Source organism: Haliotis rufescens, unplaced genomic scaffold (genome assembly GCF_023055435.1).
Source record: "Haliotis rufescens isolate VD_foot unplaced genomic scaffold, xgHalRufe1.0.p SCAF_11, whole genome shotgun sequence".
Classification (NCBI taxonomy): Eukaryota; Metazoa; Mollusca; class Gastropoda; order Lepetellida; family Haliotidae; genus Haliotis; species Haliotis rufescens.
Window position 1 is genome coordinate 29,108,700 of NW_025963791.1, and position 72,089 is coordinate 29,180,788.

The 72,089-nt window shown below is 39.3% G+C and overlaps 1 protein-coding gene across 1 annotated transcript; it reads left to right on the forward strand.

Moving 5' to 3' along the window:
- Positions 1–2,685: 2,685 nt before the first annotated feature.
- Positions 2,686–44,312, forward strand: LOC124132598 (B9 domain-containing protein 1-like). The gene is made up of 6 exons (XM_046496582.2): positions 2,686–2,797; positions 3,225–3,293; positions 5,725–5,836; positions 12,245–12,341; positions 39,565–39,695; positions 43,472–44,312. The coding sequence occupies exons 1-6, from the start codon at positions 2,741–2,743 to the stop codon at positions 43,621–43,623; spliced, it is 618 nt and encodes a 205-aa protein (XP_046352538.1). The 5' UTR covers positions 2,686–2,740; the 3' UTR covers positions 43,624–44,312.
- Positions 44,313–72,089: the final 27,777 nt, after the last annotated feature.

The following is a 72,089-nucleotide window of genomic DNA, read 5'->3' on the forward strand; positions in this document are numbered from 1 at the left end:
ATGTCGAAAAATCGAAAAAATTCCATAACTTAAATCTTAGAGTTCTGTCATATTCATAAACACTTGAGACCCGTGAAGATCCGGGGTAGAATAGGTCTTCAGCAACCCATTCTTGCCGTAGGAGGCGACTATGCTTGTCGTGAAAGGCGACTAACGGGATCGGGTGGTCAGGCTCGTTGACTTGGTTGAAGCATGTGATCGATCCCAATTGCGTGGATCGATGCTCATTATATCAATCACTGGATTGTCTGGTCCAGTCTCGATTATTTACAGACCGCCGCCATATAGCTGGGATATTGCTGAGTGCGGCGTAAAACAACAAACCAACCAACCAACATAAACACTTGAGCAATGCGATTGAAGTAGCAAATGGGTTCTTGTAGAAGAGTATTAGAAACCTATATGGTCTTATTAAAAGCAATTACGCTATTAACTATAATAAGACATATTTTCAGTATCGTATACAATCATGGTATTTGTTTTTCATCTCAAATACGCCACCGCAGCTATGGTTACAAGAAATGACTAAGGCCAACCTATACCATTGATTTAGAGCATTAGTTTCCCCTTCTTTGTGAACCATTTGGACTGCTGCATAAAGTAAGAATAAGACAAATTTAAAGTCAGAAAATGTTTATCTCGCTATTGGGATTCTTCAGTTTATATTTGAAAATTTAAGTGATCAAATACATTTCATACAACGACCATCTGTGGGTTGGGTGGAAGTTTGATTCTTTTACGGAAATCCTTCACTATAAGGAGGACGAGTCAATGGGTCGGTGCGGAAATAGCACGTCTGGCACGTGAGGTAATTATGAAATATTTTCTCAACAGTTCGGCACTCTGAAAAAATAGTTTGTCTAACACGCCCGACACCTATTATAACACATTTTGCTGTGCATGTTAAGACTGTACTTTTAAAATCACAAGTACATCTAATATCATACATGCAACTTTGTGTGTATTTAGATCTCTCTTGTAATGAAATTGAAGCCAATGTTATTTCTGTGGCGGGTTGTAGCATTTTATGACCGCTTCATTCAATTCATTTCACTACAACTTGCTACACACATTAGCTTTGTTTGTTTGTTGTTTAAGGCACCATTCAACAATATTCCAACTATATGAGACCCGTGAAGATCCAGGGTAGAATAGGTCTTCAGCAACCCATGCTTGCCGTAAAAGGCGACTATGCTTGTCGTAAGAGGCAACTAACGGGATCGGGTGGTCAGGCTCGCTGGCTTGGTTGATGCATGTCATCTTATCCCAATTGCGTGGATCGATGCTCATGATATCAATCACTGGATTGTCTGGTTCCAGACTCGATTATTTACAGACCGCCGTCATATAACTGGAATATTGCTGAGTGCGGCGTTAAACAACAAACCAACCAAACAACTCTATGACGGCGGACTGTAATCGACCAAGCCTGACCACCCGATCCCGTTAGTCGCCTCGAGCTTACCACAAGCAGGAGATGTTGACGATCAACTTTAACCCGGACTTTCACGGGCGTCTCTCTTTCTCTGCTTTAATCGCTTTAACCACTTGGCTATCTCACTGCCCAACTGACAGTAAATGACGCATGTCTTATAAACAGTCAGTATTCAGTTTGTTTCTGTAAACAATCTCCCCGTACGCCCATTCCATTGCCTTTCCGCATTACACGCATACGGTAAGCTGTTGGATGTGGGTGAACGTGCGAACGAAGCTGCGCAAACATTACAACGTAACACACTCAAATGCACATCTATCTGGAGTATGTATATATATATATATATATATATATATATATATATATATATATGTGTGTGTGTGTGTGTGTGTGTGTGTGTGTGTGTATATATATATATATATATATATATATATATGTGTGTGTGTATACATGTATATATATTTTAAAATTTTGAATATAGAATCATTGTATTGTATATACTAGTAATAGTGTCTCCTCGGCCTGCCCAGGCCTTGCTTAAAAAATATGATGTATTTTATCTATATGACTATTGATCTGTATTTTATGCGTGACACTCAAATAAACAATTCATTCATTCATTGTATATCAGTGTCGGACCGGATGATAGACAATCCGAGTTTAGTAGTGCCACACAACGGAGGTAATTATGTAATATTTTTATTGTTTTGCAACAGATGCCGGTTATTAACCGCTACCGTTTCACGTGCAACGTGCTATATAAACACCTCTCATTTGCCCCCTGTGGTTATTGTAATGAATGACAACGAGTTCATTACTTAATGCATTCTAGAACAGACAGACAGACAGACAGACGGATATATACTCTTTATGTCCTTTAATTTCTATTTCTAAGGTTACAATTAGCATGAAATGATATACATTTCATCTCAGATCAGAACAAGTAACTACATCTATGTACAGGCAGTTTCATGAGTTACAGAAAAGATTAACATCAGTTAACGTTGTAGTTATTCCACACGTAAACAGTTTGACATAAAATAAACATACAGCCTTACATCTTACTTATATCTCCAGATATATGCCTGTCAATAGTGATTTTACAGATGTAGAATGCTGTCTGAGGCATTGCAACAACTCAGGTTAAAAACAGCATAGTGCTTTTTACAACATTTTAACGACATAGTTTTTAACTTTGAAGTATTTAACTAAACACGGGGACCACGTTACGGGATATTAATTTCACTAACGGGCACCTGTTGAAGGAGTTATCTACCTTAGTTACACAGGGGGAGCTTTGACATCATGGCGGCATCTTCGGTATTTATGGTGATGGCCAGTGGCCAGATTGAAACAGCAGAGGTAAATATGTCTTGTGATTATATAAAAATATTCGGGAAAGGTACAATAAACATATAGCTTCAAATGACAGCAAGCACAGCGGAATTCGATGTAAAATTACACTGATTGTGTGCCGTTGTTATGTGTAAACAAGCCACAGCTTGCTTTGAAGTTTTGTGGAACTTATAAGCACTTCGATTCAGAAATTATTTGTGACAACGAGAGAAATATAAAATGTAGAACGTAGGATTGTTGTCGATGGTAATTAAATTAACAACAACAACTTGATTTTCGTAATCTACTTCACCATTTTCATGTGATCAATAAAATGTGGTTGGACAGGACAGAGGCAGGTTTTGTTTACTGTTGATATTTGTTGACAAAGATGTTTCTCCATCATCATTCACTGAGTGTTTTTAACCATTATGCAATGTGTTTTTTTCCACAGTTTCCCGAGTTTGATGACATCTACTGCAGATACTGTTACACACATGGCCCAGATTGGCTGATTACTACGGTATGTGTCCCAGTAACTTACATCACCATTGATCACCATCACACACGACACATATTAAATGTATCTAACTTTCTAAGCATAGACTACAGTAAATAGTTGGTATCTTGCTTTAATGCATATCCATGCTTCTGCACTTTGTTAATATGTAGACCCAGAGACCATATAATAGAATGGTCTCTGGTAGACCTAACTGACAAATGTTCTACAGACTGAACAAATGTTTTAGGAAAAGAGGCAAATGAGGTACTATATGTTCCTGAATCTTGACTTTTTTCATGATCACCTTGTTTTTAATGCATGTGTCAATTCCTTTAAGTCATCAACATGATCAAAGTGTGCTATCAAAACTATCATCAGTTTCTTTGTTCTTATGTTAAATAATGAAATATTTATAAGCTCAAAAACTTCATTGAAATTCCTTCTATCTGATTGGCTGAATGGTTCAAATTTATTTGCATTCATCTCAATGATGATAAAGAAATAAGCCATTCCCATCAAGATGACTACTGTCACCACACTGGGCATTCACAAATTAAGGGATTCTCTCCATTCTACCTTCTTACGGGCCCATATACACAAATTATTGTATTGTTGTGTTATTGTTAATCCATAACATTGCAATCTTAGGTTTTGAGTAAAATCGCCATCCACTTGCACAAAGGGATTTAGGCTTAAATCATCGTAACTACAATTGAAATATACAATTAGTCTGGACCAATCTTAAGTACCTAACATCATTGACAGTCCCAAAACCTACTTTACAAAATGGTTTGCAAGAGAGTCTGTTTCCAATAAATAATCTGGTCATTGACATTCATTGTGTTCAGCTGAGACTGAAATCAGCCTATTGCTGAAGAAATGTGAAACAACATACCATTTAGATGTAATGTGGGAAGGCAGGATAAACACGAGATAAACCATACTCACTCACTCCTTCCAAATAACAGTATTCACTGTGACTGTGGCTTTGTATATTGCCATCACCTCCACACACCCTCTTGAATCACACCACTCCTTCCCTTCTTCTAAATAACAGTAATATACACTGTGTCTGTGGCTTTGTATATTGCCACCCCCACCTCCACACCCCCTCTTGAATCACTCCACCCCCTCCCTTCTTCTAAATAACAGTAATACAGTGATCCCTTGACTTAACGCTCCTCGATGTATCGCTCGTCCGGATGCACCGCGGGGGAAACCTCGGCTCCCAAAAATGCATAAAAGCTCATTAAAGCAAATAAAGTTACAAATAAACTGGTGAGATTTAATTCCAAGTTGAAGTACACTTGTGTGTATTTGTAAAACAATTACGTTCATTGTATCCGGCTGAATGTGATCGAAAACCATTCTGCCTTTTGTTCCGGTTGTGAAAAAACATATCGTACGCAGATCTGGCATTATACTCATATAAAATCAAATCACAGCAACAACAAACATAAGCTGCATTGTTTGATTAAATACTCATCTCAGCTTGTTGTGATTGGTAAGACAACATGTGAGATGTCTTCGAACTTCAAACCGGCCGCGTGTAATGCAATAACAACAATAGAAACAATGGCTTCCGGTATTTAATCCGAACTTGAGTAACCGTGAGAGACCTAAAATACTCAAATAACCGTGTAGTTACACATGTTATGTCCATGTACATTGTACATAAAGTGCATACAGGGAGCCGGCTGTGTCAAGGTTTTTCCTAACTTTGACACATCATTATTTATTAACCAATCACAGCCTTGGTCGCACGTTTGTTACGTTACAAGGCTTGTTCGGCTTTGTAATGTACTGTCATCGATCGATAATGTGAGTAGGTCGGCGATCGAACCAATTTACTTCCGAAAAACTTAGAATATAACAACACTTATTTAGATTCTACATGTATAACATCCAGTCGTAAAATAATACACTGTACTTTGATTAATTTAACCAATCGAGGGATCATTGTATTCACTGTGGCTGTGGCTTTGTATATTGCCATCACCTCCACACCCCCTCTTGACTCACCCCACCCCCTCCCTTCTTCTAAATAACAGTAGTATACACCTTGGCTGTGGCTTTGTATATTGCCACCCCCACATGTAACCATTGTTTGATGTGGGATATACCTCAGACTGTTTCTGGTAATTCCTAATGGTCATTTTACTTGAATTTGACTGGAATCATATACAAGTTATAGATGAATGTCAGGGAAATATGACTGGAAAATGAATTAGTAATCATTATTGTTATGAATGTTGATGTGGATAGGATACTGGAGTACTTATTTCAAATATATTAGTACCCAAATCAGAAACATTTTGCGAATAAGTATTCAACTTAAGCTAAACCTTTCCTGGATCCTTTGTTGAACTGAAAAGACCACAAGATAATGTTATGATTTGTTATATAATCATGATAATAACTATGGTTTGATTGTTGATAATGTATATTTCAGGGCATGGAGGAGGGTATCACACAGATTACAAAGAAGAGTCGAGATGAGAAGCAGATATTTGTGTGGAATTTCCCCCTTGACGTCACGTTCAAAAGCACCAACCCATATGGATGTATGTTGCATGTTTGACTCCTTGTTTGAAGCTCTAGACATTACAGGGATTACTGACGTAAATGTATACGCAGGCGAATTTAGAATGGATGCAAATAATTTATATTGTGGATCTTTGGAGATGGAAAAATGTATGGCTGTTCGTTGCAACTAATGAAAATTTGTAAATGGCATATTACCGTGGTAACATATAAGTACGACAAGTGACATTTCTTTTCTGGATCAGTGGTTGAATTTCTTATCCTGCTTAGAAAAATCCCCTCTATAATAAAACATTGGAGTGATTTGACATCAGTAGATGGAATCCAGCCAGCCTTGGACCCGTTTCTGAATGCCTTTGATCCCTAAGAATAATTCCTGGGGGCCCCCTCCTCTGGTGAGAGCCAGGTATGTCCCTGCTGTCAGAAATTTTCTTTTATTTGTACCTTTGGCTTATGAAGATTTTAAGGCTACTTCAACCAGTATCATTCACGAGAGTTATCTACCTTCAATTGCAAACACCATCGCTTGCAATCTCATTAAAATCAGACCTTAGTTCTCGCTATCGCTAAACAAAGATCTGAGGACATCCCATTAGGGGTTACGTCAGAACGACCTTTCATCCGACCAATCAGAGCGTTGCTTACCAGATTATGAAAGTGACAGTCGGAATGTGATTTCTAATCATGCAACCTCGAAAATTTTAACACGGGGTATTCCGAACAATAGTTACGGGTTTAACGACTGAATCTATACAATCTAGACCATCTATTAGCCATTCCAGAATGTTCTTTTGTTCAGGTTTCAAATTTGTAAACGAGAATTTGTCAAAATATGTTTCGAAGCGTAGTCGCCAATTTGAAATTAGTGCCGTAAAGCACGAGAAAACTGCCTTCTGATTGGTCATTGCATTGGTCGGTCAAAGTTCGCACAAGGTCGGTCAGACGTGACCCGTAATGGGTTGTCCTTAGATCTTTGTTTAGCGGTAGCGAGAACTAAGATCTGATTTTAATGAGATTGCATCGCTTGTGTCATGCTCAGTGAAAATGAAGGATGATGCCATGATTCAAAACTAAAGGCTTGTTCCATTACATATCTTTACATATGAATCATTGCATATACTAATGCTTCGAGCGGATTCCAGGTTGGAATTGGTCCCCAGCAAATTATGCCAGTGATAAGCGACCGAGGTAGTGGATCTAATGGTCAGACTCGGTGACTTGGTTGATAGTGTATCATTGTACCCTGATTGCGTGGATCGTTGCTCACCATATCAATCACTGGATTGTCCTTTCCAGACTTGATTATTTACAGGCAAAAAAGTTGTAATATTGTTTTGAGCAGCATTAAACAAGAATCACATATGGCAGCATACATACCCATCATGAATCTTTCACACATCAAATAATAATATGATGAATCATAATCATGATCAATGTTCACCATTGTTCACAGTAAAGTAATTTATCATGTTTAGTTCCTCAACCCCCCGGGGCGGTCGGGTAGCCTAGTGGTTAAAGCGTTCGCTCGTCACGCCGAAGACCCGGGTTCGATTCCCGACATGGGTACAATGTGTGAAGCCCATTTCTGGTGTCCCCCGCCGTGATGTTGCTGGAATTTTGCTAAAAGCGGCGTAAAACCATACTCACTCACTCACTCCTCAACCCCCCGATGGGCATTGCAGGTTACAAATGTTCCCCAGCAACCTATGCAATCTCATTAAAATCAGATCTTAGTTCTCGCTATCGCTAAACAAAGGTCTGAGGACATCCCATTAAGGGTCACATCAGAACGACCTTTCATCTAACCAATCAGAGCGTCGCTTACCAGATCATGAAAGTGACAGTCGGAATGTGTTTTCTAATCAACCACAAAATATTTAACACGGGGTATTCCGAAGGACAGCTACGGGTTTTATGATTATGTCTATACAATCTAGGCCATTTATGAGCCATTCCAGAATTTTCTTCTTATCAGTTTTAATTTTTTTAATCGAGAATACGTCAATATATGTTTCGAAGCGTAGTCACCAGTTTGAAACTAGTGTCGTAAAGCTCAAGAAAGCTGCCTTCTGATTGGCTAATGTCGATTTCTTGTCTGTCATTTCATTGGGCGGTCCAAATTCGCGAAAGGTCGTTCTGACGTGACCCGTAATGGGATGTCCTCAGATCTTTGTTTAGCGAAAGCGAGAACTAAGATCTGATTTTAATGAGATTGCAGCGCTTGTGTCATGCTCAGTGAAAATGAAAGATGATTCAAAACTAGAGGCTTGTTCCATTACATATCTTTATATATGAATCATTGCATACACTAATGCTTCGAGCGGATTCCAGGTTGGAATTGGTCCCCTGCAAATTATGCCAGTGATAAGCGACCGAGTTGGTGGATCTAATGGTCAGACTCGGTGACTTGGTTGATAGTGTATCATTGTACCCTGATTGCGTGGATCATTGCTCACCATATCAATCACTGGATTGTCCTTTCCAGACTTGATTATTTACAGGCAAAAAAGTTGTAATATTGTTTTGAGCAGCATTAAACAAGAATCACATATGGCAGCATACATACCCATCATGAATCTTTCACACATCAAATAATAATATGATGATTCATAATCATTATCAATGTTCACCATTGTTCACAGTAAAGTAATTTATCATGTTTAGTTCCTCAACCCCCTATGGGCATTGCAGGTTACAAATGTTCCCCAGCAACCTCTGCTGGTCATAATGCAACCAAATGAATCAGGTGGTCAGGCTCGGTGACTTAACTGATGGCATGTCATCGTACCATGATAGGATTGTTGTTCACAATATCAAGCACCGGATTGTCTGGTCCAGAATGAATATTTACAGGCTGGAATATTGCTGAGTGTGGCGTTAAATAAGAAATAAAAATAAACAAAAAACCTATTTCTTTTAGAGTCTTCACACATTTTGAATACTTTATACAAACCCTTTTGCTTGTTTTGTCTCTCAGTCACAGTGATTTTTTGAAAGTATCTACACATTACATGTCAAATATTTCTGATAAAATGTCAAAAATGAAACATGGATATTCAGTCATTACATTTATTGGTTAAAAGTGATCCCTGATTGCTGTTTAGAGATAACCTACAAGCTATAAGGAGTTATATATTATTAGAAATTGTCTTGAGTGAATAAATTCGGAGCCTCTGAGGCATAGGAAAGAGACAACATTATTTCACAAGAGACATATATCCTCCATTCTGAGATCTAAGTAGGTTTATGAATATTAGCCAAAGTCTTTTTTCTCTAAAAAATGTAGGATAATGTGGGTTTCCTGATCAATGTGGAGACATCAGGTCAGTCAGTATATAGACTTTAGAAGAACATGTTGAAGCTGTCTGTTTTGTCATGAACAATGGGTGACGTGTATAGTCATCTTTAATTATTTGTACATCATGACGAAGACCCGAGTTCGATTCCAGATATGGGTACAATGTCTGAAACCCATTTCTGGTGTCACCTGCTGTGATATTGCTGTAAAAATACTAAAAGCAGCGTAAAACTATACTCACTCACTCAGCTATTTGTGTTATATTGTATCATACCTCCATGTCAGAACGATGAGATGTGATTGGTTCACATAATCATGATAAAATACTATGTGTCCCGCCTGGGAGAGAAATAAATTTCTGAGTGGGAGAATAAATCCCTTATACCCCGTTTCGAAGCAGAAAAAACACATTCTTGAGTTAATGTCAGCTCACTAGAACAGCTGTTTTCCTGTACAATGTCATACTAAAACTTGTCGGTGAGATGAATTTGTTGTAACAGTATCAAGAGGGGTACATCAGGGTTTTATGCATCCATTGTTAGGTTTCATACCCTTCGTCCCCGGCAGATGGTATACAGCCCAACGAGAGACACATAAACCCACCATCAAATAATTTCTTATATCTTTATTCTGTTGCATTTGGCACGGTTGTATGGAACTGCTGTTCAAAGAGATTATGACAAATTGACCACAACTTGGTGAAGAGAATCTTTATTTTTTTATGTTTATGCCCATACATGTTTTATGTGTACTTGAACATAAAGTAATACATAGTGAGCTTGTAATGTCAGCTAACTTTTTTGTTGACAAAACACAATACGATTGGACAAAAGTTACTTGCTAATGAGATAATTCCTATCCTTATTAAAATAATAAAACATCAATGAATTTATAGTTCATGAGAATGTGTGTAAATGCTACCAGTCCTGCTATAGGTAATATAACTTGTATGAGTACTGTAATTTTGCAATAGCTGAAAAGAAACACACCTTATGTCAATGATTAAACACTGTTTAAGTATTGTTGTCTGTTTTCAATTTTTTTTAGAAAAAAATCATCTTGATAGAAAATACACTCCCACTGAATATAGATATACTATATATACTACCATAGAGATTATTTTCCAATTCATCATTCCCTGTTATTGATAAGGGCTAACCTCGATTTTCATTGTACTTTAGAGCCCCAGATAAGCTGCAAATTATGTAAATCACCATAACGCAGTTAATGTGGAGTTGCTTTCGTAAAAATTTGTATGAATATATACTCAGTGTTACTTTTTGAGCTTGCATACACATATCTGTGTTAACTCCACTACAGCGAGTACAACAGGAACTACTAAGAGTTACCTCCCATAATACTGAAGTAACATAGCGCCACCTGTAGGCGTGGCAGAACACGAGGACATGGTGACTGAGTGACTGTTAAATTTAATAACCATCCCTTCATTTAAAACTCTTGTTTTTCTGGTGGTTTTCATTGTTAATCTTTTTGAGATAACAATAAATAAAAGTATGAAGAAAGAGGTTTTAGAGCTGTATTTCTGTGATTTCCTCATGTCTTGCTATTTGAGGTGGTGTATTAGGATACCTGTAGTATCGTCAGTCCGTATTGTGATACAAATCATATTGCAAGATACCAAGCAATACTCAGCTCTACACCATATCATTTCACTCACTTGGGGCAGCACACGAACATCTGCTAATTAGAAGTTACCTGAAACAGCATGGAAGTCATCATCCTGAGGCAAGGGAGGTAACTGACTGTAAAAGTCCAGTTTCCAGACTTGCTGACCTAGGCTGCAATTTCTGGGCTCGATTGTAGCGCCACCAGTGGCTATTACAAGTTATGTCCCTGCTATCTCTCCTATAGACAAATCAGATTCCACCTCTCATATCACTTGCATTTGCTTCAAATAAAATGTCGTCGCCCAGTGAGGAAGATCTGATCAATAACCAAGGTCTATATTGTAATAAAACTGGTCTTACTTTGTGAAGTGCCTTAATCACGTAAGCACCTTGATTAAAAAACATTAAGAGATTTGGAAAATATCGGTTGACGCTAAGTTTTCGGTACAACTGCTTTGGAAATCCTGCAATCAATCGAAATTTGCATAACAGTTTAAAACCGGATGTTTTGTTACAGAATTTGATTGGACTATGCATAGACTCGTTATCCCAGCCAAAACACCATAATTGCAGCCTAGTTCAGCAAGGGTTGAAACTGGACTTCTATAGTCAGTTAAGATGAATGGAAGTAGAATTATGGAAAACAAATTTACTCATCCATTTACACATCCAATAGACTGGACCCATGGGAGTCTGAATACTGAATACCCAAAGAAAACCCAATGTGAATGATAACGTGTGAGGAACAACTAAAAGGCTCCATGTGGAGCTTTGTGACTTCTTTTCTTTGTATTATTCATGTAATTTGTTGCATTATTTTTTTGCATTTAAATCTAATGTTGTTCCAATTGAGCTGGCACATTGTATTATGTGTTTGAAGTGTTCAGTACAATTGTGGGACGATTGATCAAACTATCGATGTATCACAATTGTATCTCGTCCCATGGCAGTGCATCAATGACAAGTTGAAATATCAGTAGTTAACATCGATTCTTACTTTTGCATTAATTTTGATCCCAAATACCCATTTTTGAAGACACATGTTGGTATGAGTTCAGTAGACAATGATGGGCATAAGCTTGATTTCTGAATTGGAATTTATTGGAATAATGACTCATACAAATTGCAGGACTGGTGATAGTGGTTTGCTCTGAAAGCACTTATAACTTGTTGTTGGTTGTTGGTTTGTTGTTTAACACCGCACTCAGCAATATTCCAGCTATAGGACGGCAGTCTGTAAATAATCGAGTCTGGACCAGACAATCCAGTGATTGGTATCATGAGCATCGATCCACGCAATTGGGATCGATGACATGCATCAACCAAGTCAGCGAGCCTGACCACCCGATCCCATGAGTCGCCTTTTACGACAAGCATAGTCGCCTCACTTATAACTAAAGGTAATCTGATGCAGTTGGATGTTCATTATGATATAGAAAGTTATATGTTGGTATGTTTCTTTAAAGAAAATTTAACATTGCGTATTTTTTTTTCAATTTCAGGGCCACAATTTGTTATTCATGCATATGGTTTAGACGTGTTTGGTACGGATGTTGTACGAGGCTACGGAACCTGTCATGTTCCCATCACTCCTGGAAGGTAGGTTAGAATTGTAACTGTGAAACTGACATGGTCCATTCAAGTGGTAAATGGTGAGATTAAACACTATGATGAGTAATATTTTTGTTGTTGTGTGGTTTCTTTCATCTTGGAAGTTTCTGTACATATTAAGATGAAACAGGGATCTATTAACATGATTAGAATCAAACAGTATATAAGGCAAACATACATAAATCTTGGTTCTCACGTTAAGTTAAGAAAATGAGGCCACCAACCTGCATTTGTTTTTCAAGATGCCAAGAGTCATTGCCTGAGAATCACCACTGTTGACCTCCATGAGTGTATGTGACCTCCATGAGTGTATGTGACCTCCTTGAGTGTATGTGACCTCCATGAGTGTATGTGACCTCCATGAGTGTATGTGACCACCATGAGTGTATGTGACCTCCATGAGTGTATGTGACCTCCATGAGTGTATGTGACCTCCATGAGTGTATGTGACCTCTGTGTTCGTTTGTTTGATGTTTAACACAGCACTCAGCAATATTCCAGCTCTATGGCGATGGTCTATAAATAATCGAGTCTGGACCAGAAAATCCAGTGATTGACAATGTGAACATCAGTCCATGCAATTGGCATACGATGTGAGTGTATGTGACTTCTGTGAGTGTATGTTGCCTCCATGAGTGCATGTGACCTCCATGAGATGCCAACCTCTTCTCATGAGGGGATTCCAGGGTAAGCGCCAGTGCTTGCTGTATCAGTGGACTAAAATGATCAGGTCATCAACCTCAGTAAATTTCTTGATTGTATCATCATACCCCGACAATGTTGTACAGTTTAACAAACAAAAAACATCTGCCTTTGAATATACTGATAGGAGAATACCGGCTGTAAAATATCTGTAAGTGTCAATAAGAGTGAAATATTTTTTTTCACGATCATAAGGTGAGGTGAGTTGAAATGGGGTTAAACGTTGCGTCCAAGATTGTTGCACTTATATAGCGACGTGCATGCACGTGTGTGTGTGTGGCTGCTTGTACTAGTCCGGACTCATGCCGATTTATAGTGCTAGCTCACTGAGATACCATGCCGCAGTTTAACATGAATACCCCACTCAGACACAGTATACTGACTCCGAGCCGACCAGTCCTTGTTTTAGCCCCTTAATGCCGAGCGCCAGACAGGGTAACAACAAGTACCATCTTTTAACGTCTTTTGGTATGACGCGGTCGGGGATCGAACCCCGGACCTTCCACTCTCCGGGCAGACGCTCTACCACTGACCACGGAGGCGGTCCACAATCATAAGAATTCTATATTAATATCAGTGTCCACTGTACAATTCCCACCGTATCATGAGCATGTGTTTATGATTCACTGTCAAATAGTCATTGTCATAAATCATTTTGGACTGGTTGAGACACCAAACAAATGGCAACCTCAGCAGTATTTGCTTGTCTATTGCATGTGAATTATATTCTTCATTATGTAAAGATAATATTGCTGCTGGAAAAAAACCCATGGCCAAACTGACAATCCATCAGATATATCTGACTTTTATCTAATAGAGCCATTGATTTTGTCTTGAATTTACATTTCTTTTAAAGATAATTTGTTTGTAATTGTGTTTGCTGTGTACTTTTAAACATTATATTGGAGAAATGTCATTTAGAGCGTTTCTGTGACACCATGATGTATATTGTTCGAAGTGAATGCTGATCACTGCTTGCAAAGTGGAATATGTGTCACCTCTACTCAGGAATTTGCAATAGGAACTCTTTCATCTCATTCAAATTGCCAATTCTCTATTCCGAGTTTGACAAAATATTCCTATCAAATGCCATTTTGCATAATTATTGGGATATATTGTGTACTCTGTGACTTCCCTGATAAACACATTGCGCCAAATTTCAAACTAACATAGCTATCAGCCTTAGAAATTTGTTTGTTTTTTAGATGAGTACAGAGGATGCCTCAGAGTTTGTAGCTAGTCCTGCTTAAAGAAGACAAATATGTTTATGTTTGCATCATTCAGTTTTGTAGCGTTGATAACTGATTTTGAATTATGGTCCTCAAATGCTACCAGTGAATGAGGACTACCATCATTGGATTTTTGCTTGTACTCAGCACAGTTTAATAGTCTTGGACTAGCATCATTTTCAAAGGCTGGCTTTGCTATTTAAAGTATTGAAAGTGCCATTGAAATATTCAGTTAGGTATTCCAAGGCCAATGCATCGAAAGGTGTCTGGAAGTAAACCCATAAAGATATTCATTTGTGTGCCTGAATGGTAAATGTGCTTTCTATGATGTTTTTAGTGCCAATTAAAGAATTGACAGTATTTAAAAATACAGATCCTTGCCAGGGTTAGAAACTAACAGTTTTTGTCCACTAGTCCTTATAATGATAACATATAGCAAAACCCTTAAAATTGGCCAATTTCTACTAGTCCTTAGGATACCTTTACCATTGGGCAGTTTGGTAAGGACTACAGGACTAGTGCCAATTTCTAACGCTGCTTGCATATTTTGAATTGCTGAATTGAAAACATTAAACACGTCTTTAGACTTACTTGAATCAGTGTCACTTGTCAAAATCCTAAAATAGAAACTAACAAAATAGGTGGTCCCTCTATTCAAATACTAGGGGTGCAAACCTCAAGGATCCAATGACTGCCTTTGCAACTGAAACAATGAGATAGCATCTGCTTGGATACCCCTGCCGTTTTGCTTCCATGTACAATATATATACACTCAATCCAGTGGTTTTAGACAGAAAGTATCTGAGAGTATATTAGACAATAACTATACTCACTGCCAAAAGAAAAGTGAATACCATACATGCTGGTTAATATATGAAGACTTCTTCATATTCAAGAGATATAATATTGGTTCGATACACAAACGAAATACGAGGGCTGGCTGAAAAGTTCTAAGCCTAACTGTGAAAGACCCGTACCAAGTCGATGGTTTTCATTTATTTCTCCACATAGTCCCCTTCCAGGTTTACACACTTTTGCCAGCGATGCTGCAAGGCCTGGATGCCGGTCAAGAAGAAATTTTCTTCAGCCACCCTAAAAAAGTCATTAACAGCGGAATTGACGTCATCATTACAAGGGAAAATGATGACCGGCTAGTTCCTTTTTCATTTTGGGAAACAGGTGGAAGTCTGACGGGGCCAAATCGGGTGAATAAGGGGGATGGTCAATGAGTTCAAAGCCACAATCATGGATCGCTGACATGGCAACCACCGATTTGTGAACAGGAGCATTGTCTTGGTGGAACAGGACTCCTTTAGTGAGCATTCCCCGTCGCTTAGCTTTGATAGCTTCACGCAACTGTCTCAGTAGGTCAGCATAATATCTTCCATTGATAGTCTGGCCTTTTTCAAGATAGTCAATCAGCAGAATACCCTCGGAATCCCAAAAGACTGAAGCCATCACCTTTCCAGCAGAAGGAACCGACTTGGCTTTTTGGGGGGCTGGTGATTCCGGGTGCTTCCATTGTTTAGACTGAATTTTGGTTTCTGGTTGAAAGTGATGAATCCAGGTCTCATCCATTGTTACTAATCGGGCCAAAAAATTATCGGGGGATCTGCCTCAAAACGGCATAAATTGTCACGGGACATCAGGAATCTGACACATTTCTGATCTGCTGTCAAAGGCTTTGGCACCCACCTTGCGGAAACTTTTGTCATTCCCAACTCGTTGGTGATATTGTGCTCAACCCTCTCATGAGAGATGCCCACAACACTGGCAATATGTCGAGTGGTCAATCGTCGATCAGCCATCACCATGTCATGCACCCGGGTAATGTTTTCCGGAATGATTGCTGTTGAAGGCCTACCTGGACGCGGGTCATCGTCAAGGCTCTCTCTGCCACGCTTGAATTCCGCAGCCCACTTCTTTACAGTGGAAAAGGAAGGGGCATCATCCCCTTAAGTGGAGACCATGTCAGCATGTATCTGTGTTGGAGTTAGCCCTTTCAGTTGCAGGTACTTGATGACTGCCCTATAACCAGTTTTGTCCATTTCTGGACCATTACAATACTGCCCAGTATCCAGCCGGCCTCCTCACACCTCTTGAAGAGAAAGCCAAGTCCTTTGTGGCTGATTCATCTGAACTCTGCAAGAAGATCAACGATACCCTCCAACCAGGCACTTTAATCAGCTATGATGTTGACCTGCTCACCAATGTACCCCTTGATGAGGCCACTGGTATCATCAGAACCTGCATTGATGAAAAACATCCATCCCTAGACACGCACCGAACAACTGACATCATTATCCGGCTTATACACTTCTGTATCAGTTCCACTGACTTCACTGGGAGAGGTAACATCTATCATCAAACCCACGGCCTCCCCATGGGATCCCCACTAGCACCTTTAATCACTGAAATCTATATGACCCACCTAGAAGAAAAAGTCCTGGAAACATCCCCAATAACCCCCTCTGCTGGTTCCACAAAGGAGATGACACCTTTGTCATCCTACATCCTAACAATGACCCAGAACCCTACTGGACCACCTCAACTCCCAAAACCCACATATGCTGTTCACCATGGAAAAAGAATCTAATCGTCTACCCTTCCTTGGTGTACTTGTACAGAAAGAGAGCAAGCTCCAGACCACTGTTTTCCACAAACCAACCCACATTGATTAGTGTCTTCATTATGCCTCCAACCATCCACCTCATCAAGTCAAGAGAAATCTGCTAAACCCTAGCAAGCGAGCTCACAATATCTGTTCTGCCATTCATCATCTTACCACTGAACTTAATCATCTCAAACACATTTCACCCAGCACAACCACAACCCTCGAACATCTAGTGCAACAGAAAATACAGAGCATCATTAAGAAAACCCGGAAATTTCGCTGTCCTTAAGCCTCCCTTACTTTGGAACTGTTAGCCACCAAATCCAGAGACTCTTTAAGAAGTAGGCCAACATTGAAGTAGTCTTCAAGAGAAGTAACAGCATTCAGAACACCATTAAAGCCACAGGAAAACCACCATCCAGCCAACAGCCGAGAACCATCAGGAGCAGTATACCACATTCCGTGTAATTGTAGATACATAGTCTTACGAATCATCAAGGCCCCTGAAAACCTGATTTAAGGAACATCAAAGCTCAGTTTCCAAAATTGACTCAAGTCAGCTCAATCAGACCATATCCAGGACAACCCCAGTCACAGCATCCAGTGGGACAACATCCAAGCTCTTACAACCAACCTTAACGACTTCAAAATCAGAAACTCCAAGAAGCTATCATCATCAAAAGACTCCAACCATCAATCAACTGTGATCAAGGCTCTTTCGTACTCCTTGTACCATCAACTCATCAAAAACTCCAATCAGTCATAATCCTTTTAGGGGCATTGGGTAGCCTTGTGGTTAAAGCGTTCGCTCGTCACGCTGAAGACCCAGGTTCGATTCCCGACATGGGTACGATGTGTGAAGCCTATTTCTGGTGTCCCCCGCAGTGATATTGCTAAAAGTGGCGTAAAATCATACTCACTCACTCATAATCCTTTTGCTTATTCTACTGGCTTCACCTGTTAAGATGTTTATCTTATATCACCTTTTTCGTGTACATAACAGGCTTCTCTACTCCATTGTAACTACATCCCAATATACTCACCTGTATAACCACTAGTACTGTAATGATTCACTCGCGTATCGAACAGTATCAATTCATGAATTGAATTCGTTATTCGTTGCCACTAGAATCGAATATTTATGAATACTCAAGTATGTGCATTTACATACCCTGTACCTAAAAATACCCATAAGAATATATTATATGCATAGATTTCTTCAAAGACAACACTCTTATAACATGTATAAAATTTAATTTAACAGTATTGTGGTCACTGGTCATTGTCACATTTGGGCAGATACTACTACCTGGATAAGTGCAGTATATAAATGTATAATATATTTATAATTAACAAACCATGTCAAATAATTTATGTTGTTAATGTTTCACTGAATATAACAAATAATACATCAACTGCTGACTTGTTATTGTATTCGTGAACTAATATTCGTATTCGTTACCCTATATTCGTGATATGAATTGTATTCACCTCATAGTGTATTTGTTGCAGCCCTACTAACCACTGCCTCATACCTGTATATATGCTTGTCAACCATACTCTGTACATTGCTTGAAACGTCACTCCTCGTTCTAATCAAGTTGTTCATCCACATACTTTACCCTTACTTACGTTTGAAATAGTGGTGATGTATTCAATGGTAGTGTTGTAACTGTTCACACTTTGAAAGTTAGGAGATAATCATGTGACATTTCATATGTGATCCTTCATATGGTCCTAAGTTCTTTCAAAGTGTATATGGATTCATTCTGTGAGCAATATGTCACCTGTAACCTATTCTGGGCCCACTTGCACAAAGGGATCTTAGCGCTAAGATGATTGTAACTCCCATACTTTAGCATAGGCTTACAATAGTCTTAGCGCTAAGATCGCTTTGTGCAAGTGGGCCCTGGTCTTGAGATTTGATGGCCACTTGGTTGAAAGACTTGGTTCGAAAGGGTATCATCGTACCCGGCTTTATCACTGCTCATAACATCAGTCCCTGGTTTGTCTGGTACAGATTTTATAACTTACACGCCGGCTTCATACGACTGGAATATGACTGAGTGCTGCGATAAACAACAAACAATAGCATACCGACTCAGGTGCCTCATATCTGTGTTCCCCTCTTTCCCTAACATGCACGGTTCCTAGAAGCTTATCAGTATTATGATGTCTTATGCAAGTTTTATGCCTTGGCTTCAGATTCTGGAATAATGAATCTTAAAGCTGAGGATTTGTTTTATGATTGTGAGTGAGTAGTCTGTATTCTGGATAATCTTTTATGGGTATAAATAATTCTACACTTCTTGTCTAGGATATGGCAGTCTCCGATGTCTCGCGTTTATTGGCAGTGCAGAGAGTCCCAACCAAATGGAATACTTAATTCAACATTCATCTTCCCTTAGATTTGTGCTGTGTTTTGCTGCACATTGTGTAACGAGACTGACCTTCTTATGCCAACATGTAAATGCTCTTACAGTGACAAAAACTTCATGATAATCTGCATTCTAGAATGTGCCATCTTTTTCCTGAGAAAGACAGGGACAGCGAAATGTGAAATAGTTCGGTGCTTCAGTTTTATTTTTGTGTCAGAAAGAATGCAAGTATCAGGAAATGTATTGCATGCGCTGTGTCTTAGAATGCCATGTGTGGTGTCCTTATCTGCCACTTCTTGACACAGTCATCCAAAAAACGTGTATAAGCTTGATTAAGCCTTACTCATGATTGTGGCTTTTTTTGAAAACCATGAATATATGTATGAAATAATGGGAAGTTGACAGTCTTTGTGACAGGGATAGTTTTTTTATGATTCAAATTGATATGGTAACCTAGGATACCAGATTATTCCTGCTTTTTATCTGTGGCAATTTGAAATCAGTGTAGACAGAAAATGAACAGAAAAAGTCTGAATGTATCAATTCTTTATGAGAGGGCTTCACAAAATTCATCTTAGATTATGTCATGCATTTAGTTTTGGTGTGGTTGATATGTGATATGATATATGACGGAGGTAGAATTTGAATTGTGCCATGGAAGTGGTGTGTTTTTCCAGGAGCAAAAAATGTAATGCTTAAATAGACTCTGAATTTTAAGGTCTCTTGTGAAACGTTCATGAATATATCATGTGTATATTCTGCATGGAAAAATCCTAGAAAATTGAAAATGGGCTTTGAAAAAGATCACTGCCCATTGTAAGTAAATTATGTAAATATAAATATACTTTGAGAAAGATGTTAGAGATCTGTTTAAGATTTTGAGGAAAACAATTTGTATTCAATGTATTTTCAGTCAGTAATCCCTCGGACATGACTGGTCTGTATCTTAAGTTGTGTGTATGACAAATTGAACAAAACAATATGCAGTGTTATTAACATTGTCTTGATTGTTGAATTCTGGGGAGGCAGTCTTCAGAAGCCCTTGATTCCTTTAACTGAAACCTGTATGAAGATGATGAACCCTGGTATTGTTTGCTAGAATGTCTATGCTGGGACATTATAGTCCCAGTGAAGATAAAATGTCAGATAATGCTGATCACCAACACAGTCGAACCCCTTTATCTCCAACCTAGAGGGGGCGGTCGGGTAGCCTAGTGGTTAAAGTGTTAGCTCGTCACGCCGAAGACCCGGGTTAGATTCCCGACATGGGTACAATGTGTGAAGCCCATTTCTGGTGTCCCCCGCCGTGATATTGCTGGAATATTGCTATAGCAGCGTAAAACCATACTCACTCACTCACTCACTCCAACCTAGAGGGGACTGTGGTGTAACTTCATGATATCAGGACATTCGAGGCATATCAAGGCATGAACGTCCATCAGAGCAAGTAATAGTATTATGCATACGTAGCAATAGGATTACATACGCAAGAAATCAAGAACACAACATGTGACAAATTGGAATGCATTTCACCAACAATAATTGTTAACAATTGTGACAAATTATGTTTTGTTTGTTTGTTTGTTGTTTAACGTCGCACTCTGCAATGTTCCAGCTATATGATGGCGGTCTGTAAATAATCAAGTCTGGACCACAATCCATGGGTTGCTGAAGACCTATTCTACCCCCGGTCTTCATGGGTTGACAAATTATGTACAGTGTACATGCACCTTATCAGTCATAGCAGCAATCACTATTTAGGCTGTCCACTGGACTTAAACAACAAAGTGCCACTCTCGCTTGAAGCTTGTCAATTGTTACAGAAGCTTGTCACAGTTGAATTTTATGTGGGGCGCCACGCAACTTTGATTCCTTAAATCCGACTTTGATTAGCACTTTTTAAAGTAGCCAGGCACTGCCATGATTAATTTCTGAATTTGAATTGTGCCATGGAAGTGGTGTGTTTTTCCAGGAGCAAAAAATGTAATGCTTAAATAGACTCTGAATTTTAAGGTCTCTTGTGAAACGTTCATGAATATATCATGTGTATATTCTGCATGGAAAAATCCTAGAAAATTGAAAATGGGCTTTGAAAAAGATCACTGCCCATTGTAAGTAAATTATGTAAATATAAATATACTTTGAGAAAGATGTTAGAGATCTGTTTAAGATTTTGAGGAAAACAATTTGTATTCAATGTATTTTCAGTCAGTAATCCCTCGGACATGACTGGTCTGTATCTTAAGTTGTGTGTATGACAAATTGAACAAAACAATATGCAGTGTTATTAACATTGTCTTGATTGTTGAATTCTGGGGAGGCAGTCTTCAGAAGCCCTTGATTCCTTTAACTGAAACCTGTATGAAGATGATGAACCCTGGTATTGTTTGCTAGAATGTCTATGCTGGGACATTATAGTCCCAGTGAAGATAAAATGTCAGATAATGCTGATCACCAACACAGTCGAACCCCTTTATCTCCAACCTAGAGGGGGCGGTCGGGTAGCCTAGTGGTTAAAGTGTTAGCTCGTCACGCCGAAGACCCGGGTTAGATTCCCGACATGGGTACAATGTGTGAAGCCCATTTCTGGTGTCCCCCGCCGTGATATTGCTGGAATATTGCTATAGCAGCGTAAAACCATACTCACTCACTCACTCACTCCAACCTAGAGGGGACTGTGGTGTAACTTCATGATATCAGGACATTCGAGGCATATCAAGGCATGAACGTCCATCAGAGCAAGTAATAGTATTATGCATACGTAGCAATAGGATTACATACGCAAGAAATCAAGAACACAACATGTGACAAATTGGAATGCATTTCACCAACAATAATTGTTAACAATTGTGACAAATTATGTTTTGTTTGTTTGTTTGTTGTTTAACGTCGCACTCTGCAATGTTCCAGCTATATGATGGCGGTCTGTAAATAATCAAGTCTGGACCACAATCCATGGGTTGCTGAAGACCTATTCTACCCCCGGTCTTCATGGGTTGACAAATTATGTACAGTGTACATGCACCTTATCAGTCATAGCAGCAATCACTATTTAGGCTGTCCACTGGACTTAAACAACAAAGTGCCACTCTCGCTTGAAGCTTGTCAATTGTTACAGAAGCTTGTCACAGTTGAATTTTATGTGGGGCGCCACGCAACTTTGATTCCTTAAATCCGACTTTGATTAGCACTTTTTAAAGTAGCCAGGCACTGCCATGATTAATTTCTGCTCACGATGTCTTATCTGTCAATAAAGTTTAAAAATACGAATGGATTAAAAGATAAATACATGATCGGTTGAATTATTGGTTTAAGTTACTATGTACTTTACAGTGATGTTAGATATGTGGGGAAATGAACGAGATATACTAGCTCCTCTTTAAGCCGTTTATGTGGCAATGCCAACTTCAAGATAAAGGTACAAAACTCTATAATAAAGTCAAAGTTGTGACCCAATCCAAGGTTTGAGATAGCGCTATGTATTTTTATTTTGAATTCAAGATAAGCAGGCAAATTTATTTGTATTTATAGTTGGGCAGTCGGGATCGAGAATAGGTTCGAGATACTGGTACATTCGAGATAACAGAGTTTGAGAAAATGAGGCTGGACTGTATATACACCTTAAATAAGGATAGGCCCTATGCTCTTGAGTTTTGTATATTCCAAACTTCCGTGTATTTTGATATATGTTCATATGAAACTGTCCTCATTTTGATTAAAATCTAACATAAAGTTATGAGGTATGAGAACACTGTATGTTCATCCAGATCATGTCAGATGATGTGAAGAGGCTGAAGAAGCATTTGAAAGTGTTGTCAAATAACTATTTTCCTTCCATTGTTACACAATACGTAATCGATTTTGGTTTCTGTATTTGAATGTGAGTATCTTTTCAATGTGTGTTTTGTCTGAAAATGAATACACGATACAATTTAAAAAAATATTCCATATGGAAATATGTAGTAAGCAGTGCTTAATTATTTTTTTAGGTGTATGTGAAGGCTATATTATATATTATATAAGGTATTCCTAACGGGCAAATTGTCTTGTGATGTATCTTGTGTTTTAGAAGTTGTCTGATGTTAGTGTAACTATATGACATGATATGAGTTGGTATGAAAAGAGAATTGTCAGCGTAAGAATACTGGTTGTAAAGAAATCAACAGTTCTCAAGTAATGGTTAGTAACTGGATGGTTAAGTGAGGATTCAGATTTCATCCAAAGGGGCAGAATGAGCAGAATTAGCTTTGGTAATTCGGTAAGAGAATCATGGCATGGCTTTCTTTTTGTGTTAGGGGTTCTGATGGGATGGGGGGATGTGGGGATGGGGAGAGGACTGTGTCTTGTGACAGCAGGACAGCTATTCCTCATATTCCATGTTGCCTGAGTCTACTACTGACTCACCATGCAGATCCAACATAGATTAGTTTCCTTTCATTCCTTTTTTAATGAAACTGATAACTATTGATTATCTTAATCGTGAGTAGGGATTATAGCTTTGGATTTGTTTGTTTGTTGTTTAACGCCGCACTCAGGAATATTCCAGCTATATGACGGCGGTCTGTAAAATAATCGAGTCTGGACCAGACAATCCAGTGATTGACATCATGAGCATCGACCCATGCAATTGGGATTGACTGCATGTATCAACCAAGTCAGCGAGCCTGACCACCCGATCCCGTTACGACAAGCATAGTCGCCTTTTACGGCAAATATGGGTTGCTGAAGACCTATTCTACCCCGGAATCTTCAAGGGTCTGATAGCTTTGATTTCTATTCAAATAAGCATGCCTGATAGCTTTGGAGCTATCGGGCATGTTTATTTGAATAGAAATCAAAGCTGTATTGATACAAAAATCTTGCTTTTATTTTGCATTCCAGAACAGTTGGATTTTCAGTTGCACTCCTTGATACAAGAGAAGTTCTTGTTGACTTCATAGTGATAATGTGCGAATGCCAAATGACACAAAATACTATTAGGGCAGAAAATAGATGAAGTTAATGAAATGTTTCTGGGAGATCGTGTTTCTTATATAATGTGAAGAGGGAATATTGTCCGTTTTGCAGTAAAGACATACAAGCTCTATCAAAGTTAAAATTACAGAATATTGTGGAATCTTTTGTAAATCCCTGTTTCCTAACCATTTCATTTTCAATACGGGCGAACATGTCTTTGAAAGACATTTTTGAAGGAGACATGAGTCTGAAAACGCGAAGAGGTCGAGTTGACTGCCTCAGCCACTAACCATTTTTTTACACAGTGGCGGAGACAGTAAAGATGATCTCTATAAACAAAGTACATTTTCAGTTGGCACAATCTGGTGTACAATTTGGTATGAAAATCTCCAGCATATCATGTAATTTGCACTCAACATCAGATTTCAGAAGAATGTTACAAAGGTGTTACCTGTGTATAGACCCGTGAAGATCCAGGGTAGAATAGGTCTTCAGCTTGCCGTAAAAGGCGGCTATGCTTGACGTAGGAGGCGACTAATGGGATTGGGTGGTCAGGCTCGCTGACTTGGTTGATGCATGTCGTTGTATCTCATTAGATGCTCATGATGTCAATCTCTGGATTGTCTGGTCCAGACTCAATTATTTACAGACAGCGGTCATATAGCTGGAATATTGCTGAGTGCGGCGTTAAAAAACAAACAAACAAAAACAAACAAATAAACAAACCTGTATGTTAGCGACCATTGGATTTTAAAAAGTAAAAGCAGAACAACACAAAGCAACATTTTTGCAGCTAACAAGAAACAGATTTTATTGATCAAGACCAACCACTGCCTAATGGCTGATTGTGTCATTACCTAATGGCCATGAGTGTCATTATCTAATGGCTGATTGTGTCATTATCTGATGGTTGGGGATTGTGACCTTTTCTTGGGTGAAACTGCCTTCGTGGTCTTGTGGATGGAGCTTCTGCCGACTGGGAGGTCATGGTTCCCTCCCGGCTGCATCATACCAAAAGACATTATAAGATGGTGCTTGTTATCATGCCTGGCGCTTGGCATTAAGGGGATAAAACAAGGACTGGTTGGCTCAGTCAGTATACTGTGTCTGAGCAGAGTATCCATGTTAAACATGTGCTACGTAAGTGCAATAATCTTGAACGTGACGTTAGACCCCATTTCCCCTCACCTTTTCTTGGGTGGAGATTAGTCTGCCACATTATGTTTTGGTTTATGGTAAAAGCTTCCTGCACACAGTAATATGACTCATGCACATTCTAAGTACCCTGGGAATTCCTGTAAAACATTTCACTTTTCATAAAACAGCTTTGTTTATGTGAAGCACATGTACATCTGAAGAAGATGTCTTAGGTGAAAACCATAAGGCCAAATAAATCATGCGTTATATTTTCGTCTTGGCCCACCACTTTACCAAACATGCCAAACACCCCTTCTCACATCATTATATTCCATTATTGCCATGAACTTGTTAAAAAAAAATATTACCGTATTCAACGTAATAAGTGCCCCTGCTCTAATCATACTTCAGCAACCCATGCTTGCCGTAAAAAGCGACTATGCTTGTCGTAGGAGGTGACTAACGGGATCAGGTGGTCAGGCTCACTGATGCATGTCATCGTATCCCAGTTGATGCTCATGATGTCAATCACTGGATTGTCTGGTCCAGACTCAATTATTTACAGACTGCCGTCATATAGCTGGAATATTGCTGAGTGTGCCCCGATTATGTTTCTAGGTTTGTCAGCACCATACCAATGCTAGTGGGTTTCACCGAAGTGGTAAACGTCACTTCGGGCTTTCCTGCCACGCTGTGATATAACTGGAATACTGTTAAAAGTGGCGTTAAACCCAACTCACTCACTCTGACTAAAGGGGCGGTCGGGTAGCCTAGTGGTTAAAGCGTTGGCTCGTCACGCCGAAGACCCGTGTTCGATTCCCGACATGGGTACATTTCTGGTGTCCCCCGCCGTGATATTGCTGGAATATTGCTAAAAGCGGCGTAAAACCATACTCACTCACTCACTCACTCACTCACTCACTCTGACTAAGCTATCTGACACTTTGAGGCAGTTTGAGTCCTTATGAATACCTATCATAGGGAGTCCCAAGCATCCCATGGTAGAGCCAACAAATGAGGAATGGGTGTTGATCACTGTGTAACTTGGCTGATTGGGCCATCGTGCCTTTAAGGTGTGAATCATTACTTGTGTGTAATACAACCACTGGTCCAGATTATAGCTGGAATATTGCTTAAAATAACTTTCACTCAGTAAACAAAAGCAACAAAACCCATACCATTAGCATAAGTGAGTCCATTTTACCATAATGACTATATCATTAGCGTGTATTTATGAAATGCTATTAAATAATAATAACAGCAGGTGTTCATGAACAGTGGAGTTAAGATTGATCGACTTAGAGACAAAAAACGATTTTAGATAGCTATCATGATATTTGGATTACTTCTTGACTAATAAGTCTTATTCAATTGTTTTGAGAGTTTGTTTGTATGTCTGCTTGCTTGCTTGCTTGTTTCTTGTTTAACGCTGCACTCAGCAATATTTGACGGCTGTCTGTAAATAATTGAGTCTGGACCAGACAATCCAGTGATTGATATTATGTGCACTGATCCACGCAGTTGGGATACGATGAAATGCATCAACCAAGTCAGCGAGCCTGACCACCCGATCCCGTTAGTCGTGTCTTACGACAAGCACAGTCGCCTTTTACGGCAAGCATGGGTTGCATATTCTCTACCCGGATCTTAACGGGTCCTTTTTTCATGTGATGTTACTGTTGTGGATCCTATATAATATATATCGAAGGAACAAAATGAACAGATAAATATGAAAACAAATGTTTTACCACCTTCAGTATCATACACTTATCATGCTTATGACTGTTCAGATGACAGTGAGCTATATATACTCAACAACAAAAGTTCTGTGACACCATTATTTTAGTGTATTTTTCAAACAAGTAAAGTTTCGTTTTCGATATTGTAGTACATGTATGGAATCAAGTCACAATGCATGCATTCCATGCAAAAGTTGACTTTTATGCAAGCCCCATGCATTTCTCTACCCAAGAATGGGTATAAAAACATGTGCGTTAACGGGATTCCATATGCATTGTTTAGCATCGTGCTGACAACAACCACTCAGAAAAAAAACAAAATTACGTGATTATTCAACATTACGAAATGCCACGCCTGTCGAAAATGAGCGTCTGCGAGCCATTGGTATGCTTGAAGCAGGATCGAGTCAACGTGATGTTGCAAGACAATTTAACGTCCACAGAAACACTATTTGGTGTTTATGGCAACGTTGGCAACAGACGAATGCAGTCAGAGACCATCCTCGGAGTGGCAGGCCACACGTAACCAATAATCAACAAGACAACTGGATTCGTACCAACACACCTACAAAATCGATTCCAGCCAGCAACAGTGACTGCAAGAAGCATCCCTTGCCTTCGACGAATATCTTCACAAACCGTATGTCGTTGCCTCAGATGTGCAGGGATAGTCGCCAGAAGACCCGCCGCACGTCCCATTTTGACAGGAAACCACCGTCAGTGGTGCAGTGGGGACAAGTTCTATTCACTGACGAGTCTTGTTTTCACTTCAGCCATAGCGATGGACAGATTCGAGTGTAGCGACGTCGAGGTGAACGTCACGTCAATCATTGTGTCATGGAAGAAGATCGGTTTGGGGATGGCAGTGTTATGGTATTGGGTTGGATTACAGCAAGACAGAGGACCCATTTGATAGTGGTAGAGGGAAATCTCAATGGACAGCGCTACCGCGACGAGATCATCGGCCCTGTTGTTCTACCGTTTTGCGTCATCATGGCCCAGGCATTACCTTTCAACATGACAATGCCCGGCCTCATATTGCTCGACTTGTTCAGGATTCTCTTCAACAAAACAATGTGAATGTCATCCCCTGGCAGGCTTGCTCCCCTGATCTCTCACCAGTCGAGCATGTGTGGTATGAGATGGATCAGCGCCTTTGACGTCAACCTTGTGTTACACAGACGATCTGTGAACTTCGAAACATGCTCCAGCAGATATGGACAGATATCCCACAGGACGTCTGGTTCATTCCATGAGACGAAGATGTGTTGCTTGCATCGCAACCAGAGGTGGACACACACGCTATTGATTTGTAAATTGACATTTTGGCATGTTCATGGTTTATTTATGAAATCACACATTTTCTGAAGTCAGTATGGCAAATTAAACCATTTGAACACTTACAGGAGTCTTTTTATCTGTTGCAAACTGAAATTGTTTCAGATTTGGTAAAAAACATAACTTTGCATTAAATCTTATTCAATGTCACAGGAACTTTTGTTGTTTAGTATGCATGACATAGATGAAGTTATGTTCTTTAAGTGGTATTTAGAAGTTGGTGTGATGAAGTAAGACGAGTTCTATGGATGAACAACTTCTTTATTACAATTAGTGCGACATTTCGGTGTAGATCCTAACACTTTTATCAAACAAGTGATTCTTGATGCTTGCTTGATGCAGATATGTTGCTGGACTTTTATAGATGTTTTGATTTCTTCAAGCAGCTTTCTGCAACCCATGCTTGCCGTAACAGGCAATTATGCTTTTATGAGGCGACGAATGGAATCGGGTGGTCAGGTTTGCTGACTTGGTTGATGCATGTCATCGTATCCTAATTGCGTGGAGGGGCGGTCGGGTAGCCTAGTGGTTAAAACGTTCGCTCATCACGCCGAAGACCCGGGTTCAATTCCTGACATGGGTACAATGTGTGAAGCCCATTTCTGGTGTCCCCCGCCATGATATTGCTGGAATATTGCTAAAAGCGGCGTAAAACCATACTCACTCACTCACTCCCAATTGCGTGGATCAATGCAATCAATATCAATCACTGCATTGTCCGGAATATTGCTGAGTGTGGAGTTAAACAAGAAACAAACATATCAAGCAGCTTACAACAAACAAACACACCACAATGAAGTTATTGGACATTACTTTGACAAGAAGAAGTTAATCAGTTAGGTGTAATATGGAAAGCAGACATGGTGTAAATAATATTTCCCCTGCCTGCATGCATTCAGTGTCAGAAACAAACCCATCAGTTGTAGTTTACCATGAAATTACCATAAACATTGGATTTTAAAACACAATTGAGGTTGTGTGTGATCTTTGGGAGTCCTGCTCCAAAGCCATCATAAGAAGGTTCCTGTACAACCTAGCGTTTATTGCGCCAAGAAATGACACTAACATGAGCATTCAATTTGCTAATTGTCAGTCCATTTTTGTAAGCTTTGATGTCTCATGACAGGAAGCAGTATCTTAGTGTTCATTTTTTTGTAACATGGCTTGAAAGGCAGTGTTGAAATCTTTGTGTATTGAGTTCACAAAGGTTTTAGGTTCAGGCTCCCCGTGTTCACATGTTGAGGTTGTGTATGTTGGGCTGCTATTTAACCAGATGAACAGTATCAATTTTCTCCTGGTTATGCATCCCAGTGCATATCATGGTGTGTGAAATACACAGTTGACAGTATTTCCTTTGCTTTGAAATCCGTGAAGATCCGGGGAAGAATAGGTCTTCAGCAACCCATGCTTGCCGTAAAAGGCGACTTTGCTTGTCGTAAAAGGCGTATATGCTTGTCGTAAAAGGCGACTAACGGGATCGGGTGGTCAGGCTCGCTGACTTGGTTGAAGCATGTCATCGATTCCAATTGCTTTGATCGATGCTCATGATATCAATCACTGGATTGTCTGGTCCAGACTCAATTATTTACAGATCACCGTCATATAGCTGGAATATTGCTGAGTGCGGCGTTAAACAACCAACCAACCTTTGCTTTGACAAGGAATCAACAATTTGCAGAAGTAGGTGTATTTGCGTTGGTGCTGTCTGTAAATATTTGTTTGAAGGAAGTGACTTGGTTTGATTATGTATCATTAGGTCTCCAGCACCGGCTTGTAGAAGCAGGTGACTGAGATGTGGATTGGATGGCTACAATGCTGTTGTGTATGACCAGGTACCCAACAGTTAGCTATAGTGTAGCAGGTGATTGGGATGTGGATTGGATGGGTATAATGCTGTTGTGTATGACCAGGTACCCAACAGTTATCTATAGTGTAGCAGGTGATTGGGATGTGGATTCGATGGTTACAATGCTGTTGTGTATGACATGGTACCCAACAGTTATCTATAGTGTAGCAGGTGACTGGGATGTGGATTGGATGGCTACAATGCTGTTGTGTATGGATAGATACCCAACAGTTATCTATAGTGTAGCAGGTAACTGAGATGTGGATTGGATGGATATAATGCCATTGTGTATGACTAGGTACCCAGCAGTTAGCTATAGTGTAGCAGGTGATAGGGATGTTGATTGGATGGCTACAATGCTGTTGTGTATGGATATAATGCCATTGTGTATGACCAGGTACCCAGCAGTTAGCTATAGTGTAGCAGGTGATTGGGATGTGGATTGGATGGCTACAATGCTGTTGTGTATGGATATAATGCCATTGTGTATGACCAGGTACCCAACAGTTATCTTTAGTGTAGCAGGTAACAGAGATGTGGATTGGATTGGTACAATGCTGTTGTGTATGACCAGGTACCCAACAGTGAGCTATAGTGTAGCAAGTGACTGAGATGTGGATTGGATGGTTACAATGCTGTTGTGTATGACCAGGTACCCAACAGTTATCTATAGTGTAGCAGGTAACTGAGATGTGGATTGGATTGGTACAATGCTGTTGTGTATGACCAGGTACCCAACAGTGAGCTATAGTGTAGCAAGTGACTGAGATGTGGATTGGATGGTTACAATGCTGTTGTGTATGACCAGGTACCCAACAGTTATCTATAGTGTAGCAGGTAACTGAGATGTGGATTGGCTTGGTACAATGCTGTTGTGTATGACCAGGTACCCAGCAGTGAGCTATAGTGTAGCAAGTGACTGGGATGTGGATTGGATGGTTACAAAGCTGTTGTGTATGGATAGATACCCAACAGTTATCTATAGTGTAGCAGGTAACTGATTGTGGATTGGATGGCTACAATGCTGTTGTGTATGACCAGGTACCCAGCAGTGAGCTATACTGTAGCAGGTGATTGGGATGTGGATTGGATGGTTACAAAGCTGTTGTGTATGCTCAGGTACCCAGCAGTTATCTATAGTGTAGCAGATGACTGAGATGTGGATTGGATGGCTACAATGCTGTTGTGTATGACCAGGTACCCAGCAGTGAGCTATAGTGTAGCAGGTGATTGGGATGTGGATTGGATGGTTACAAAGCTGTTATGTATGACCAGGTACCCAGCAGTTATCTATAGTGTAGCAGGTGACTGGGATGTGGATTGGATGGCTACAATGCTGTTGTGTAGATACCCAACAGGACTCCAGTATCAGTGTGTTGTGTCTAAGACTACTCAACATCAAAACTGAATTGAGATGTGTTGAATACTTCTTCAATTACATGTTGGATGGACATTTGAAATTATTAGAACAATATATGTTCAACATTGCAACGATGATGTGTTTATTTTATACTACTATAGGGATATTTTTTATCTTCCCATGATACACAAAACCCGATTCTCATATGTCAAGTGTTGAGTAATATATTTAATGCCCATGATATTGGTAATAGTTGTAAATCATTAGAGAATTATGATATTTTCTGTGTTTAGTCTTTAAGGCAGAAAATTGGTTATTAGGCAATAACACCCTGGTTATAGATGTTTGAATGAATTTTGCAGATGTGTGTGTTTTCATTTATTGGATCAACACATGTGTTATGATAATTTTATACAAAAATAAGATGTTTTCTTGTGGGGAGTTTGTGATGATATGTCAGTTGCTGATAATAAGTAATATATTTTATGTTCTTAGGCAAGATCACTTTTCAAAGGTAACAAAAAATATACTGTATTTCATGTACAGTGTGCTTTTTTGGAATGTCAACATGTCTTGTAGTGTGTCAGATGTGACGTGAAGATTTCTTTTTAGGAAATCTTTTCAACTCTGATGAAACAATATTTTTTTGTTTTGCTTTCAACTTCTTATCCAGATGGTAAGATATTGTGTACCAAAAAAAATTGATCTTGCCTAAACATTTTTAAAGAAGGATGATGTTGATGATACTGACAGGATCAGAGATGAGTAGCAATGGAGAGAGTGAGTAATTATTGCATAAGGTGACATCAGCAGTCTTGCAGCTATTTGTAGTAGAGTATTCATTAGAAGGAAATGTTGTATTCAATAATATTATTTAGTATAAATTAATAAACATGCTTAAGGGTCTGTCTATTTTGATAAATGTTAATTCTAGAAGTCATTAGAAAGAAATGAGGAGTTCCAAATACATATCTATGCTCCGATTAAGTATGATGAACTTCATGAATAGAATGGGATAAAATTGATGAAATTTTATCATTCATTCAAATTGAAGTACTAAAACTGATAATTAATTTCACACAGGAAATTATTTTTCTAAATTTAAACACGGTAATGATGTTTGCTGAGTTGATCATCAGGTTAAACTGTCATTGTTGATCTTGAATGAAATGAAACTGTCTGTTGAGATTTTTTCATGGGGATTAGGATTGTATGGCCTGTTTAGGCTTTGCTTGGAGAAGATGAGTTTAAGATTATGTTCGAATTTCATTAGCCTTAGATTATTAGTAGGAAATAATGATTTGTTATTGTAGAAAGATCAGTATACACAAACGTTGTTTGCAAAGGTCACTCCCCTCGTAGGGTTTCTGGGTTGGAATAGGTCCCTAAAAACCCTTATGATTGTTGTAAGGGACCAGCCATTTGTTATTCTGGGTGGGGGCTGGGATTTTGTATGGAGATTAGATATTTTTTCAGCTACAGGAGCAAAACCAGATATGTTTTTTATCTAAAACTATGAGTGTGGTTATTTTTTCTAAGAAAAACACCTTGCACCAATGTAATATTTGTGGCAGACAAATTCTCTTTTTTTTTCAACGATCTGAAGCATAGTTACTTTTTTCAAAGTCAGACCAACCATTTGCAAATTTTGACCGAACAAATTGAAAGACTGACAAGAGGTCGACATTAGCCAATCAGAAAGCAGCTTTCTCATGCTTTATGAAAGGTCGTTCTGAAGTGATCTGTAATGGGATGTTCTCAGATCTTTGTTTAGTGGAAGTGAGATCTAAAGTCTGATTTTAATGAGATTGGAACCACCCCGAAAATATTTGTCTTCGCAGAATTTTGGAATAAATTCAGCTCAAATTCGACAGGTGATGGCTGTGGCCATAGTAGTGACCACATTTTCAGAAACAATAAAACGTTCTCTGATTGCACTATCAACCAAGTCAGTGAGCCTGACTACCCGATCCCGTTAGTTGCCTTTTACGACAAGCATAAAAGGCGACTATGCTTGTCGTAAAAGGCGACTAACGGGATCGGGTGGTCAGGCTCGCTGACTTGGTTGATACATGTCATTGATCCCAATTGCGTGGATCGATGCTCATGATATCAATCACTGGATTGTCTGGTCCAGACTCGATTATTTACAGACCGCCGTCATATAGCTGGAATATTGCTGAGCGTGGCGTTAAACAACAAACAAACAAACAAACAAACAGCACTATCGATATGTTTGTCCACTCATTAGCACAGAAAAATTGGCTGGAATGGCCAATAGTAGAGGTGTCAAGATAAATCGAAATATCGATACATTGCTATTGGTAAGCACTTAAAGTCAATAAATTGATTGTTAAATCAGTTTCCGATCAATAGTATCGATTTCAGTTAGGAATATCAATAGTTTCGATTGTATTTACCATATCATGGGATTGAGTCAAATGCTGTTCAAATTTGTTTTTCTTTTGATCATGAGTGGTAGTAATTGACACATGGTAATGTGGAAGTTTCTTTTTCTTATATTATTAGGGTAAAGAAAAAACAAATCAGTCATATATCAAACTTAACTTTATATTTGTTGTTATGGTTATCACATTGAAAGGAAACTTCAGTTCCAAGGTTTAATTCAACTCTAAAATCCATCTAAAATGAAACACTGAAAACTATCGATATTTATCACAATAGTTGCTTGCAATATCAATAGTTATCGCAATAGTGATTTCCAGACCAATAGTCACCCCTAAAAACTAGACTTTGATATAGGCTAGTGGACACTCTTGCTTCAAGAAGATGCAGACATGGTGGGTCTTATGTATTATGAGACCAATAGTTATAATTGCATTGTAATGTCTGTTAGTAGCTTGAACAGTGTCTAGTTGTATATAATTGTTTTATAGGGTAACAACATGAAAGTAAAAAAAGCCTTCCCCACCTTCAATAACTTTTACCCTCACCCTCTCTGTCATCTTCTCATTATAAGTAGACCCGTGAAGATTCTGGGTTAGAATGGGCCTTCAGCAACCCATACTTGCCATAAAAAGCGACTATGCTTGTCGTGAAAGGCGACTAACGGGATCGGGTGGTCAGGCTCGCTGACTTGGTTGATACATGTCATCGATCCCAATTGCGTGGATCGATGCTCATGATGTCAATCACTGGATTGTCTGGTTCAGACTCGATTATTTATACAGACCGCCGGAATATAGCCGGAATATTGCTCAGTGTGCGGCGTTAAACAACAAACAAACAAACGAAACATTATAAGTGCTGCCATTCCAGTCTCATTGTTCTCATTTTCCCCTGCGCAGTAACCTTTAAACTGCGTGTTGTGACAATAGTAGCGCAGGCCTACCGAGTACAGCAGTGTTCATTGCGACACTTGTTGCACTGGAAAAATGCATGCTCATATACAGCAGAAGCGTGTCATTTACCATTATTTTAGTAGTCAGAACTATTCCAATTGACATAATTACATGCTTTATGATGAAACCAAATTTAATGGCTTTTTGATCAAGGTCTCGTAGATTAAAAATTATGATATTTTTCTATGAAGAATAAATGTGAGAAATAAAAGTTCATTTGTCCCATATTTAATGAAGCCTCGACTGTTTGAAATCACCCACCCTCTTTACACTGCCTTTTGCTAAAATTAATCCAGCAGGCAGGGGTAAGACGTGTGAAAACAATTCAACAGGCAACCTTATAATCACCTTCAATTAAGAGGGAAAAGAAAATATGCTACAATTTCAACTCATAGAAGCAAAGCAATATTAACTTAGGGTAGGGCCTCATATGTAAAATAATTCTTTAGCCAATGTATTTGATAGCTTCATCTTTGATTGGTAATCATGATGCCCTTTGGGTATTCATGCTCATTTATCCCCGTCACAGGAACCTCACAAAAAGGTAGCAATCATATTTAAGACCCACACGATCCTGTAAATGGCCTACAAAAATCTTTGCTTATGGATCAGAAATGAGAGATATGCCAGCAATAATGGACTACTTTGCATGCAAAAATGACAAGAAGCAGTATTTCACTTCTTAGTTTACTATCTGACTCGAATACAAGACGATATAACTTTCGGAAATATTTGATTAAGGAGCACTTCAGTGATGAATGTGCATTTAACGAGTTACCAAGGGTCTGTCCTTGCACTTGAACCATTCCTCCACCTTGAATATGATATGTAGATTAAATGAGACCGCTCATGCACAAAACAACAGCCATTAATAATCCAGATATGTTTTGTTTGTATGGAGGTGATTTTGATGGATTACAACTGGGAAAGAAAACACAGCCATGACAGGAGATGCCTGACTAAAGTACTGATATCAGGAAGCCATGGCAACAAATATAGTGTTTAGAAGTTAAAAAGGCTGAAGGGGTTCATGTATCATTTCTTGTTTGATGCAGATAGTGAAAAATGTATAGGAGGGTTCCAAGATAGAGTTTGTCCACAATTGGACACAGTATTGTAGAGATATATGGTTGTTTCAACAAAGGATAGTTTTACCTGATGTGTTTCACTGACTTGCTTAAAATGTCTGAAAAACACTATTGAAAGTGTAAGATCAATCTATGTTTTGTGATAAAGGTTTAACATTAAGAGATGAAATACTGCTAAGTTTGAAAAAACAATGAGCAGCTGAAAATGATTCTTTCGCACTTGGCATCCTGTTATACATTCCATTGTTATATCAATACCTTTGAGATGGGGCAGGTTTCCAGGTTAGAATTGGTCCCCATCAAAAATGAAAGAACGAATAAAGAATAACATTGCTGTGTTCAAATATTTACTGACTAGATAATATTTCAAAATCTATTTAAAATTCGAATTAATAAAGTAAAATTATTACTGCCTGTGGACTAAGACCCGTTAATCTTTCTGCATGCCTCACTGATGACCACCCCCTCATTCACCAACCCCCCATCTATAAAGGTGATAATTGTTCCATTGTTGCACAAGATTTGTCTAATTTGTTTCTTGAACTTCAAAGTCTGACAACAGGGTGTCCAACAAGTGATGTCTAATAATGTGAGGTTATGTAGGCAAAGAAATAAGAAAATCTCCAGCTTTAGATGCATATTTCCTTGGGAATTGGCTGCAGTGTAGACTGAAGGTTAAAATAGTCTTAAGGGTAGTCTGTCTGCACAACCTAACCTGTGTTTGAGTCTGCACATAGGTACGTGTATAGCTCATTTCTGTCTCCCACTGTGATAGGGCTTCAATAATGAATATTGCTAAAGGCGATGTACAATCCTGCTCAGCTCTCTGATGTTGAAACACGACGTGTTGCGGGATTGTTTTGACATGTTAGAGCTGGCATGTACTGCTTGCTCAGCATTATAATGTTTTTCATAACATGGTAACACTCCGAGCAGGATGAAAGGCCTTGATTGATTAACACTGAAGTAGTTCATCATCAGAGAATTGTTGAGGACTAATGTTCTATATTACCAACTCCATATGGACCACAGATGTTGTGATCAGTCTGGCTGGAAAGAATCATGTACATTAGCTTAATCCTGGCACTATAACTTTTTAACAGGTTATTTAATTAGTTATTTCATGTTATGTGCTGCACTTAGATGATTATATTCATAGAGTTCTGCTCCAAGTGCATGAAGAGGTTCGGGATGAAACCTCATGATGTTTCTCCAGTTTTTACATTAATCACGTATACATTTCTTTCAAGTCCCTGATGTAATTATGTGCATGTTTCATGCCCCTGTGGGTATCCCTGGCAGAACAGGTCCCCAGTATCCAGTGGTTGTTGTAATAGCCGACAAATGAGTATCATTACAATGCTTGACCTGTCCCTGATGGTGTGGGTCACTGCTCAAGGAGTCAATCATTGGTCTGCCGGCCTGGGCTTGTTCAGGTTGCTGTGATATAATTGTAATATCACTGACTGGATTGTAAACAAGCAACATTCACTCACTCTGCATTTAGTCAACATTCACTCACTCAGATTTATATTTTGTTTGTTGTTTCTGCCGCATCAGCATGCCCAGCAATATTCAGGTGATCCTAGATCATCAGTTCCTTAACCTTGTTGTAAGAGAAGACTAAAGGGGTGATTTGGGGTGAGAAAAGATCAAAAGTACTTCACACTTGTCCTAAGAGAAGAGTAAAGTGGCGATTTTGGGTGGGAATAGATCTCCAGTACTTCACACTTGTCCTAAGAGAAGACTAAAGTGGTCATTTTGGGTGAGAATAGATCTCCAGTACTTCACACTTGTCATAAGAGAAGAGTAAAGTGGTGATTTTGGGTGAAAATAGATCTCCAGTACTTCACACTTGTCATAAGAAAAGAGTAAAGTGGTGATTTGGGGTGAGAATAGATCCTCAGTACTTCACACTTGTTATTTAAGCCAACTTACATTGTAATCTAGGGAACAGGCTTAATGACTTGGCTGATGGTGATTGTGACCGTCCTGATGGCAGGAATCATGCTATAGTACCAACCACTGGTTTGCCAACACTTGATTAATATGCTGCTGTCATATAGGTGGAATATTCCAGACTGTGGTGTAAAATCAAAAAATGAAAAACAATATACCATTTATGCTGTGAGAAGTACAACATATGGAGGTTAGCTATACCAGAAATGGACTCTACATATTGTACGCATGTGGGGAATTGAAGCAGGGCCTTCTTCGTGAAGAGCAGACACTTTAACCATTAGGCTACCTCACCGCCCCGGGAAGTTAGAAGGTGTGTAAGAAGTAAAACACATGTGGGAATGGTTAGGGAACATGTGTTTTTTGTGTGATGCATTATGTTTGTTCACATACAGGTGCAGTGCTTATAGCAATATACAGGCTGTTTCTTCATTAAGTATTCAAATCTGGCATTTTTGTTGATGTTTTGTTGAGTTTTGATTATTCTATATCAAGCAGTTATATTTAAGAAATGAATTATGGATTTATTGGCTTCTGACAGATTTATGACTCTTTTAAGGGTTCGTTTTTCCTGTGTCATGTTGTTAGTGAGATGTGGAATATAATACTGCAATCAGTGTGATGCAGATGGTTTGTTGATGAAGATGAAGTCAGAGTTTAAATAAGTGTACAAGTTAATCCGAGAAATATTGAGATCTGGGATGAAACAGAAACATTTATTGTTCTCTTCTTTCATCTATCAGCCATGTATGGTTGTACAGTAATAATGGTGAAAACAATAATCCATATACCAGTGACTTTTGACCCTTGAAGATTCGTGGTAGAATTGGTTTTAAAATGTGACTGTGCTTGTCGTAAGAGGCGACTAATGGGATCGGATGGTCAGGCTCGCTGACTTGGTTGATGCATGTCATCGATCCCAATTGTGTTGATCAATGCTCATGATATTAATCACTGGATTATCTGGTCCAGGCTCGATTATTTATAGACCGCCATCATAAAGCTAGAATATTGCTGAGTGCGGCGTTAAACAACAAACCAACCAACCAACCAGTGACTTTTGTAGTTTTGTCAAGGTAGATGTGCTACTGACAATTTTTGTGTGTGGGATGATTATTAATAATGTCCGTACTTAAGTTTGTAAAAGCGAATTATATGTTTTCCCAATTTACATGTATGTTTGACAAATGATGATAGGCTAGTGGTTAAAGTATTAACTAACCTTGCAGAGAAAGTTGAACCCAGTTTCTGGAAAACAAAACAAACATGAAATATTCTGATAAACTGAACAAAAGCATGGAATTACATCCTACTGAGACATTTGCTATGTGAAAATCAAGAGATTATTATTTTGACTGATCCACTGTTATATCTCCAAGAAAAGAAAAAAAGGTTGATTTTGTTGTTTCTTACATAATACATTGTATCTGCAAATCTAAGAAAATAAAATGCATTGTCTTTGTAGCCATTCCCTAATCTTCCGACAATTTTGATATTTTCCAGACACAAAATCCGCGTTCCAATGTTTGTTCCCGAGTCATCATCCCCTCTACAGAAGTTAACCAGTTGGTTCCTCGGCCGCCGACCTGAATATGTGAACCCTAAGGTCGTGGCACAAGGTGAAGGTCGTGAAGGTAGGTACACTTGCATCATGGTTCCATCTTGTCAAATCATTGAATAGATACTAAGTAAACTGTGGACAAGTTCAGTTAATCAGGAGTTTCCGACCTATCAGAGACTGCAGATATTGGCAAAAGAGGAGCTGCTATTTCTTCTATACAGTGAGATGAGCCTAATTTTCTTTTCTCCACAATTGTAAAGGACTGCTGCAGGAGGTTGAATGATGGATCTACCACTTGATTATGTCCTGTGCGGGCATGAAAAGCACCATTGCATTTGGCATATTAGATGGGGAAAAATATTTGAAGAGGCATCAAGGGCACAGATGTGAGGTCGGAAGTTAGAACCCGCCCATTGTCATATTTGTCAAATCTATCACTCTGGGACAACGAACATGAAACTGACGATGGGAAGTTATTTCTTGTGTTGACATTTGAGGGTTGTATATTGCAGTGGGGACATTGAAGTCGAGATGGTTTATGTGGTGACATTGATTGGCCCTAAAACTACAAGCTTTGTGAGTGACAGGTGGACAGAATTCCATGGAGGATTAGGATCAGGGTTTGGCGGGTTGCAAAGAATGAGATATTTACACAACCTTGACAGGGATGTCTTGAGATTTAGATTTGCAACTAGGATTGTTAATTTCTTTGATGTTTTTCTGATGATTTCTTTGAAATCTGGGTTGTTGCACAGGTAATGGGGACTGTTGCATCAGAGAGGTTTGAGTGATTGCATGGATTTAATGCACTGTATTGTATCCGTCTCCACTGTGTTTGGACATGGACTCATTGTCACCGGTCGATATCACAATGTTCATTGTAGTCATAGTTTGAATGGCATCATTTTATCCAGTTGATTAATGATATATGGATTTGGAATATTAGAAATTTGAAGGCTGCTGTGATGTTTATGTTTCATGTTTTGATTAACATAAAAAGAGAATATTTGGGGAAATATGTTGATTGACACCAGTCTCTGAAATTGCATTCTTGTTTACTCATCATTTTTTTTGTCAATCATATTCATTAAAGGGCTGCTACTTAACACAGAAGTTAGTTAGTTTGTGAGGACTCATCCCAAAGTCCTCCTTTTATGCGCCATTTTGCATTGGTTGATAATAATTATGAAGTTTATTCTATCAGAAGTTTATTACTCTGGAATCCAAAGGATGAAATATAATCTACAAGTAAACGAGGAATGACATTATGTCAGGGTAAAAAATGGTTATTTGATGTGTTGAGTATGTTTTTGTTATGAAGCTGGGGACAGAGTTGAGGAGGGAATTTGCAACCTTTCCCCTCCTGTTGGTGTTTCATCCAAACCAATCCCAGTGTGGGGATGAAATTTTAAAATTGTCAGCATCATCGAAATAAAAACGATGAGGCATTATGTTCAGGATATGAATATCACTAATGACAACATTGTCAGTATTGACTCAAGAGTGGGAAGGTTAACACCAAGCAAAGATACCATTGACCGCCTTAATTACTTGACAAGAACAGCTCTCTCTGAGGACTTTGGTAATGTAGCAGTCAGCTTGGAGTTTGTGGATGGAGACAGTTTGGAGTAAAAACGCTTTGTACATGAATGGCTTGTTTGCTTAGAGAATTGATGTGGATGCGTTGAAGTGATTTGTACCCTGATTGGTTAGGCTGCCATGCCATGACCTAAATGACATTGATAATTAAGGGAACTTGTTAAAGTTGTAAATTTATGTCATATATCCCTTTTACAATGTTTAGCTTGTATGCTGTAAACCCATAATAACACACCTGAACCGCAAGTTTACAGTGAGCTTATGTCTTGATGTGTTGTATGATGATCCATCCATCCATCCATCCATCCATACATCCATCCATCCATCAGTTCGTTAAGTTTTAAACTGTCTCTGAAACAGACCGCCTCCGTGGTCTAGTGGTAGAGCTTCCGCCTGGAGAGCAGAAGAGAGAGCTTGTTTGGCGCTCTGCATTAAGGGGCTAAAACAAGGACTGGTCGGCTCAGAGTCAGTATACTGTGTCGGAGTGCGGTATTCATGTTAAACGGAGGCATGGTATCTCAGTGGGCTAGCACTATAAATAAACATCAGTCCAGACTAGTACAAGCAGCCACACACACACACACATGCATGCACGTTGCTATATAAGTGCAATAATCTTAGTACAACGTTAAACCCCATTTCATCTCACCTCACCTGTCTCTGAAAACACAATGCCTGTAATGCTGAAACATTGTATGGATGATCTCAGCAATGGTGTTTCAAAGCTGCTTTGAAAAGTTTACTTCATTTGAAATAAGGCCACCTCATGGTACCGTTAACTATATCGAAAGAAAGACCTTGGTGGCATGTTCAGAATCAATGTTATCCATGGTTATTTTTATATTTTATTTTCTTCCCATGAGGTTACCTTTGACATTCACATACAACTTCTCTGAAACCAGCTCTGTTATCATGTAAAGGAAGCTAAAATTCTATGATGCCAGCAAAAATGTCTCTTTAGCAGGCTTAATTCATGGCAGCACTAATGAATTGTCATTTTGACATATCTTTGAGACAGATTTCAGTTGAGTAGGACTTTTAAGTTGAAATGAATGGCGTTGAATGTTTTGCACTTTTGTTTACTTTGACTATAGCCCTTGAATCTAGTGAAATTAATTTTATCATCTCGAAAGTGTTGATAAAACTAACATTTTTACCTCTCCTGACTGAAAGTCAGTCCGTCTCCTCAGAAACCATTAAAACAATGGAACTGAAACATCACATATTCGTGACATCCCAGTGTGTTCCATATGGTCACCACGGCAGCCATATTGGGGGAAAAAGCCATTTTTGTTCAAAATGCACTGGACTGCCTCTGTGGTCTTGTAGTAGAGCCTCCATTCAGAGAGCGGAAAGTTGGGGTTCGATCCCCGGCGATGTCATACCAAAAGACGTTAAAAGATGGTACTTGTTGTTACCCTGTCTTGCGCTCGGCATTAAGGGGTTAAAGCAAGGACTGGTCGGCTCGGAGTCAGTATACTGTGTCGGAGTGGGGTATTCATGTTAAACTGCGGCATGGTATCTCAGTGGGCTAGCACTATAAATCGGCTGGTCTCGTCTAGTACAAGCAGCCACACACACATACACACGTGCATGAACGTTGCTATATAAGTGCAATAATCTTGGACGTGACGTTAAACCCAATTTCACCTCACCTCACATCTAATAACTGTCATAATTTTACATAAAGTCATGGCATATCGCTAAAACATAGTAGGAACCTGTGCACATAACTTTGAATTATCCACAGTTTGATGACAAGTCTCATGTAACACAGGGATTAATGATGTAATATGGTACATAAACCTTAGAGGTATTGAGTGTGTTCAAAGATTGTTGCTGTGGGGAACGGAAGGGTTAGTCAGACACTAATTTGATTTATATCTGCACACAAGGTCTTTGAGTTTTTTACATGTACTTAGTTGCATGAAGACATAAATATTACTTTGTACATTTCAATAATAGGTTGCACTGGTGCATGGTTTGTATACATAAATCGAGCCCTGGCACCATTCCAGCGTTTGCTGGTTTCCAAAAAAAATGGTAAACATCTAAGACCTGTATTATCTCAGGCTTATCTCCCACACTAAGCTGACAAGCTGTTATGTTCCTGGAACACTGTTAATACCGGCGTTAACGTAGCTCACTGACATTTTTCAAATGCCTTTTTTCAAAGTGTTGTTACAATTTTCCAGACTTCACAGAATTCCCTAATTTACCCTGTTTTCAAGTCCATGTATTACATTTCAGTGACGAGAGTCCGTTCGCAAGGTTTTGTGACCATCTCCATGAATGTGATCATGAAAGACATGAAGAAACTGGGTTACGATGTCGTCCCGTCTGATGTCAGCAGTCCCAGCATGCCAGAGTCTGTAGGTGTAACCACGGCAACAGAGGCTTGAAGAAGATCTACCATTTCTACCAAGTTGGCAGCAGTTTCTACAATGTCAATTTAATTTTAACCTTTGTGTTAAGAAGAGAAATTATTTTAACATGACAACAAGCAAATTTTATCCTATGCTTTTTTTAACCCTAATTTTCTGAAAATACTAATTACAGGATTTGAGAGTGAAATCAGATATGCTCCGTCTTCAGGTTTATCACATCATGACGTTGAAATAAGTGAAAGATGATTAATCATGAATATGATCATGATAATGAAAGGTTTGGATGTATTGGATTATAATTTATATCATTGCCTTTTCATCTGTTTTATTTCTACTGCAGTTTGTTTTACAAATAGTGATACATCACAAAAACAGACGTGATCTGTGGAGTCGTGTTCAGTGTTAGGTCGTATTTGGTCCTAGACTTAGGACATTTACCATGCTCTAGTTGTATATGGTGTACATAGTTCAGTTAGCTGACATTCATTACTACTTTTATACATTGTATCTGCATACAAGGTCACAACTAAAATCATCTTAGTTATCAAATATGTATTCATATGTATATCTCATCATGTGAAGGACATATTTGGCCAGTTGTGGTGTATATATACATGTTTTTATTGTATAATTCTGTCATTCCACATCCGTCCATTTCAATTGTTATCAAGTACTTACTGAATTAAAGTCTGTATATTTCAAAATGTTATTTTTTATTGTTTATCTCAATTAATGCAAACTATATGTCTGTGTGAGATATGTATATATATGCTATTCCACTTTTGATAGCGATATTTATCTTTCCTTGATATACAAAACTAACTCTCATGATATGTCAAGTGTACATTAAATAGAATGGTATACTGTAAATATTGAAATTAATGCATCTCCAAATTAATATGACTGCTGACCCCTAGCCAGAAATGTGACTCAATATCAATGCAACTCCCCACACCCCATCCCCAGTGGAATGATACATATCCTTACTTTAATCCGGGGCGGTCGGGTAGCCTAGTGGTTAAAGCGTTCGCTCGTCACGCCGAAGACCCGGGTTAGATTCCCGACATGGGTACATTATGTGAAGCCCATTTCTGGTGTCCCTCGCCGTTATATTGCTAAAAGCGGTGTAAAATCAAACTCACTCACTCACTTACCTTAATCCAATCAAACACCAAATAGCTCTGCTTAATAGCACTGAGTAAAGCACTTCCGTTATAACAATAAACAGTGTTTTCCTAAAAACAACACACAGTTTATATGTTTATTCTGTTGACACACTTTAAGGTAGTTCAAAGGGTAACAAGATAATTGAACCAACAACAGTTCACTGATTGGAGTGGTCAACGATGCCTAATTTGACACGAGAGGGTAGAACTCTTGACCCCAGCAGTGATAACTCACCGGATGCCTATTGCGTAATTCCTATTCTTTGAATGACATTGGTATATACTTGTTAGCTCAATCAACTGTGTTTGTGTTTATAGTCTTGGTGGTATTTCTGCTATCCACATAGTGCAGTGAGGCCGTGCAAAGACCACTCGCATTTTTTGCATTTAATTCACGCTTGCTTAATTTCAAGATTTACAGTTTCTGATTATCCCTATCAAAAGAGTGGAGTAGTATATATATCTGTTATGTAAGTTTTACTGAGAAATCTGATTGTAAACTAAAACACCTGCTACAAAAGCCACTCAAAAAACAAAAAATCCATCTTAAAACCAAAATAATTGACAGAATAACTAAACTACAAACAGGCCACACTAAGTTTAACTCCCACCTACACCAAATTAAAAAACACCAAACCGGTAAATGCCCCCACTGCAACTTAAAAGAAAAGCCTGAACATGTTATACTATATTGCACACATTACCAGCAACACAGAACAACACTCCAATCCACACTAAATTGCAACAATTAAATGACACTCGCAACGGTACTAAACCCCCTAAATGACCCTAAAAGTACAACAAACAAGCTGTCAATAAACCCTTAAATTCTAAACCTATAAAAACACACAAACTTCTTTTAGTCTTCCCCCTCCCCCTCCACCTTTTGCATGGCATATTTCAAAATCCCAAATTTGTTCTCCAAATTAAGTAAGCAACCCTAAAAAGACCCACCTAGGTTGCCTCACCTTTTCGGACATACCCTTTTCGACCAAACACCAAATGGCCTGGGGCCCATGCGCGAAATATGCATATGTCGGAAAGCGCACGTTAAATTCCTAATTTAGGTAAGTAAGTTTTACTGAGATGGAGACACCTGTATATCCGCAAAGGATGCCGAAGTTTGAATCGGTATGCATATACTGTAGAATGTCCTGTTCTTGAATACCATGTGAGATGGCAAGGTATTATCAAATGTCTGCCACTGCAAGAAATACTTCAAAACTTAATGCTTAATTCCATACATCTTCACAGATGTATAATTTGAAAGTTTGATTTGTGTTACCATGCAAGCTAATCTTGTATCTTCCACACAGACAGCACCGCCTCCGTGGTCTTGTGGTAGAGCGTCCGCCCGGAGAGCGGAAGGTCCAGGGTTCGATCCCGGGCCGCGTCATACAAAAAGACGTTAAAAGATTGTACTTGTTGTTACCCTGTCTGGCGCTCGGCATTAAGGGGCTAAAACAAGGACTGGTCGGCTCGGAGTCAGTATACTGTGTCTGAGTGGGGTATTCATGTTAAACTGCGGCATGGTATCTCAGTGAGCTAGCACTATAAATCGGCATGAGTCCGGACTAGTACAAGCAGCCACACACACACATACACGTGCATGCACGTCGCTATATAAGTGCAATAATCTTGGACGCGACGTTAAACCCAATTTCACCTCACCTCCACACAGACAGTAGTTAGGGCCCCCTCCAAATACTTGTGTTTCAGGTAACATGAGCATTAGGTAGGTAAAAAATGATTATGTTTTTTCCATGTAAGTCTCAAGTATTCTGAAGGACTGGTTACAGATGTGATTGCAATAATCAATGTTGTAGGTAAATTGATTGGTTTGTTGAGTGTTTTCGTGTGCCAGTGTCTGTCTTTTCTTTTCTTCTTTTTTGTGTGTGCAAAAACAACCAACTGCAAAACCCCAAGTCTTATACAGTTATTTTCGTGGAGAGTATTTTTAACTGAGTTGGTGCACCATGTCTTACTACTTTCGTGTCAAGGTTATTGTCATGGTTGCATACTATAAAGTACTTAAGAAATTAATTAGTCCCATCTTAACAAAAGATTCCTTCACATTTTGATTACATGAACATGTTGCCTGAGACAATAAAATATTATAAATGAGTAATAGATGCCCAAGAAAACAATTTTCAGATATATTCATGTGTTTACATAGATAATGTGTCAATTATAAATAGAATGGTTGGGCAGTGAATAAACAAAGGAACTATTGATGCTGTAAATAGTCTGTGTGGTGCATTGAATAGTATCTCAGTTATTTGGCAACTTGTCAGTGTAGTGTTGGAGGAAATCCAGAGTGTAGCAGGACAGAGACTCTGACCACTTTGGTGCAAATATAAAAAGTCGACGCCAGAGAATAACCATTCTCGATTATCTGCCGATAACAGATACCATAAGACAAAAAGGCAAATTACGGGTGAAACTTATATCAATAGGTCACAAAAAATGAATGATGACACCATCGCAAAAAGATTAAGCATATCCTGCCCTACTTGTAGCACACACCACTCACACAATTTGCAAAAAATGTGGATATTTGTTGCCTGATCCCCCACAGCATTACTCCTGCCATGCGTCGGCCTGTTAACAAACCAGCGGATCAAGTGATGGCTCAGAAAGTCCAGTGTCACAATTGTGCATGTAAAGAACTCACAGCATGAGTATTATGCTAACAAACCAACAAGTGCAAATTGTAATTCGAAATACCAAGTCATCAACTTGTTTTCAAACCATATCATGACCTTTGTTTGTGTGCTGCTTACGCTGCACTCAGCAATATTCCAGCTATATCTAAAAAATGGAGTCTGGACCAGACAATCCAGTGATTGACATCATGAGCATCCATCCTCGCAATTGTAATATGATGACATCAACCAAGTCGGTGAGCCTGACCACCCAATCCCGTTAGTCGCCTCTTAGCACAAGCATAGCTGCCAGCAAGAATTGGTTGCTGAAGACCTATTCTACCCCGGGACACACTTTTGACCTTTCACACCTCAGTTGATGCAGAAAGTTTAATGCTGGTGTTATTACTTGGTTGAGGATTTTGTATTGTATATCTGCTGACATGTTCCACAAACCGATCGTAGCGCTAAGGTGGTCCCATACTTGCGACATTAACATTCGTAGTAATAAGATGGCTTTGAGGAACGGCCAAGAACAAGGAGGTGATTTTGTCTATGCAACTATTCAAAAAGGGTTGTGCACCATTAGTGTCAGACTAATTTGGACGTGTCCCGTTACAAACGTACACCTATTAATAAGTGAAAGCTTAATGCCATTTGCCAGTAATGGGCTGTACTCCCAATAAGCCTTGGTCACAGAAGCAGAAAAAAGACCCAATAAGGGGACTTCGTAAGGTCAGTAGGCCCAGGGAAAAGGTGTGTCTGTGGCATCACCAGTGTATTATGAGCCTTCGCCAACCAGTGTCATGACAATACAAGCTTTAGGTGAAGGAGCTACCAGGATTCATGAAATGAAGCTCGCTATGGCATACACAGACGAAACCGCAGTTAAATTATCACTGTACGTTTAAATCACATAATTATCCAGTATCCCACTTTCGTGTGTAAAGTCCGAAACCCTAAATAAATAATTGTTAGTATATAGTCTTGTTGACAATAAATCTGTCAAAACCTCAGCGAAAGCTCGGTTAGTAACGAGTCAAGGCAACACCAAATGTTCCCTCGACCTCACATTAAAGTCTTTAGCTATTTGCAGGTAAGAGCTGTCTATTCTCCACACGCATGCACATACTCGTTACACGTTTACATTAATTGGTAATATAGTCAATTTTCACATTAAAACGGTATTAAAAGCAAACCTTGTTTATACCACTTGTGCGACTAGCAGTATCATTCCAGAATTCAAGTGTCAGCCAGACACGCCACTCATCTTTGTTTGTTGTTTAACGCCGCACTCAGCAATATTCCAGCTATATGACTGCGGTCTGTAAATAATCGAGTATGGACTAGACAATCCAGTGATTGACATCATGAGCATCGGTCCACGCAATTGGGATACGATGCAGGCATCAACGAAGTCAGCGAGTCTGACCACCCGATCCCGTTAGTCGCCTTTTACGACAAGCATAGTCGCCTCTTACGGCAAGCATGGGTTGCTGAAGACCGGATCGTCACGGGTCAGCTGGAGATGTTACCATATTTGTGATCACCACGTTCAGTGTGCCCCGTGGAATTATGCATTATCTTAAGTTATCGTGTGGGATAGTGGTGTACAAAGTTGTGACGCTGCTGGTGTAGAGCTACTGGATGAGTTAAACTGCAGAGGGTTTCTGGGGCAGCGGTGCTACTCCACACTGAACCACACAATAAACAACAAACGTGTATCTGCTTAGGTATGTGCCTTAGCTCAGCCAGCAGCATATAAGTAACCATTTGGATGAGATGGTAATGCGAATGCAAAACCTTCTAATGATTAACAGGCAGCTCGTGTTGTACAGTAGGGTTGTGGAGCTGAGAATGTAATTTGAGTTCACTCTGATCCATGTGACCGGAATTATGCTTATGTGGCGCCATTAGGATGCCTTAGTGCATAGATACGACGCATTATTATTATTATAAACAGATTAAAATTTTAAACAATACCAAAGAGGGTTTGGGTGATCCTGGCACAGTAAGGCTGGTAAGGCTCATCATCAGCTCAGGGCCCTTGCCCCCTTTACATGCAGGCTAGACAGCGAATGGGACTTCTCCCAGGAAGCGCTGCCTTGTCGAACCCACCCAGAAATGTTCGGAGAATGTGAAGACTCTCCAACACTGCAGCCTTCTGCATTCCCCAGATTGCCAGGAGGGCTGTATTCCTGGCAGAAAACCCGGGTACTCTCCCAATGTCAGTCAACAGATAGGGAGGTACCAAACTTAAGGCACCAAGAACAATGGGGAGTCGGACAACTTGGTACTTGGGATGCAAGCGTGACATTTCAAAAGCAAGGTCTGCATTTGCCATGTTTTTTCTGAATCGTGTCAATCACTTTAGTGTCAATAGGGACAGAAAATTCAATAATATAAAGATCAGGTTTGTTGGCCTGGATAGGTCTGAGGCTGTATACTGGCCTATTCCAAAGAATTTTATGTTAATCATTCTCCTTGACGCCATCTACATATTCTGGGTCGTACAATGGTAATAAAATGATCGAGCCACTCCATCATGTCGCTTCAGGTACTGCATACAAAGCTTGGCATTCACTGATAATGTGTTGGACAGTCTCATTAAATTCATTGCATAATCTACATTTCATATTTATATTTTGATTATTTATTAATTAATCAATTATTTATTAATTTATTTTGATAATTTATTACTGACTTTCAGTGATCCATTCATATAATGTTCACTGCTATTTTGCCTTTTACGCTTAATGGAATCTGTTTCGTCTGATAATCGAGCCAGGTTATTCTCTGTCGTTGGCGTTTTATATTTACATGTCACCGTGCAATATCATAACTATAGCTGACCACCACGTGACACTATATCATCACATATACTAAGTGAAACAAGCTGTTACCATACCCCGATCCGGGGTTCGAAATGACGACCATAACCATAGAAAATGTCATCTGTCATAAATGAATTTTGACCTTCAACACCAGTTTCCTTGGACATATTGTAGTCATGTTTGTTTTTTCTTTAGTAAATCGATATTTATCATTTTTTATGTTTTTTTTCGGAACTAATGAGCCCTGAAGACAAAATTCATAATAATATAATTTCTTAAGGCTCCTAACTAAGAGTTCTTTTTGTGTTTTCAGAATCTGATTACATCTTTCTTGTAGGAGTTGGACTGCTTTGAAAATGGTTATTCATCTGTGGTTAGTGAGATTAGGAATGTCATTATCGAACGGACTGATCAAGTTGTGCAGAGAGGAAATTGATTCACGATATTAGTTACAGTGGTCGCAGAGATTTGTACAAAAACTGTTGTTTTTCAGTTAACATTAAAAACTCCGTTAGCGCGATTTTATCGAGTATAACTATTTAATTTGTTCGGTGAGGATATGTCGGGTTTGTTAGTGATGACACACGTGGATGTAGCATTGTTGCATGTCAAGACATTTGTTCATTATGCAATTATGTATCCAGTGTAGAGATACACTATATAGGATTCGAATTGGTCTTCAGCAACAGGATCGGATGGTCAGGATGGTCAGGCTCGCTGGAGCTGACTTGGTAGATGCATGTCATCGTATCACAAGTGGGTGGGGACGTCAATATCCAAAGGGGCCCGAATGTAGGCAAATCAAAAAGTGTGGGACAAGTACTGTCTAACGGTTGGCGTTGCAATGAGACCTGGGTGTGGCAGGCCCAAAACACCGAGAACTAGACAAGATTGTCTCATTACATTAATTGCACTACGCAATAAATTCAAATCTGCTCCGGTTATCAATAGAGAATTCCGTTCAATAACAGGAAGGCGCTTTTCAACATCTGCCGTTGAAAAACCGGCTCTATGAAGCTCGCCTGGATGCAAGGTGTCCTGTGAAGGGTATGACCCTAACAGCTTACAATAAGGCGGCAAAGATTAGGGTGGGCTAGGCAACACCAGGGACAGGCTGTGCGCCAATGGCGTTACACCATGTTTACAGCCGAATTAAGGTTTTGTCCCCAAACGGATGGCAGAAAACGTTCTTGGCGACGTAGCGGCGATCGGTATGTCAGGGCAACAATTCTTGTCCATGATCGGTATGGGGTCATGGTGTGGGGCAATATGACACATGACAGGCGAACTGATTTGGTTATTGTGAATGGACATTTGACAGGTCAGCGATATGTTGACTAAAATGTGCGTCCTGTCGTTGTTCCATTCGTTATAATTGTCGGCAGAAATTTTAAACTGCACATCTCCGACGTGAAGGAATACTGACATTGGGCTAGGCCTGTACGTCCACTGATATGTCCCCAATAGAGCATCTGTGGGATGGTCTCGATTCGAGAGTGAACGTCAGAGACCCAGCACACGCCAACTTGGCCCAGCTTAGGGTAGCTCTTCAGGCGGAATGGCGGGCAATACCAAGGGCAACCACAACCAAGTTAATCAACAGTGTGTCATCAAGGTGTCGTTCATGTATCAACATGATATACATACCAGATATTAATTTCCAAGCCCGAAATTAATTGAACAGACATTTATTGTCAGTTCAGTTCAGTTCAGTTTATTATTCTCCAAACCACCGTCGGTGGTACAAAAGAGTACAAAAGTACAAGCATGTAAACAAAGTAATTATATGTGACAAGATGACAGTAAGTCATGCATGAATATGTTATATCTTTTCTGTTTTGTGTTTTCTTACTGCTTTAAATATTTCATCAATAAATCTCGATAGGTTCTTAAGATACCTCGTGTTTTGACTGGATAATAACCTCTTGAATGTATATAAATTAGACCAATTATTTTGGTAAGCAGTTGGTAAGTATACACTTCTATGTTTTGACAGAGCCTGGCATCTAAACAGATAATGGAATTCGTCTGCAACTGAAGGAGAGTTGCACAGTTCACATACACGATCCTCTTTCTTTACATTATTCCAACGGCCGGCTTCAATAGGTAAATTATGGTTACATGTTCTGAATTTTAAGATTGGAATATACATATTTTTTGTCATTAGTAGGTATCTTTCAAATTTTGGTTTTTCTGTCAGATACTGATAACAGTAGCCTTTACTGCTCAATGCCATATTGCATCTCCATTCTTGTAGGAATTGATCCTGTAGTATCTGGCCTACCTTTGCAACCAGCCATGTGGTATTACAAGTATAAGGGTTATAGAATATGTGAGTTAGTCCACAGTTATTGAATATAGTTTTAATCCATTCTAGCCAGGGATTGCTTACATCATGATTCCTTTCAACAATGTGATAAATCATTTGTGAAAGTTTCTTATCACACATAGGTGTTGCGATGTTATGCCAGAATTTAATTACACGTTTTGAGATAGTTATGCGTAGAGGTTCCCTGCCTAATTCGCCATAAACCATAAAGTTTGGAGTTGATGCTCTTAATCCAGTAGCAAATTTTAAAAATGTTAAATGGACACGCTCAATAATTTGTAAATTTTCGTACCCCCATATTTCTGTACCATATAACAAGATAGGTGATACCATAGAATCAAACGCCGATATAAGGCAATCGAGAGGTAGATTGATATTTCGTGCTCTTTTCAGGAGACCGAACATAGCTTTCTTGGCATTAGAGGCAATAGATTTGATTGCGCTTATCATCCTTCGATTTCTATGGAATGTTATGCCAAGGTAAACATAGCTATCTACTATCTCGAGGTGTTTTCCACCAAACATGAACTGGAGTTTACTTCGTTTAGCAGGACCACTGCCAAATATAATAATATTTTGAAATGTTAACATCTAGTTTCCATTTAGTGCAGTATGATTTAAACGAGTCAAGGGTTTTCTGTAAATCGGCGGGGCATCGACTAAATAAGACTGCGTCATCAGCAAACAGTAAAGTTATAAATTGTCATTACACCCTTTCTATCATTTCATCAGTTCCCTTTTGTTCTTAGTCGACATATTTGTATCTGACCGTGGTCTAGTGAATAGAGCGCCTGTCCGGAGAGCAGAAGGTCCTGTGGTTCGATCCCACTCCGCTCTATACTAAAAGACGGTTAAATATGGTACTTGTTGTTACCATGCCTGGTTCTCATGTGATAAAACAAGGACTGGTCGGCTCGGAATCAATATACTGTGTCTGAGTGGGGGTCTCCATGTTAAACTGGGCCATGATATCTCAGTGGGCAAGCACTATATAAAACCGGCATTTTTCCGGACAAGTACAAGCAGCCACACACATGCACGCACACACCCAAGCACGCACGCAAGCACACGTGCATGCACCTCCCTCTCCGCACTATACCAAAAGACGGTTAAAGATGGTACTTTTTGTTACCATGCCTGGTTCTCATGTGTTAAAACAAGGACTGGTCGGCTCGGAATCAATATACTGTGTCTGAGAGGGGTATCCATGTTAAACTGGGCCATGATATCTCAGTGGGCAAGCACTATATAAAACCGGCATTTTCCCGGACAAGTACAAGCAGCCACACACATGCACGCACATACCCACGCACGCACGCACGCAAGCACACGTACATGCACCTCGATATATGCTATCTGAATGCAATAATCTTGAATTTGACGTTAATGTCAATTTCACATATACTAAATTTTTATCTACACCATAATATAACTGAGATACAGACGGAATGACTCCCAAAGCACTCACTCTAGGCTACTCACTATCATTTTTATTGTGAGATGTAAAATCGATTTTGCATTCGAGTAATGTTTTTGAATGTCATTTCACGGATTAAATTAAATTGAAATGCCGGAACTACTTTCCGTCTGTCTAAATGAGACTATGGTTTTCAGAATAAGATCGGTAAAAAGTACGTGAGATATAAAACTATTGGATCTATTCTAAAAAACATGTTTATCTTACATGTCAACATTTTCAGGTCATTCGAAGGGCTAAACATCTTATTTGACAAGATTAGCCAAACATATTTTGTTCATTTGTTATTATGAGGGAGATGCTTCAACGTCAAATTCACACAGATACATGTAAATGACATTTGACAGTTTAAAACCACAGGTTCCTCTAGTTACCTAATGCATATTTGTATAATTGATCTGTTTTTGTCTGAGTCGAAGGTAGAACGAAATTCTCTTAAAAGGCCAAGGCCAAATCAAGGCTAATGGAGTTATTGAATAACATGTACGTAAACGATACCAAACCACTCATTGAATTATGACAAATACTGACAGATTATCAATATGGAATATGACATTTCATTGTTTCTTGAAAATGCCACCGAAGAATCATTGACAATTTCATTTAAGTGTCTGAAAGGATGTTTTTGTTAACGTTCATATCTTGGTAAAAGAAGCAAGTAACAGCACGTATTGTATCGAACATCTATTCATGTCAGTTGTATCGGATCAGCGTTACAGGACGTAGACCCTAAACAGACCTTTGTCTTGGTTTCATACACACGGCTCTAATGTATTAAGTCGCGTGTGCAACCCTAAAATGTAGTGTGAGTGAGTGAGTTGGGTTTAACACCGCTTTTAACAGTATTCCAGTTATATCACGGCATGTCAGCTTAATGTGGGAGGAAAGCCCGAAGTGATGCAGGTCTCAGACGTTTACCACTTCGGTAAAACCCACGAGCACGGGTATGGTGCAGGCCATCTTCCCGAGGCAAAAGCGTTAACTGACTTTAAAAGTCCAGTTTCGTGGAAACTGGACTTTTATAGTCAGTTAACTCACTTGCCTCGGGAAGATGGGTGCTGACAAACCGGGATTCGAACCCACAATCATAGGTTTCTGGCGTGCCCAAGGGACGCAACTCTGCACAGCGAATCGCGGCGCCTTGGACGACTGGGCCACCCGTGAGTATGGTTTTACGCCGCTTTTAGCAACATTCCAGCAATAACACGGCGGGGGACACCAGAAATAACATTCACACAATGTACTCTTGTGGGAAATCGAACCCGGGTTTTCGGCGTGACGAGCGAACGCTTTAACCATTGGACTACCCAAACGCCCCTCGTAAGAGTGAATGTGATCGGGTGATCAGCTTCGCTGACTTGATTGATACATCGTATCACAACTGCGTAGACCGATGCTCATGATCACTGCATCACAGATAGACGGGCGCACCAACCACAAGCAGGTTTTGATGAGCTTCATCTTCTCGGGGGGCACGGGTGGCCCAGTCGTCTAAGGCGCCGCGAGGCGCTGTGCAGAGTTGCGTCCCTTAGGCACGCCAGAAACCTATGTTTATGTGGGTTCGAATCCCGGTTCGCCCCGAGTATCTTTCTACTCGCGAGATTTTGACCAAACCTCGCGTTCTCGCGATCTCGCATTCTCGTGTTTTGGGCATATTTACCACGTTTCCAAAGGTCGAGATCGCGAGAATGCGAGATCGCGAGAATGTCCCTTACAGTATTCCATACAATGTGATATAACTGGACCCACCCACCCACCCACTCACTCACTCACTCACTCACTCACTCACTCACTCACTCACTCACTCACTCACTCTGAAAACACATGTATTTCGTTCAGTAAATTACTGTTTACTTTTTTACTCACAACATTGTGTCGTATGACACCCATAAGACGATGAAACGTAAAAACTCATTTCAGGGGGTTGTGGCGTTTGAAACAAATCATTGATACCTTCAATAATTAGAATTGGTGGCTATGGCACTTTATATACCATCGTTGTTTACAATATATAGCAGCAATTCGAGCACATCAGCAAAATGTCAAGTAGATATTATAAAAAAAACATAATCTACGCACGTCTGATTCAAAGGAAAACGTCTCATAGCATAGCACTTAAGTGATAAATCCTACCACGAAGAGCCTTAGTGCTGTGATTCCTTGGTATGATTTCGCATTCATCTCATGTAGAAATGATGATATTAATCATAATAAATTCTTCTGTGTGATGTTAACGTGACAGAGTATTTATTGTCTTCTGTAATGGTTTAATGTGATTATTTAATAAGTGTTACTCCACACAACCAAGTTTAGATTGAAAACTTTGTCAAGGCAATCATTTAACGCAGCATCACAAATCAAGTCTTTTTTATCTGTGCCAGCAAATATTATATCGTAACTTCATCAAGCCTCGGCTTGTGTTCATAGTGTTTTCGTTTAGCATTAAACCACAGCTAGTGTCTGTTTTGTTTTCATGTGGCACTGACGTCAATGTTAGTGTTCATAGTGTTTTCGTTTAGCAATAAACCACAGCTAGTGTCTGTTGTGCTTTCATGTAGCACTGACGTCACTGATAGTGTTCATAGTGTTTCGTGTGGCATTAAGCCACAGCTAGTGTATGTGGTGTTTTAATGTAGCACTGACGTCAATGTTAGTGTTCATAGCGTTTTCGTGAAGCATTGAGCCACAGCTAGTGTCTGTGGTGTGTTCACGTAGCACCGACGTCACTGTTAGTGTTCATAGCATTTTCGTGAAGCATTGAGCCACGGCTAGTCTCTGTGGTGTTTTCATGAAGCACTGACGTCAATGTTAGTGTTCATAGCGTTTTCGTGAAGCATTGAGCCACAGCTAGTGTCTGTGGTGTTTTCACGTAGCACCGACGTCACTGTTAGTGTTCATAGCGTCACTGATAGTGTTCATAGTGTTTCGTGTGGCATTAAGCCACGGCTAGTGTCTGTGGTGTTTTAATGTAGCACTGTCGTCACTGTTAGTGTTCATAGTGTTTTCGTGACGCATTAAGCCAGGACCGTGCCCGTGATGTTTCATGTTGCATTAAGCCATCACTTGATTCTGTCGTATGTAGAATTGACATCTCCTGTAGTGCCGAAAGTGGTTACATGTCGCGTTAAACCGTGCCGTTTTTCTGAGGTGTTTTCATGTAGCATTAATCCACAGCTTAGTTCTGTTGTGTTTTTTGCATTATGCTTGGTCTGTGATGTTTGCATGTAGCATTTAAGTAACCATGACTAGTCTCTCTAGATGTTGATAATAAATCAATGTAATGTGCCGTGTTAGATTGAAAAACTATATATTTTAGCATCCTTTATATTGAAAGCAAATGTTTAGTTCAAGATATTGTCTTAGAAGAAAGTAACTTCAAATGAACCCTGACAAAAAAATTGTATCTTATTTTTCCTCCTGCATCCTGGTATATTCTTGCGTGAAATTGGTAAAGGAACATAAAATTGATCTTGGCATTTCCATTTTCCATATATGTCATAGCAGCGGTTTCCTTGCATTGGCCGAAAGGCATGTCCTTGAGTTAAGGTGTTGACGCTCACTCATTGTTTAGACAATGCCTTAAAAACTCTAAATAAACGTACAATATCACCTGTTTGATGGATAATCCAAATACATCAAACTAAAGCATATATTGGTAGACTAACTGTTGATGTACCTGTTCACGGACAAGTGTCATCATTCTTTGATATCGATTCATAAACACATGATCATGATATAGTCGTAATCCTACAATGGATTCTCCTTTCAGCAGAGATTTCGTATGATTATGAAAATTGTTCTTGTCGCTTTTATGTACGAACCAGACTCGTTTCATTTCCCTTAAGCACTGCGTAATTCGGGCGACTATTAGGATGGCTGCGTCACACGACTATTCTGTCCTGGGATGAAAGCTACAAATTCAAATTGCATATTTGATTGAGAAGAATAATTGATCACGATGAGATTCGAATGATATCAATATGACACCGGAACACGGAACCAACTACCTGACATAAAAACTCCGGGACTCTTGAGTACGATAAGGATTGATTATTTGTGTTTGTAGGAAGTGGGTATAAGAATTGAACAAAATGAACATCAGCTGAAACAGAAACATGACAGTTCAAAATTTATAATATTAATATGATGAAATGAATCGTTTAGTTGCTATTATTCATTTATTAAACAGACTTTTATGAGTATATATTGCTGCACTTAATCCGACAAATCGTTCGTATTTTGTCATTTCAAGCTTCATACATGTGCTCCGGGGTCCATGTCCGGGGTAATTCGGGTTTCACAGTATAGTGAAAATAAAATTCATGTGAGGCAATATTTCCTTTTGCACTACTTGTTTGACTCGTGTGCAAGCCCTTTAAAGCAAGGTATCATACAATTAAGCAGCTGAGGCTTTGGTTTAATATATATTAGATATTAAAAAACATGGAATCTTTTTCTATCCCGTCTTTTGTGCCCCTACCATTAGCTGCTGGTTGCAACTTCATCCATGTATTGACAATCCAGAGTTGCGGCGCACACGTGGGTTTAATCAATCCTGCTGCTATATCTGCCCATATTGACTGACAAGAAACCATCTGAATCAGAGGTGCAGAAGACACGGTAACAAGGACACTCACGTCGGGCGGATCTTTGCTCTGTCAATCTCCAGCAGATGTTTGTACAGCCTTGATACTGTTGTCGTAATAATTGCAATTTGATAGGCCCACTGAGGATGGATGGAAGGAATTGAAACTTTGATTTGTATCTGAGTGAACTTGGCGACACTGAGTAGGTTTAATGTCAAACCTTTGAGGTGTACTTTGACATATTTTGATCGACATTCGACAGTTTGATGTATTAATAGTTTTGAATCCCCTCACTCTATTAAGTTCACAATGAGGATGATGAAAGCTTAACATTTTCTTGAAAGAAAACTTTCCCTTCAGACCAAAAGTGACTTTGAGATTATTAGTGGTGCATTCGTTATACTGTATCATACAGATAAAAGTTATTTTAGCCAATGAATGTCTACTTTAACATTTTCTTTCCAGGCTCGTAAATGACAGATAACCAAAGCCAAATCATGGTGATACGAATTGTTTCGTACATCTACATGTATACATGTTCTCTTATAATTCAAACCTTCTTGACTTATGTTTACTATGAACGAAGACGTTAACAACAGGTATGAATGTTCTTGAACAACAATAAGTGGAGTTAAGAAGTATTTCAGCACAGTCTCATGGCAATAGAAAACAGATTATTGCTCTTTATCCGAAATATCAAACATCATTTACCAAGAAATGAGAAAGAAAATTTCACTTGGAAAGTGTCATTTATCAATGTCTGGAGGAAAAGTCACATTTAACCTCCAATCAAAATTCCTAATTAAGCACCGTACTTGTGATCATATCTTAGTTCAGTAGCGGCACATATAAAGGTGATCAGTTGTTGTCAGACTTGGGGTCTCTATAGTGAGCTCATCCCCTGTATTGACGCGATGTCGTTATGATGCATACAAGCAAAGACCTTTAACTTTGACCAGATCGAAAAAACAGTAGTTGGCGGGGACATCGGCACATTTACAAATCAATCTGTGTACCAAGTTTGATGCGTCGGGAATGAAAGGTTGGTATTAATCTGTGACCTGGTTAGCTGCAACATTCCATCATCAATCCAGTGAATAGGGGATCGGTGTGGGTCATGATGGTATAAAAAGCTTGTTTGGATCGATAGATTGATTATTATGTGGCACAAAGAATGATCAGTTCTGTAGGGTTATGTTTTTGTGATGTTTTTGTTCAAAGGTCAGGATAGCGTTTTTTTGGTCATCTCATTTTAAACTACGAGATTGGCTAATTATAGAAAAAATGCATCCGTTAAGTTTCTTTGTTTTTTGGGTGTTGTATTTGTTTTTGTCACATGGGATTTCTGTTTTTGATCAGCAGCTGATAATTTCCGACAAATCCTTATTTTTTTCAAAAACATATGTTTTATTAAAGGAAAGGTTAAACCTTTCAGCAACGAGCTGTCTTTGGCGGATGATGCCTAACCCAATTGTCACTCGCATGTACCCTTGATGAAGCTTATCTGTCTGACATTCGTCAGACTGTTTATTGTGGATATACATCGATTTAACGTTGATATGGTTTCTTACTGTTATTACACTATAAATGTCTTTCATTACATAACAGCCCTGACTGTATCTTTGCTATAGGGGCGGTCGGGTAGCCTGTTGGTTAAAGCGTTCGCTCGTCACGTCAAAGACCAAGGTTCGATTCCCGACATGGTTACAATGTGTGAAGCCCATTTCTGGTGTCCCCCGCCGTGATATTGCTGGAATATTGCTAGAAGCGGCGTAAAACCATACTCACTCACTCACTCTTTGCTATATCCCCACATTTGTAACGGAAACGTGCAATATAACGATTTTAAAATCGATATGGATCTGATCTGAGAGGCACATCCGTCTTAAAGAATGTGAACATGAAGAGGAGGACGAAATGCCCAAGACCATGAACGTACCTGATTGATTGGTTGAGTGAGCGACATTAGCTTTACAGATACATATACAGTCAATTAGTTATCTCACATATGTCAATGTTCGAGGAAAGTCCAAAGTAGACGACTGTCACTTTGATGAAGCCAACGTGTACGGGTATAGCGCTGACATACCAAGCACCACAATTGGCTGTTCTGGGATTAGAATATTGATCAGCGGACTCTGGAACGGCTAAGGCACGCAACTCTGCACATCGAATTGCGGCGCCTTACACTACTGAGCCACCCTTGCCTTCTGCATCCAGTGAGTGAGTGAGTGAGTGAGCGAGGTCTTGATCTCGCGACCTTTTCTTTGAAGGTTATATATTTATTTGTGAAGGTTATACATTCATTAGTAAATGTGGGGGCGGTCGGGTAGCCTAGTGGTCAAAACGTTCGCTCGTCAAGCTGAAGACCCGGGTTCGATTCTCGACATGGGAACGATGTGTGAAGCCGATTTCTGGTGTCCGCCGCTATATTGCTGGAATATTGCTAAAAGCGGCGTAAAACCATACTCACTCACTCATTAGTAAATGTTAATTTGAGATATTGTCGAATCTAAATATTTATTGATGTATAAAGCCATCCTTTCAACTTGAAAATAAGATAGTAAATATTAACACCTCAAGTTTAGAATTGCACTGTTAAAATTTCGGTTATAATTTATTGGGTATTCAGAAATATGAAAGAAACAGGTCCGTTGATGTAGAGAACGAGTTCGCGTTCCCAGCATATAATGTACTTGAAGATGAAGCGCACGTAGTTTTCAATTGACCTCTGTACTCACAGATAAGAAGTAAATATGTGTCACCATATGAGCATCTCAACACTTATGTTAGTCATGACATGATAAGCCTGTTTAACTCTTATAATGATGACATGATCTTTGATACAGCAAAGTACCTTTTTTACACGTGTTGTACAAGAAAAAACGTGTACTTCATGATTATAGCCTCAACATGTCTACCATAACATTTTTGAAACCTTTACCGAGGCCTTAATGTTGCCACCTTGATCAAACAGCTTTCGGTCAAACCAAAAAACAAACGTCCTTAATAGTGTTAACAAAGGCAATAAATACATAAGTAATAAATCAGGATCTTTCAAAGATAATACGTGACATGCATTAAGATCATCATTTGGTGTGAGTAGGGTTTTACTTAGCATTTAGCAACTTTCCAACGATAACAAAACAGGGAAACCAGAAATGGGAATCGAACCGGAACCTTCAGCATGACGAGTCAATACAACCACCAATCTACGCCACCACCGCTGCACCCCATGAAGGCATTATATGTACATGGACATTGGTTTTGGGAATAAGTTGAAGGTGGTGTCTACATTTTCATTTATCACTGGGAAATGGGTGATGTTATTATCTACAGGGGGGCACGGGTGGCCCAGTCGTCTAAGGCGCCGCGATTCGCTGTGCAGAGTTGCGTCCCTTGGGCACGCCAGAAACCTATGATTGTGGGTTCGAATCCCGGTTCGCCCCGATTATGTTTCTAGGTTTGTCAGCACCATACCCGTGCTCGTCGGTTTCACCGATGTGGTAAACGTCTAAGACCTGCATCACTTCGGGCTTTCCTCCCACATTAAGCTGACACGCCGTGATATAACTGGAATACTGTTAAAAGCGGCCTTAAACCCAACTCACTCACTCACTATTATCTACAGTCCAGACAAACCAGAAGATGGTAATAAGGTCAAACAAGGTAGTCTCACTTGTTATGATATTTCGATACAATTTTCTCCTCTTCTGCCGCTGTATTATTGAACATGACGATCTGTCTGGGTGGTAACTCTAACAAAAGCCGAGTTAATAATTTACACCGGACATTACCGCGGCTAGACTGGACATATGTAGCCGAGACCAGATATGAAATATATATAGACTATGTAACCTTTAGTGTAAAGATGACCGTCTCTTGTTTGTTTGTATCAGCTGTCTGTCTCGTGTTCACATGATTAATTACCAATTAGTACCACAATGAGCTCGTTGCATTGTCTGTTGGTATGTATTTCATTATCTGGATGTTTTATTTTCATCTCACAGAGAAAGGTGTTTGCATTTTGGCTTAAATCACCTCTGGCTGTAACAATACCTGGACTCTGCTTGATATCATATACTATTAGTGGACAGTGGACGATACTGATCTTTCAACATCAGGCTTCACTTAACAGGTAGATTTAATACAATGACTGCTTTTCATTAAGGTGTGCATCAAAACTAATTCGTCAGCATCGCAGCACAAACAATTCAATACGTTTGAAATGTTTACAATGGAGAGTGAGAAAGTGTTTAGATGGCTCGCATTTCATTCCACAACATTTATGCTCCATAAGCGGCAGTTTGTCCCGATGAACGAGAGGTTGAGTTTGGTTCAGCGCCCGTTTAAACAGTTATTCCGTTACATCACGGCATGTCAGCTTGACGTGGGGGAAAGCCCGAAGTGATGCAGGTTTTACGAGCATGGCGCTGACGAACATGGAAACATAATCAGGGTGAATGTTGTGTTCTTCTCCCAATAAATGACACGTTTTTATTAGACCCAGGAAAACGTTCGTGTGATCCTGCGGCGTCATTCGTCCAGGGAGGCAACTCACAGGGTCATCGGGCCCTAATACTCCAAACCAGGGGTCCGTTCCACAAAGTTCTCGTAGCGCTTAGGTTATCGTAACTCCCATACTATAACATAGACTTACGACCGTCGTAGCGCTACGATCGCCTTGTGGAACTGGGCCCTGGGCCCCGTTCCACAAAGCGATCTTAGCGCTAAGACGGTCGTAACTGCTATTCTTTAACACTGACTTACGACAGTCGTAGCGCTAAGATCGCTTTGTGGAACTGGGTCCAGCAAGACATTGGCTGACCCTGGCTTGTTACAACGTGGTTTCGTTTTGCTGCGGATGTTGGGTTTAATGCACTGTGGAAAGATGCTTCTCCGCCTGCGAACAAAAAAGGACAGATGTACCGTCACTGTATGCCAATGTACCGCGACAATCGCTTTCTATACCTCTTGTACCAACACTTATATGTTATTTCATGTACAAATTGTTTTTGAAGGCATTAACAAGGAAACCGAATAACCGAAAATACTTTGTTTAAACAATATGAATATCGTGTTAACGATCCAGCGATGGACTGCCGACTAATTTGACTGGATTTCGAAATAGGATACATGTATACACAATGTTAAAACCCAGAACTTCTAAAGGAAACTAATAAATATTTAGAATATGGCCTGGTCCGTCACTTATTTTGTCTGGTTTCTTTTACTGGCCACCGTTGTATGGCATGAGTGCTGCTGTGTGACGTCAGGCAACATACAAACACTAACTTTACATTCAAATAGTGCGTGTCGGGTGCTACCGGCAGGGAATACCTACCCTTTTTGCATGGCGTCATCACTGATTTTCAGTGATCCATTCATATAATTGTCACCATCTTCCCGAGGCAAGAGAGTTAACTGACTTTAAAAGTCCAGTTTCCAGCCTTGCCGAAATAGGCTGGAATTCCCGGGCTCGATCGTAGCGCCACCAGTGTCTATTACGAGTTATGTCCCTTCTAAGCCTCTCCTATGGACCAATCAGATTCCACCTCTCGTATCACTTGCCTTTGCTTCAAACAAAAAGGGGCTGCCAAGTCAAGACGATCTGATCGATAATCAAGTTCTATATTATGATAAAACGGGTCTTACTTCGCGAAGTGCATAAAATCACATGAGCACCTTGACTGAAAACATGAAAAGATTTGGAAAATATCTATTGACAACGTGTTGACGGTGCACATGTTATGCACATCCTGCAATCGACCAAAATCTGCATGGCAGTTTACGAACCGGATTTCGATTTCGTTGCCCGATTTTGATTGGACTATGCATAGACTCGTCAGTCCAGCCAAAATGTACCTCCATAATACCAGCCTAGTCCGGCAAGGTGGAAACTGGACTTTCATAGTCAGTTAACTCTCTTGCCTCGGGAAGATGAATTGTCACCGCCATTTTGCTGTTTACGTCCAATGGAATCTGTTTCGGCGGATAATCGAGAATGGTTGTTCTCTGGGGTTAACGCTCATGTTTTCAGAGGACTGAATCTACTTGTAAAAATTGCTTAGTGGTTTCGTGACCCTGTGAGAAAAAGCAAAAAATACCCAAGAATTCTTCGTCAATGTTTGTCCCGGAGAGGCTCTAGACAAACCGAAAATAACTGCTATCACCGGGTTTGAGTTCCCTTTCTCTTTGCCCCAGTAACTATTCTTTACCGATCTCATTACATGAGCAAAGGCCATCAGCATCATTTACATTTGGGACTATTCCCTGTTCACTGTCGGAGGGATATTTACAGAAGGTACAAAAGAACGTGGGCACGCGTACACATTAAACATTTATAAGACCAGACAACCTCTACCGAGGAACGACGTGAGAGCACTGTGTATGGAGAACACCTGTTGTCTACGACACAGGGGAAACGGACACAGGCTTTTCCTATGTGTAGGTCGTAGTGGTGTTTTGACATACAAAACAGCTGTAAATATTGTAAATCGTAAATATTGAACTGTAATATTTTTTTCACCCCTCTCAAAGGACGCAGAATTGTCAGGGTGTTTATGAAATTAACGCAAAAAAACACAACAACTCTCGGTCAATCACCGAAACATATTTCATTGGCCGTAATAGGCAAAATAGTGCTGAAATTTATATGAATGGACCACTGAAAATCAGTGGTGACACCAGGTGTTCGCGAAAAGGGTAAGCATGTCCTGCTCTACAGGAAGCACCCGCCACTTATAAAAATTGCGTAAACGTGTTTGTTGACTGACGCCGCACAGCAGTCCTCCTGCCAAGCGGAGGCTGGCTGTACACAAACCAGACAATCAAGTGATCGATGGACCGGAAAATATATTGATATGACAGTTCACAAATGTATATTGCGAGTAACTGTTTAATTGTGTATGGTATGAATGATTCTGTAAATTATTAACGAAGTCAGTATTGTACGATCACGAGAAGTGATATTATTTTAGTTTTGGTCAGTACAAATTGACGAATACTAAAGACAACACATGTAAGGGACTTTGTGGAGCATGTCATCAGGGTGGGGTAGATTTGGGTATCAGATCGGCACGTTTTCTATTCCACAAACCAGTCAATCAATAACCGCTCATATCTTCAGATCTTTACACTTGAAATGAGAGGCATCGCCATTGTATGTGACAAAAGGTGAATTACAAAAAGGCATCGTACCACTTCAAAAAACGTCCTTATATTGTGCGGTGTCGTTGGCGTTACTAAAAAAGTCCGTGTGCTGCGATATGAATAGATTGAATGCAAGGGCGTTTTTGTCTGTCTGTCTGTCTGTCCCTGTGTTTGTGTGCGTGTGCGTGTTACTCTGTGTGTGTGTGTGTGTGTGTATGTGTGTGTGTGTGTGTGTGTGCATGCGTGTGCGCGGTCGGTCGTACGTACGTGCATGCGCGTGTGTTTCTGTGTGTGCTACATGTATGTGTGTCTGAAATCCCCCAACAGATCTGGTTGCGTTTAGTTGAGGAAATTTGCAGTGTGTAAGAGATTAAAGGCTAGATGTGCCATCTTTGCTATGCATCACAACACTCACTGATATATCGGCAAATGCGCTATCTTACGTGCATTTGTTACGTGGATATCACAGGGCTGTCTGTAACTACCACGATAACTGATTACACCCTTCCACGCCGTCATCTGACGTCAACAATTACACGATGTTGTATTTGAACGTTACACGAGAGAGAACACTTTGTAAGTCTGGAGCCTGTACAACGGAGAGATGAATGCCCATACGCTAGTGGCAACATAATTAATTCACGATTGTAAATGCAGATCCGATATGTCTGCGAAATATTGCACTGTATGAGAGTTAATGGAAGAGATTTGATTTGATGATTCTAAACGTCCGTAGCATAGGACATATCAAGTAAACATAATATCTGACCAATCCACATCAACGAAATGTAAGTCAAACCTGATGAGATATCTAAAAATAAATATTAATTCACTTCGCGTCAGATTGTCACAGAAGGGTCTCCTTTCGTCTCTATCGTGAACAGTGTACAGTAACCTCGTCATGTACACGAAGTACAGTTTTTATGAAACAACGTTTGCTCCAATCTTGCCTCGCCCTTTCCGTAAATACCACCATTGAAATATTGTTGTAGTGGTATTTGAATTTATTGAATGTATTTGATTGACGGTAACACGGTAACACAGCATCTTTTTCATATTGTGCGGGTGAGTTGGATTGTTTTAATGCTTCTGTGAAAAGTATTTATTGGTATACGTAAAGGATGCTTCTCTGCACAACCTATTGAGCGCGATGGACAACTGGGTCATCTTCTTGAGAGAAATTACCTTGGTGAAATTGACAAGAGTGAATGATTAATGGTTAAACGCCGCTTTGATTAATATCACGGCGTGGGATAAATTGATAGTGAGTAGGTAATACAGGTGTGTTACAGTACATTCTACCATGAATTTGGAATTTACTCGATTCTGATTGGTCAATCAGAGGCTATTAAATCACAATAAACCCCCTCTGATTGAAACAGATGGTTTGACGGCCGCATCACCGCGGAAACTAATATTCATAGAATAGAACTATTTTCAGTCATTGTCGGTAGGCATATTTAAATAATTATATTTATCTACAATTACTGGTTACAAAATGCACAGATGCGGTTACTACGATATTCAAAGGATGTGTGGCAATACATTTCGTGCAGAAAAACACGACAGAAATCAACAAACGGAATGTATTTACGTTTTGGAGACAACAGAGAGCTTTTCTATATACGACTGTGACGTCATATCTTTTGCGTCACAATGAGCGATATGACGTCATAATGGTGACGTACGATGTAGAGCAAAAGCCTTGCAAAGCTTGTTTTGTTTTCTTTAGGGATGCCCACCTCATGTTAGCTTAGCTTATATGCTTTCAATGCCTGTCATATGTTCGAGTGAAGTATTTGTGTAAACAAACTCCTTAAGTATTTACGGCACCATATTTGGTTCGGTGATTCCGTAATTCAGATCGATAACCCACTCAAAACACCGAACTCAACCCATGCCGCTTCACTCAGTATATTTGCTAACACCAAAGAGTTCGCATTTTATTTAGTCATGGTAGAATGGAGATAAACATACTGTGTTTTCAATGTAGAGCTAGGTTACATGTACCTGTAGATTTAACCGCGCTAAATTTAACATTTGAAACCTCACGCTGCGCGTTCGGTTCCAAATTCAATTTAGCGGGGTTAAATCTACAGGTAACCTAGCTCTACATTGAAAACACAGTATGTTTATCTCCTAATTAAAACCATGGAGCGTAATCGGAGGAGGCACGGTTGGTGGCAACATTCAATGGACGCAACTCTGCACAGCTATATCTCCTCTGGGGCAAATATTGTAAATTGAATAATATTAATATAAGTGACAAAACTCTTTCCATAATCATACGAAATCTCCGCCTTTATCACGAGTCCGACTTTATCATGAGCAAGTGTTAATGAATCACTTTCAAATGATGATGATACCAGGTGTTTGCTAACAGGTGAGCGTATCCTGACCCACCGATGGCCCCCATCACAAACACACGCACAAGCAAGGCAATTGTTCACCTGACAAAACACGGAAACTACGTTACAATTCAAAATAGGGAATTACGTGGGATAATTTTGTCACCGATGCCTACCAAAAGACTTTTTGAAAGCTTTACTGAAGCCTTGATTAAGAATCTGTTGAGCAAGAGTCGTATACCTTTGTTTTTCAGTCTTGTGAATATTTTGTCGTTACATCTGAATATGAAACATATGAGACGGTTTCACTCTTCTATTTTTATTTCTAGCTCAGGTAGGTATATCGGTAGACGGGAATTGACTTTTGTGACTATCATTGAACAATATCAAATCATCGATATGCTTGTTGGCCAAATTGTTTTTTATTTTGCCAATCCGAAAAGAAATTCTGACATGTATGCTTAAAGAAACAGATCAGCAAGAAGGGGAATACAGCCTACTTCTTGCCTAAATGTCCTCTCCCCCACATTTCACATAAAGGCATGGCACTTATTTTATCAGAGTTATATCAACGCCAAGAGCGTGTTGTGGTTGATGTCAATTCTAACATTAATATTTCCCAATGTTAAATTTTGTTAAAAACATGGAAATGGAAGATATTGTGAGAAACAGCTTTTGTAAAAAACATATGATTTGTGAACGTCGTTTGTTAAAAACACCAATGATTATAACAAATTGCTAAACCCATATCCAATATTGAAGTTTATTTGCATCACTTTATGACAAACGTCGAATAAGCGGTCACTTGCATAACAAAGTGACGCCGGTATGATATGTATCTCTTCGTGTAACAATTCTTCTGAACGGCTTCGTTTCATGAAACCAAGAATTTAAAAAAAGAGCAATCGCTATATTTCACGTAGTGTGCACGTATTGGCAGGGAATATTCAGTAACATTCTGATCTACAAAACATCCTCAAACTTCGATACATATAGGTTTAGTCTAAAAAGACGCCATCTGTGAAATGGAGTTTGTCATTGTATAAATGTCTTTCGGGAAGTTAAAATATTGTCCAAAGCCTAGAAGGAATTAAAGATTTTGGTCTTGCATCCATGGTGTCAAAAGTATTCAAACCAGTGCAATGAATCGCGAGTTAACACTTACTCAGGACAAAGAATCTTGCTTCTAGGGACTGGGATTTCACCCATCTTCTAACAGTTTATCGTACATCTTGGAAGTGGTACACACACTCATGGACCTTATTCTTCACAACAAAACCAAAAGGAATACGCTGACCCTAAATTTCCTGCCATTTGAGAGACGTCAAGTGTTTTTGATGGGAGTTGTAAATACAAGAAGTGTCAATAATGTCAATTAGTGTCACTCACTAGGCCTCAAAACGACGTCAGAGCAGATCACATTGAAAAAAGGTTTTGAGTGAATTTGGGTGTGCGAATGTGTTGGTGTGTTTTGAAAATGGGATGCTGTGCTGTGCATGACCTACTGTTTACGGTAATTATGTTGTCAATGATAGATGAACTGGTATTTAGCTCTTGCGAAACAAAACATTAAGTGCCATCATGACTATTTGATTGCTGAAAAAGTGGTATACGTCTCATTTGTTGAGAGTCTGCGTGGCCTGTCATAACGTTTCGTAACGGGATATTCCACACAGCGAACAAATGAAACAAGGCAAAATCTTACCCAAATCCAACTCCTTCGGGAAAAGACCCCAAGTCGCAGAAGTCTACAAGCACAAGTATTGAAACTGATATCCCGACCGTCCTCGCTAAATATCCTCGCAGTTGTCATCTTCAACGTTGCCTATACCTGTTAAAACCTTTTTTAGACACCGATTTTCAGTATTTTAATCTATTTTCTTGATAATAACAATTATCCTACCAGACGAAATATGCCAAGGGCCCGATTGTCAATTCTGACACGACAAGGGCGACGCCATATTTGTTTGTAAACACTGAAATTGGTACCTACCTGATCTTTTATATTTACATATGTATCCGTAAAAGACCCCAAACCAAAAACATACTCATTATGATGTAAATAGAGTACATGTAACTTATGTTTATACTCCGCTGTGTATATACTCATTATAATGTAAATAGAGTACATGTAACCTACGTTTATAATCCGCAGGGTATATACTCATTATAATGTAAATAGTGCACATGTAACTTGTGTTTATATTCCGCTGGGTATATACTCATTATAATGTAAACAGAGTACATGTAACTTGTGTTTATATTCCGCTGTGTATATACTCATTATAATGTAAACAGAGTACATTTAACTTGTGTTTATATTCCGCTGGGTATATACTCATTATAATGTAAATAGAGTACATGTAACCTACGTTTATAATCCGCAGGGTATATACTCATTATAATGTAAATAGTGCACATGTAACTTGTGTTTATATTCCGCTGGGTATATACTCATTATAATGTAAACAGAGTACATGTAACTTGTGTTTATATTCCGCTGTGTATATACTCATTATAATGTAAATAGAGTACATTTAACTTGTGTTTATATTCCGCTGGGTATATACTCATTATAATGTAAATAGAGTACATGTAACCTATGTTTATAATCCGCAGGGTATATACTCATTATAATGTAAATAGTGCACATGTAACTTGTGTTTATTTTCCGCTGGGTATATACTCATTATAATGTAAACAGAGTACATATAACTTGTGTTTATATTCCGCTGGGTATATAATCATTATAATGTAAACAGAGTACATGTAACTTGTGTTTATATTCCTCTGGGTATATACTCATTATGATGTAAATAGAGTACATGTAACCTATGTTTATATTCCGCTGTGTATATACCCCCAAATGTAAATAGAGTACATGTAACATATGTTTATAATCCGCTGGATATATACTCATTATAATGTAAATAGAGAACATTTAACTTATGTTTATATTCCGCTGTGTATATACTCATTATGATGTAAATAGTGTACATGTAACTTATGTTTATATTCCGCTGGATATATACTCATTATGATATAATAGTGCACATGTAATTTATGTTTATATCCAGCAGGGTATATACTTATTATGATGTAAATAGAGTACATATAACTTATGTTTATATCCCGCAGGGTATATACTTGTTATGATGTAAATAATGTACATGTAACTTATGTTTATATTCCACTGGGTATATACTCATTATAATGTAAATAGAACACATGTAACCTTTGTTTGTATTCCGAAGGGTATATAATTTATATCATCCTTTAAGGCACTGTTTAGTCAAATAGTCAATACGTCATCACATGCCTCCACAACAGAGACCCGTGAAGATTCCGGGGTAGAATAGGTCTTCAGCAACCCATGCTTGCCGTAAAAGGTGACTATGCTTGTCGTAAAAGGCGACTAACGGGATCGGGTGGTCAGGCTCGCTGACTTGGTTGATGCATGTCATCGATCCCAATTGCGTGGATCGATGCTCATGATATTAATCACTGGATTGTCTGGTCCAGGCTCGATTATTTACAGACCGCCGCCATATAGCTGGAATATTGCTGAGTGCGGCGTTAAACAACAAACAAACAAACAAACAAACAAACCACAACAGAAGGTACATTTCATATGCAAATAGAAGCGACAACACTATTTTCAGAATCACAAGGTTCCATTGTAAGATTTTGACTATATCAGTACATGTACACACATCCTGGTAAAGCACCCAGAACTGCCCTACCAGTCACAGAAATAAATCCCTGAGAATGAGCATGATTCACCTCTGTTTCTTGATGGTGATACTTGATTAGTCTTTAGTATGGAACTATAATTTACGTTTTTATACTATCGAATCGAACCACCTTTCATGTAATGTGAACATAGTATTATCACAATATATGTTATTGTCGCAGTGTCTGAAACATGGGGCATTTTCTATCAT

Excerpts from the sequence above, each read along its gene's own strand:
- LOC124132598 (XM_046496582.2), top strand. The coding sequence starts at position 2,741 with ATGGCGGCATCTTCGGTATTTATGGTGATGGCCAGTGGCCAGATTGAA. Across the intron at positions 12,342-39,564 it reads GTTCCCATCACTCCTGGAAG|ACACAAAATCCGCGTTCCAA; the intron begins GTAGGTTAGAAT and ends GATATTTTCCAG. Across the intron at positions 39,696-43,471 it reads ACAAGGTGAAGGTCGTGAAG|TGACGAGAGTCCGTTCGCAA; the intron begins GTAGGTACACTT and ends ATTACATTTCAG.